The sequence below is a fragment of the Emys orbicularis genome, chromosome 2, assembly GCF_028017835.1.
Source record: "Emys orbicularis isolate rEmyOrb1 chromosome 2, rEmyOrb1.hap1, whole genome shotgun sequence".
NCBI lineage: Eukaryota > Metazoa > Chordata > Testudines > Emydidae > Emys > Emys orbicularis.
In genome coordinates, this window is record NC_088684.1 from 208,929,182 (window position 1) to 209,001,270 (window position 72,089).

General features: G+C 43.1%; 1 protein-coding gene across 1 annotated transcript; it reads left to right on the plus strand.

Annotated features, from left to right (window-relative positions):
• Positions 1-3,118: 3,118 nt before the first annotated feature.
• Positions 3,119-45,847, plus strand: DCLK3 (doublecortin like kinase 3). The gene is made up of 5 exons (XM_065399625.1): positions 3,119-3,197; positions 23,733-25,612; positions 40,793-40,925; positions 41,859-42,026; positions 45,651-45,847. The coding sequence occupies exons 1-5, from the start codon at positions 3,119-3,121 to the stop codon at positions 45,845-45,847; spliced, it is 2,457 nt and encodes an 818-aa protein (XP_065255697.1).
• Positions 45,848-72,089: the final 26,242 nt, after the last annotated feature.

Genomic DNA, 72,089 nt, shown 5'->3' on the forward strand with positions numbered 1-72,089 from the left:
ATAAAACAGAAGTCCAACCCAACCCAACCCTACAACTGCAGGTATCTGGATCCAGATCTGAACATCGCCTCCTTGGCCCTCTGTAATAATATAAACCCTTTTTATCCTGGTATCTAAAATTTTAGATTTTAAAAATCTATTTAAAAAGGAAACAATGTATAGGTTTTTTCAAACACATACTTGAAATACAAATTCGTGCTGGCAAGAGGTACAGAATGATATCATTATTACTCCCTGGGTGGTAATGATTTTTCAAAAGCTTGCCTCTCAATTTGAGTCATATTGCTGACTATGGTCGTGGTAGTTTCCTTTACTGGTTTTTCTTTGATCTTTTTAATTTACTCAATATTGTTACCTACAGGATTGTATTAGGGTTATTCTGGGACAATACTACTCTTGCTTAGTTCAGGTCAGAGTACTCTCAGCATGCCCACTTCGTTCCCTTTGGAGATTGTTCCATTCATTGTATCTAGCATTTATAACCTGAATTTGTTGGTACCTTGATTTTGACAATCTCTGTTGCTCCCATTTGGTTTGATGCGTTTGTTACAATTTGTGTTACCCCTGTTCTGTATAAGATAACCACATCTGTTTTGTCTTTTCATTCAGCACCTGTGGACTCAGCACCTGTGATTTTCAACTGAAATCCTTCTCTGACATAAATAAAGGGATGACAAAGAATTTTCTAATGTTAAGCTGAAACTGTTGCAAGATGTGTTTATTTGGCTCTATGATGTTATTAAATGCTCCTCCTTTCATTATTTGTGTTAAAATCTATTCAGAAGCTTCAAATTTAATGTTATCTACTCAATACATTAATATGGCTTCCTCTATAAATCAGATCTGAGCAATATGTATAATCTTGGAGACTTTAACACAGGTTGTTGGTATCTTACTGAACAGGTTTTAAAATTTTGCCTCTGAGTTCTAAACAGCTTCATTCAGATTACATTTCTTCAGCTTTATAGCAATTGCAATCAAGCTGTAGAGTTTACTTTCATTGAACTTTAAATATGTGCATTTGGGGGATTCAGTTAAGATTTGTTATTTTAGTCTCTTTTTTTTTTAGCCTTCAGTAAAGGTTAATTTTCTGGCTGTTGGTTATTTTATGTAAAGTGGTTTGAGATACTTTTTTTGAATCATGCTATATTAATTGCAGTTCTATCTACAAGAGGAATAGTTTGGAAACATTTCCCACAGTTGCTACCCCAGATCCAGTGATAGCAGTATTAGCATCCCTAATATAGGTGCCTATGTTTTAAGGATCGGGGGTAGCCATATCAGTCTGTATCCAAAAAACAATGAGGAGTCCGGTGGCACTCGTTTTTATGTTTTAAGGATCACATTGATTATATCTGCTCTGAACAGGCTTACATGACACTATTCTTAAAATGTCTGTGGCAACCAGTGGTTTATTTGCACTAGGACTCCCGCTATTGATGATGAACTAAGAGTAATAAAAATATTGGCAAATTTTCCCTGCAGGCCTTAGACTGTATTATAATGCTAGTGTTAAAACACGAAACCTAATGTGACATAACAAGAGCTACTAGCAAGTTGTGAAATAGCCTTGCATGAATAATACTACTACATGTATACAAATCAAGTAACCAATATTATCTCAGATGGGTTTAATTTTAACATTGTCATGTTATGGAACCCCTATTCCTAGCTTTATTTGTACAGTGCTACGGGGCAGATTTCTGGGCATCAGGAAGACAGATGGCAATTCTCAGCAGATGCTGGAAATAAATAGATTAACTTTAAAGCAGCATTTTGTATCCATGGACAGTTGTAGTATATTTTAAGCAAAGTACATAAAGACAAATGGGGTAACTATATTTGATTTAGGAGTTCATCTGCTCCTGTTACTTATTCCTGGTCTGCAGTAATAAACCTGTTCTGAAATAATTTCCCCAGCAATCAATTGTAATATCACAAACAAAGCATTATAGCAACAGGAGTGGAGCAGGAATGATTAAAATTTAAAATGTAGATTTTATTTTCATGCAGCTGTCCCTAAGCAATAACAATGTGAGAAGAGAAATTAAGAAAAAGCAGTATCACACACAATGATTTCTAAATAGAATGCTTTACGAGAAGAATCAGTGGGTCCTTAAATTCAAATGGCTGTGTGGTACGTAATGCCAGCCCTTGTGAAACAGATTAGGTGCGAAGAATAAAGAAAGAAGATGATGTTTTGAGGAGTGGACATTGAAGGGTTTGAAGAGTGAGGGGAAACAGGATTAGAAGATTTGGGGTGAGGTTATGAAAAAGAATGGGTTTTTAATTTAAAGGGCTCAACCAACCTAATAATTTTTTTCTAAATTCTTCCCCCATTTTTAACTCCTATGTCAGCCATAGATGGGTGAGAAAGTGTTTGAAGAACACAATTTATATAGTTGAAAGTTTTTGATGTTAACTAGGCCAGTGGAGCATCAATCTAGTACATTTTTAACCCCTTGACTTGAGCCATAGATTTAAAGACTTTTAACACCAGAAGGGACGATTAAATCATCTAGTCTGACCTGTATATCACACACATTACCCCTGTACTGAGACCAAATAACTTGAGTTTGGCTAACAGATAAAGGCTGTGCAGTCTTGATTTGAAGACATCAAGTGAATGGAGTATCTCCCATTTCTCTTGCTAGTGTGTTCCAGGATGAGGTGTGTGTGTGTGCGTGCGGGGGGAGGACTTGGCTGAGTGGGGGAGACTGGGGGAAGTCAGGGAGTAAAAGGATTTGATGAGACCCTGCCAGGTTCATGTGCTTGGCGCTGGTTAAGAACCAGAGGAATCCACTCTGCTAAACTAAATAAACTGGCCGGGCTGGGGAGGGGCGAAGGCGGGATGTGGGGGGTGACTAGGGGATGCAGAGCTGGGGGAGAGGCAGAAGCGTAGGGGGCGGAGGGTAGTGGGGATAGAGGGGCGGGGGCAGTGCCCCGGGAGCGGTGCCTCGCCCGCGCCCCTCCCGGCTGGGCTGTGTCTCTCGCGCCGCCTCCCCGGGGCCAGCCCCGGCCCCTCCCCGAGCAGGAGGCGGCGCCGCCGCTGCTGCCGAGAGCCCAGCCAGCAAGAGTAGCAGCGACCGCAGCAGCTGCCGGAGCGACCCCCGGGACGATGCCCGCCGCGGCGCCTCCCCCGTTGCACCCCCCAGCGGGGCCCGCGGGCTCCTGCTGCCCCTACGCCCACCACCCGGGTAAGTGAGCCCGCCAGCGCCATTCCCCTTCCAGCCCCCGGGCAGTGCCTTCCCCCCGCCTGCTCTGGGGCGCTGGGTCCTGCCCCCCATCGCTGCCCCTTTCTCCCCCTCTCTGGGGCAGTAGCTCCCAGCAGGTCCTAAGAGATCTGTGGGCTTCTGTTTTGCAAAGCGGAACAAAATGTCAGGTACTGTATCCCCCTCCCCCATTGGAGCAGGGGGACTGGGTCCTGGATCACCCCCATCCTGGCTAAGGGCTCTGACCACCAGGCTGTCGAGCCATTTGCATCTTCCCCAGCCCATGGGGGCAGCTTTGATGTTTATCAGTGTGACTGCATTGGGGGAAGGGGGTGAGTGGGTGTGGTGGTGGTGGTGGCAGGTGTATAGCATTGAGGCCTAGGGCTTAGTTAGCCGGGTTTCAAAAGAGATTGGACCTTGATAACTGGATGTTCTTGGTATCTATATAAGATACAGTTAAATAAGAGCTTTGGAAGGGATGTAAACACCTCCTTCCCCAAGCTTTGGGGAGAAGCCATGCCCTGATTATTGGGGCTTTAGGAGGAAACTTTCCCCGGCCATCACTGCCTATCGCAGAGTTTTCTCCTCTGAAGCAGTTGGGACTATCCACCTTCAGAGAGAGGCTACTGGACTGGATGAAACAAAATGCAGTTCCTATGTTGCTTTGTGAAAATCCATGTTGTGCCTGATGCCTGCCCTGCTATGACAGGGAAGCCAAGCTCTGCAGGGCAGTTTCAGGGGAGTGTCTGCCTTGGAGAGGATGTAATTGTATTTAGTTTGGTCGGGGGCACAACCCAGGCTCTAGGTGTCCCTTAGCCTCTGACTGTCAGAAGCTGGGAATGGGCTACAGGGGATGGATCACTTGATAATCATCCTGTTCTGTTCATTTCCTCTGAAGCACCTTGCATTGGTTACTGGTCTAGATGGATGGTTGGTCTGGCCCATTATGGCCATTCTTATGTTCTTCCCCTCCCCACCGTCTATGACTATTCTCCTGGTTATTTCTGTAGCTGCTTCTCTCTCCCCAAGTCTTGAAGAATATTTTATGGATGATCCCCCTTAATACATACAGTACTTTATCTATGAGTCTGTCTTCTGGTTGTGAGGGTTGGGATAAAAGAGTGCTTCTCAGATTTATAACTGGATGATGTCTCAGAGTAGCTGTAAAGCCAGTATTGTTGCTCATGAAAGTTTTGTTATATATTATTAAGGTAGTAGCTGTACCATGTATGGTGGGATAAGCAGCTCAATAAATCATGTTTTACAAGAACTGTCACAGTATTGTTCTCCTAGTACAAACTTGGGGAGGGGGGTATGGTATTCACTTTTGGTGTGTCAAGAGGGGAAAGAAGAGAAATCTTAGTTTCAAGTTTAAAATGTAACAATGTGAAAGCAAATTATATTAAAGATAAATGATTTCTCACATTGGGGTAAACTTATGCATACTCAGCTGATCAAACTATGATTATAGTTTTATTTTGTAAAATGTGTTTACAGATTGTCTGAAGTTGGTAGCTCTTTTCATCTTCCCATTTATACTATGCTCATTACTGAAGTATCTTGAACATGGGATTTTTTTTATTCTTTTTTTTTTTTTTTTGAGGAAAGAGAAGTGCCCTTATGTGATGTGATAAACAATAAAAAGCCAGTGAGGGGTTTAACTGCAAGGCCTGTGGGGAAATGATGAAAAAGACTACTAAAACTTGAATAATTTTTTTGCTGTTTCTTTCAGAAGTATTAGAGGTCAGGTAAACTTACCTTTTCCCAGACTGTAAGACCATTTAAAAAAAGTAATAAATGATGGTTTTAAATTCACAAGGTAAAATTCTTGGTTTATTGTTCAGACAGGCATGGGCAGGGTTCCTTTATATTACAATAAAAGCCAAAGAGTAGAAGTTACTTGGGGTTTTGGAAACATTCAACCTCTTGTAGTATTTGCACTATATACATAAAATGAATGCAATCCAGTGGACTGATAAAGAGCAAACAAGCTTTGTGAAATTAATAGCTCTTGCTGTACAGAGATTTAGGTATTGCACAACTGTGTGTTAAAACAAGTTTAAGGATTGTGTATTAGCCTTCAGTTTTAAGTTGTCTTAGAAGTAACAAGAACTGCAACTTGTGGTTGTACATGCATACCCTCATTTCAAAGGGTGGGGAAGATTGTCACATGCCTTGCATGTCAAAAGCAGATTCTTGGACATAGGGAGTGGAGCTACATGAATAAACACGTGGACAGAGTTCAACATTGAACCCCTCTGACTTCGCCGATTATTTCAGCTTTAGAAAACAGAGTTAAATTTGTACATTATAAACAAATGGAATAGATATTTATGGATAAGGTATTCTATAATTTTCCATGATGGGGTTTCTTGAGATTTCCTCAAGAAAATGTGGCAATAACCATTGAGCGAGAGAGAATAGATGGATCATTGGTCTGTTCTGGTAGGGCAATTTTCTGCTTCTCTGGTCACAACACATGGAAAACTCCCCAGATGCTAATGATATTTTTTGCTACATAATATACTAAAAGGTTTCTTAAAAAACAAAACAATAAAACCTCTTAGGAAAAAATCTTTTCTTTCTAATTTGAAAACTATATTGTGGGTTATCTCAGAGTTTGCAGTATCGCTTAGAACCAAAAACTAATTGTTTTTTTTCGGAGTATTTTTGCCACTAACATATAAAATATTTTAAAAACCTACCTAGATGTTAGTCCAATTCATGATTGTTTTGCTGTAGTGCAGCTTCTGCTCTGACTTGCTTTTCTGTCTGCCTGGCTGCAATTTTTGTATGTTTCAGGCATTCTTTTTCCTTGGGTACTGGTCTGGAAAAAAAATTCAAAGGAATTAAATTATTCATAAAATAAATGAAAACAAAGCAATTGAGAAGCAGGTAAGTCAGAGAAAAAACTAAAATATTTCTGGAGCTGGAAAACTGGGAACCAGGGAGAAGCATTTACAAATTAAAAAATTCCTTTGCTCTGATGGTTTCCAAGGAAATACTTCCTGGCAGCAAAGGAAGGGGGTGAGCGGGGAAAAAAAGGAAGGCTCAGTTGGAAAAAATTAAACATGAACAGTGGATTTCCTAGAACAAATTAAAAATATTCGGGTAATATTCCTTTTCTGAAGTCAATGACCTGGACATCAAAGCACAATGTCCCCGTCCCCCGCAGCTCCTCTACTTTTTCTCTAGCCGTCCTTTCCCATCCTTTCTGTTTTTCAGTTATTTTCCTTCTCTCCCACTCGGAATGCAGTTTAATTCCTTGAAATATTGGGAGCAATACACTTATGAGAATGTATAAAAATAGCCTTCAAGTGATGTAAAATGCGAAAAAAATCTTCCTGGTCTAACTCGTTGGATGCATCTGTCATCTGCTCAACAGCTGTTCCATCATTCCCCTCTCAACTGCTGCATTTCTTATCAGTTGAAGCTGTCTTTTCCTTTTCTTGTCAGGAAACTCTGACAAATTCCTGGCTGATGTCCCTTGTAGTAGACTGGGTGGGGCAGTGTTTGGATCTGCTGATGGGATAAGAGGCATAGGTTTCCTGAGGAAAAAAAGGTATAGAGGGTTAGGATATTCTTGAAGTCTCCCTGTGTTATCAGTGGACTGCTTCTTCACCTGCTCCAAGGAATCCATGGGAATTTCCACATTTGATTGCTAGAGGAGGCTGATGGGCAAATTCCCTTGTTCTGTCCTCATTCTGATTAGTCTGTGAGTCCTCGCTGTCTGGCTTTCCACAGGGACAAGCATACATATGGAAAAAGGTGAATAATGATACTTCAGTGGCTCCCTTTCCTTATCTTCCAACAGTTTTAGGTCTAATCGGATGGGATTCTGCTACTGTTATCACCCCCAGGCTTCGCCTTGATTGTCACTAAAATATTTGACAACTTTTGAAGTCTGTTTATATATTCTCAAAAATGTATTTAGCGTCTGGGCTCTACTGTGAATTTAGCATCTCATTTAGGATCATATTGTGCTCCTTCTGTAGGCAAAGTGAGTTGGATCAGCCTATTGAAGAGCTGAAGATTTAGCGAGGGCAAGATGCAAGTCTGCCATTGCTGCTCTTCAAAGTGTATTGCTTCCAGGAAAATAGATAGGTGGGAAAATATACTATACACACTTAAGAAAATATATAAAAAGGTAATTACTTAGTTAATTGATTCTAGTATGCTCTTGAGGTTTCCATAACACTTGGAAGTTGTTAACTTACTTAGAAGTAATTTGCTTTCATTGCAAATGAAAGTCAGGTACATATCCCAGCTTCTCTCTGTTTCTAGTGTAATTTATGCAGTCTAATTATTACAAGAATGCAAAACAATTACCTGTATTAAGTAGTCCTAGAGGAAGCTTTCAGTAATCATTTTGAAAACACGATCTCCCACTCAATTAGTATTTGCCTGCTTGAAAAAAAATTGAAATTTATCATTTTTGTGCCATCCTAAACTATGAAGTTAATAGAAATGTTTAGCAATTAATGGCTTGAACATCTTGATTTTTAAGCTGTCATTATACTTTTAAATATAATTAGCACTGGCTGACAGTTCGCCTTGCAGAAGACATGTTCTTTCACAACTGTTCCGAAGCAACTCTCTTTTTTTAAATGGTCATGTCATTATTGATGTGGTTCTACTCTTAAAAAGAGATTGTATAATACTGACTTTGAGGGCATCCCATGTTTGTGTCTGAGGCCAGGTATCCACTACAGAACTTTGTTGGCATAGCTATATTGGTCAGGGTTTTAAAAAAACACCCATCCTCACCAAGATAGTTATTCTGTGTAGGTGCAACTATGCTGTCAGAAGAGTGCTTTTATTGATTTAGCTAATGTCGGCAAAAAAACTCCTTTTGTTGGCATATGTTGCATCTACACTAGGTGGCTCTGCTGGTATTACTATACTGGTATAGCTGTATCAGCAAAGCCTGTATAATACACATTAGCTCTGAGTGACTCTATATCAGGTTTGCTCAGTTTACAAGTAAAATGATCGTTTATCTAATTGCTAATTCTGCAAACTAAACATGGGATCTGACTTGCATAAGCCTTTATTTCCTTATGCAACATCATCACAAGTAATAAAGGTTCTGCAGGCCTAATTATGCCCTCAGTTCACACCTGTGCATACTCTTTGTTTTCATTGAATTTGCTCAAGAGTAACTGAATCGTTCTCTAGGTGGAAGAAATGGAATCCAGCTCCTTTCGTAGCTGCGTTGGCTATCAGGAGTATAAAAAAAACTTATGAAGTGTGATGATCTGATTTTTAAATACATTTAGGGAACAGATCTGATGAGTCAGAAGTGCCATTCTTTAACCCTTGTTTTAGTGTAGAACCTTACTTTAATTTATTTTTGACATTTTGAGGTGTTGTAGCTTAAAAAAGAGGCATTAGGAAATCTCTTTAAAAATTGTACTGACTTACATTTTGTAAAGATGTGATGCACTGCACACATAAATAAAACAGTCATTTGGAGTGTAGTTCAAAGCTATTAAGTTATGACTTTGCATAAAACATTAAAAAGAAAATTCTGCAACTACTCACTTATTTTTGTGTTTTTATTTTAAATGGTAGCTTGTATATTTTATGATGCACTTGCCTGGCAAGCTCTAAGTGCATCTATGGTCTGGCATTGTTCATTGTTTTTTAAATAACTGGGGAGTGGAATTGCCTAATGGACTGTGGATTGTTTGCATAATTCTCTACCTACCTAAACTCAATAAAAACGTTGAGTTCAAAAAACAAAACAGGAAACCAAACACTGTGAAACTAAATAGATTCCCTCCCAACAATTGTCTCACCACCATTTGGGCTAGGGTGACCAGATAGGAAGTGTGAAAAATTAGGACAGGGGGTTGGGGGTAATTGGCACCTATATAAGTAAAAGCCCCAGATATCGGGACTGTCCCATAAAATTGGGACATCTGGTCACCCTAATTGGGGCAAAAGCCTGAATAAATAAACGGGGTTATGGTACCATAGCAGTTACTGTGCTGGCTGGGCCTCCAACGTGTGTGGGACATCACAGACAGCCCCTCCCAGATGGAAAGGACCCATGTTTCGGGAAGTAGAAGGTGAACATGTTTTTGAGTCAGCAGCGCCAGCAGCAGGAGAGGAGATTTCTCTGTAACCGCTTCCAGCAATAAATAGATGTTCTTTTGTTTGTTGAGCTCTCGCCTGTGTCATCATTTTGGGGAGTATACCTGCTTGTGCTAACCCACCAATAAATGCTACAGTTAAGAGACTGCGAGGTCATGCAACACCAACACTGTTCCCTGTAGATTTGAGAGACTTGGGCTCTGCCTGACCTACCGGGAGCATGAGTTCATGAGCCGTCCACCACGAACATCCTGTAGCCGGTCCTCAGACACTTAATATTACAAAAACTGAAAGAGATTAGAGAAAAAAATATTTTCCCCTTTTCAGTTTGTTTACTTTGTGGATTTCTCAGGGCTTTGTGTACAAACTGCCATGACATCCTATCCTCATACTCTTTACTGAGGGGTGGGAGGAACTCATTTATTCCCTCGGCTCTGCAAAGAAGCATAACATTGCAGCAGTTGTTTGCTGTCAGTAGTTCTTTTAATTTAAAATATTGGCTTAATTTAGGAATTTATAGATGCTCCAATTAAGAGTAATTATTATGCAAAACGTGGGCCTGTATGGGAACAGAGGAGCAGCCAGGAGGATGCCTACCTGCAACCAGTGAATAGTGGCCTGGGTAGGAAGTAGAGAGAGGTCAGGGAGCAGACCTGCCTGACCTCCAGCTTTCTGTCCCTCTACTGCTGATCTCAGGCTTTTGGCAGGGTGGCTGAAAATTCAGGCACCCCTGTCCCTGTCCAGTTAATCAGTACCCTCTCTGTCCTCAGCTCCTCCAGTGAGAGTAGGGTGACCACCTTTTCAAAAGGCAAAAGCGGCACACATACAGGAGCCCTTCCCCTTCTGTGGCTCCAACCCTTGCTCTTCCTCTCCCCCCCTGAGGCCCTGCCTGCTGCCCAGGCCGGAAGCCAGAGCCAGGCCATGGTAAGAAGGAGCTTGGGCCACTGTGGGGAGCCCTGGGCCACTGTGGGGAGCCCCGGACGCTCCATCTGCCCTGGGCATTATGTTTTAGTGAATTAAACTGATAGTTCTGCTCACCATGTCTTGCAAGATTTTAGAAGTAGTAGATCTTATCCTCTCACACCTACTTTTTATTTGCAGATTGGAAGAGAAAAACAAAAAAAGCTTTCCTGCTTTTTCAAATCCCAATCAATTTCTTAACTTTGAATGACCTAGTCATTGAACTCAAACTAGTTGAATAAACTGAAATGAAGAAAATATTTTCTCAGCTCCTGCAGAAGAGGCTACTGCTGTCAAAAGCTGGTTTAACATGTCAACAAAAGTTGGTTCCACGTGCTTAGCCAGTGACTTCCACCAGTTCAGTGTTTTAACACTTTGGCAGCAAACATATACTGCTTAATATTAATATTTGTATTTAATTTAAATAATGATAATTGGTTTTAGTAAGTTTAGCCCTTAACATACATTGCTTTAATTTCAAATTTAATTTTAAATAGGTTTATTTTTAACAACAAAATGTATTTAACTTAATTTTTTTAAAAATCTGATTTTTATCCCCCTGGATACAGTTTTCAGTAAGAATGTGGGAAATTCTCCCAAACAAAATACTTCAGTAACAACTGGTTAAGTGAATATTCTACCAACATAATCATTAAAATGCAGAAAATCCCTAGCTAAGACCTCAGTCATCTCTTGCAACCTGTAACCATTAATTCACTTTCTCCACATTATTTCAGACATTGCACACGTCTCTTCCTTCCACCTCCACGCAAACCACAGAACATTAACTCCAGTACCTCACCTAAATAAGTGATAGAAACATTCTATGATTATCTTCCCTAAAATAACACTATTACAAATTATCTCCACTTTAAAAAACAAACTGCCAATCAATACAACAAATTTAAATATAACCATAAACTAAAAATCTACACAACACACACTATCTACTTCAACATGAAACATATTTCATTTTCCAAACAACTAGGAAACATCCACATAATTAGAGTCAAAAGTTGCATCTTTTGTGAGGAAGTAGATGGAAGAATGTGTGTACATGGGTGATATTTGAAGATGAGATAATGAGAAGATAGTAAAATCATGGCTGTAGGCTGCAAGAAATGACTGAGGATTTAATTAGGAATTTTCTGACTCTTTAATTGTATTGTGGAATGTTCAACTAAGCAATCTTAACTGTTTTTTAACTATTTTTTTTAATTGAGGGAGGCAGGGAGGTTGTTATTTTACAGATGGGGACACTGAGTCACAGTGTGAGAGTTCTGGGATGGGGGTCGGAGCTCAAGATCAGATTTCTGGGCTGAGGTCAGTACCAGAGGTCAGAACTTGTCTCAGGGTTCTGGGTCCGGAGCGAGGGTCAGAATCCAAGTCAGAGCCAAAGTCAATGCTGGGAATTGGGGAGCAGAGAAGCATAGTTGGTCATGGCAGCTCACTGGGGTCCATGTTGTTGTCTGGACTCTTCCTGGTATGTCCCATGGAGTTATATGGGGCTAAGGGGCCAATGAGGAGCCTTAGAGGTGGCTGGCAATTGGGACTCTTGGATGGGACGTCCGAGTAGTGTACATCTGCTGTGGTTTGTAGATCGCAGAGAGGGGCTGGATTACAGCTGTTGGTGGTGGTGTGGTGGTGTCTGTTGCCTGGTGGCTCTGCCAACCCAGGTTTGAGTCCTGCCGATCTTTATATCATCCCCCTAGTTCAAGGGGCATCCTTCCCCAGGAGGCCAGGTTTGTCTGGGTGGGCTGAACGGGAGGCTGCTTCAAGGTCAGGCACATGGATCTGTTCCCAGGAGTGCACCTCGGGGCCATAACCTTCCCAGTCAATGAGGCAACAACATTTGATTTTAGAATCTGAAACCTCACGGACCTCACATTCATCATGACCCTGGTCCTGTACTGGAAGGGGTGGTGGTTGCTGTCAGTGAGCAAAAGAGTTGTCGCCTTGTGGCTTCAGCAGCAATACATGGAACACTGGGTATACCCTGAGAGATCTGGGGAGTCGGAGCCTGACCATCACTGGATTGATCACCTGGCTGATCGTGTATGGGCAAGGTATTGGTAGTCCAATTTTTGACAAGGCCATTCTATGTGGAGATGTTATGCTGAGAGCTAGACCTTTTGACCAACTGCAAATGTTGGGCCTTTCTGGTGCTGGCAGTCAGCATATCATTTATAGTCCCCGTGGGTGTTCTCAAGATGCGTCTTAAGCTCCTCGTGGATTTTATGAATCTGCTGTACCCAGTTGGTGGCAGTGGGGTTTGTGAAGACAGCAGGTACATCCGGATGGAGACAGGGATGGAACCTGAAGTTTGTGTAGAATGGACTTTTCCCTGTGGAAACATGGCCAATGTTATTGTAGGTGAATTCTGCCTGGGGCATGAGAGCTGACCCGTCATTCAGGTGATCATTTGTAAAGCACCAAAGATAGTGTTCTAAAACCTGATTCACTCTCTTGGACTGGTCATCTCTCTATGGGTGATGGGTGGAGGATGTGTAGGCATGAGCCCCAAGCAGTCACCTGGTTTCACTCCAGAATAGTGACACATATAGCAGACCTAAGTCAGATGTGACCTATTTGGGGAGTCCCTGGAGACAGACAATGTGCGTCCTCAGGAGTTGAGTCATCTCTTCTGCAGCAGGCAAGTGTGTAATGGGAGCGAAGTGGGCCATTTTGGTTAACTGATCAACCACAGTGAGGATGATGGTATATCTATCAGACATGGGAAGCTCCACTATAAAATCGGGGTTGATAGCTGCCCAAGATCTAGCCAGGGTTTCTGTACGTACTGGAGTGTCCAAGGGTCTCTAGCGTGGCCTCTTAATGCAAACACAAACCTCACAAGAATCTACAGAGGAGGGCATTCGAGGCCATTAGAAAGAGCAGGGACTCAGGCAAAGGCAGAAGTAACCTGCTGGTGGGGAGTCATGGCTGAGTCTCAGTACTTCCAGTTGGGATTGTCCCAATCGGACATACGGACAACCCTTGATGTAGAATAAGCCATCCCGTATTTGATGTTGCCCCTTGCTTCCTACCTTGAGTTCCTTGGGAAGGGACTCCACCCTCTTTGCTGAGCAGATCAGAGACATGAGGTCTTGGGAAATGGCGGTGTCCAAGAAATCACAGCAATTGAGGATGCAGGGTGGCTCCATGCAAGATGGGTCCTGACTGGTGAACTACTCCCCTTTTTGGAAGAAAGTGTCAATGGCCTTGTTCTGGGCTCTAGGGTGGTAGGTAATGGTGAAATTAAAATGTGTGAAGAACAAGGCCCAAAACAGCTGACTTTGGTTTAGCACCTTACCCTTCTGAAGGTATTCTGGATTTTTATGATCTGTGTACACCTGTATTGGGTGCCAGACCCCTTCCAGATAGTGGTGCCACTCTCTGAGCGTGATCTTGATCGCTATAAGTTCTTTATTTAGGATTCATAATTCTGTCATATCTTTGGGATAGTATGGTCCAAATGGCAGTGTTGGGGGCTTCAGTCTCAACGACAAAGGACTGCATTGGATTGGGGTGTGTTGGGGGTGGTGCACGGGTGAAAGCCATGTTGAGCAGGTGGAACACCTGTTGTACCACCAGGAACTAGATGAAGGAGGTGTTCTTGTGTAGAAGTGCTGTCAATAGGATTATTTGGCCTGAAAAAACAGGAATGAAATGTCTATAAAAGTTAGCAAACCCCAGGAAGCGTTGCAGTTCCTTGATACTTTGAGGGTCTACCCAGGTCCAAACAATGTCCACTTTCCTGAGGTCCATTTGGAGGTCCTCAGATGACAAGATATAGCTCAAGAACTCCATAGAACATTGGTTGAAGCTGTACTTTGAGTTTCACATACAAAACATGTTGGCAGACCGGATCCAGGATCAATCAGATATGATAGGTATGTTGCTCTGAACTCTTGGAGAAGACAAGTACATCATCAAGGTAAACTACAACGTACTGGTCTAAGATGTTATGGAATATCTCATTCACTAAATGCTGGAAAGTGGTGGAGGCATTTGTAAGACTGAATGGCATTACCAAGTATTTATAATGGCCATACTAGCTTTGAAAAGCCATCTTCCATTTGTCCCCTGGTCTGATCCTTATCAGGCTGTAGTGTCCTCACAGGTTGAGCTTAGGTATAAGTGAATACCTGGGCTGATCACATGCAGTCCAGCGTGCCCTGGATGAGTGGGCGAGGGGTACCAGTTTTGATGGTTTATTGATTGAGGGCCCGATAATCCACTCATAGACGCAGGGGCCCATCTTTCTTATTGACAAAAAAAGTGACCCCAACAGGGGAGGCTGATGGCTGGATAAACCTGTTGGCCAGATTCTCCTGGAGATAGGAGCACAGGGTGGCCAGTTCTGGTTCTGACATTGCAAAGAGATGGCCAAAGGGTATTTTGGCCCCAGGCTGTAGCTCAGTCAGTCATAGTCCCAGTGTGGTGGTGGGGCATCCACAGTTTTTCTTCAAAGACTTCTGTGTATTAGTGATTCTTAGCAAGAAGAGCTGGGGTTGATTCTAGAGATGGTCTCATCTGGCCCACAGCCAGGGTCTGGGGCAGGGATTGGCAACCTTTGGCCCGCGGCACGCCAGGGTAAGCCCCCTGGTGAGCCGGGCCAGTTTGTTTACCTGCCGCATCTGCAGGTTTGGCCAATCGCAGCTCCAACTGGCCGCGGTTCGCTGCTCCAGGCAAATGGGGGCTGCGGGAAGCGGCGTGGGCCAAGGGATGTGCTGGCCGCCGCTTCCCGCAGCCCACATTGGCCTGGAATGGCAAACCATGGCCAGTGGGAGCTGTGATCAGCCGAACCTGCGGGCGTGGCAGGTAAACAAACTGGCCTGGCCCGCTAAGGGGTTGCCGATCCCTGGTCTGGGGATTCCTAAGCAGTGACCTGGTCTCTGTCTAGGCTCCATCAGGCAGTGCATGCAGGCAGCCTTGCTGGCAGAATTCAGAGTGGAAGCTGATTTTCCATTCCTGCCACAGGATATGTTGGTCATGGATCAACAACCATGAGATGCTGAGGATTATGGGAAAGTGTGGTAAGCAGACCTTATGGTTTCTCAGTGATTCTGGATAACAGCTTCCAATGGCAGAGTGTCCTATGTCACTGGGCCCAAGGACAGGAGTGAGCCATCTGTTCTGTCTACAAGATTGGCTATTGCCTTTGGCTGCACTGGCACGTGCAGCATCTGTATCCATGAAGTTGTCCACAATCCTGGAGTCTATGAGTACCCATTGCAGGGGAACTTATCGAGATCTGCTTGGGATGAAAAAGCGGACCTGAACTTGTAGGTGTAATGAGGGCTTGACATGCCTTGGGCATTGTTCAGTAAGGGGATGAATGGCTCGGGCCCATGCAGACCAGCCCCCTTTGGTCGTTTCCTGAAGTTTGCCTGACTGTGGCCCTTGACGGTCAACTGGCAACTGTGTGGCCAGTTCCCCACAGTAGGAACTGTGGCAGTGACGGCATTCTCTTTCCTAGGGAGTCACATGGCAGCAGGCTGCATTGAGTTGAATAGGCTCTGGGACCGGGCCAGGGACCGAGTATTGCCTGGGGTGTAGCACTGACTCCTTCATTTCTTCGCATTGCTCATGCAGTCTGTTGTCAATGAGTATGGCCTGATGTAGATGACATAGGAGGCGACCTGTCAGAGTTTTCGCAGGGCCACCTTGGCTGAGCAAGTGCAGAGCGGGTTGTCAAAAACAATGGAAAAATATTTCCACTCAATGTCTTGCATTCCTTCTTGGCTCTTCCTTGCAAGATCATGGTTTCAGTATTTATGCCTTTGCAGTGCTTTTTCCTGCAGCCAAATGAAGTATCATGTCACAGGTTTCACTGGGATGAATATTTTAAAAGCAGTATTACAAAGCGACTTTAAATAGTAAGAAGCAATATAATAGTTAGCCATGGCTTCACTGTTTGTGAATATCATTTTTATTAGGTCTACACTTTAAGTACAGAGCCCCTTGGAATAATTATAAAGAAGAATAATCATAACATAGTACAATCTAAGGCCCTGATCCTACACACACCCATTCATACAAGAAGTCTCCTTAAAGTCAGTCGAACTACTCGCACAAGTAAAGTTACACACGTGCTTAAGCCTTTGTGGAACTGGCACCTTATGAGATATCGATTTGCTTTCATCACAGCACAAACACAACAGTTTTATTGTAGGAGCAGAAGAAGTACCTCATACAAAGAGCATTCCTATTAGACAATAAAATATCACTTCAGCAAAGGATAGAGAGGGACCTATGGAGGCAATCTAAAACTAGACAATCTTTTGCTCCATTTATCAAAGCATCCCCAGTTCCTATTTCAAAGCAGGTGAAACAATGGAGAACATTAGAGTAAAAATAATCTTAACTTGAATCCAAAACATTTCATCAAATAAGTTTTAAAAAGAGTGAAATCTACTGGTTCTCAACATTTTTTGTCCTTTCAGTTTCTGGTGATGGGGACTGTGGCATCAGAGTGTAAGTTTTTTTTTTCTGCCAGATCAAATAAAGGAGCTAGGAATGTGAGTATCCACTTCCTTTACTGAAAGAACAGGAGTACTTGTGGCACCTTAGAGACTAACAAATTTGTTAGTCTCTAAGGTGCCACAAGTACTCCTGTTCTTTTTGCGGATACAGACTAACACGGCTGCTACTCTGAAACCTTCCTTTACTGACTGAATCTCAACAAGGAGAAAGAGATTTTGCTGTTATTCAACTCTCATTTAAAGCAGAGCTACCAAATTGATATCTGAATGCAAATGATCAATGGCCCTGCTACACTGTCACGTGAGAGATGTATGGTCAGTTTATATATCCAAAGAAGACTCTAAAAATAAATAACTTAAATTCTTTTATTTCTGAAGATAGAAGATCAGTGGTCCCAACAGTACTAGACATACAGTATTTGAAGGGCTGCATTGTTCCAGGGATGACACAGATCATTGCATATATGGTTATCTGAAAGCAACTGATGGCAGAGATTATCTCTTAAGTATGCATACTTGATCTGCACTCAGTTCAGAGCAGTCCTTTAAATGTCATGGTTTCCTTAGGTAATTCACACAGGTTACCAATGTGCATCAGCTGTTATCTGTAGGATGTAATCTGAATCTTGCAGAACTATACTGCCTTGATCTCCTGTTCCTCTATTGTAAATTATTAACTCTTGCAACTTGCAAGGCTTGTATATACTGTGTGTGTACGAGAGAGTAGGAAAGGGGAGCAAAGAGGGAAGGCACAATATAACAAGTCTCCTGAATGTATTAAATTAGTCAGATGGAAATAAAATGTGATCACAGGCATCCTTTTACAGTAAGTAAATTTTACATAGGTATTGTTTACACAGTCACTACAACTGGAAACACTAGCCTATTAGTCTTGGAAAAGTTTTGTTCAAATGTATAGCATGTCAGATGCAAAGATTATTCTTAAAAGCCAGATATTGATTACAGGTTGGGAGTGGAAGAGAGGGGAAGCTGGGCCCAGGAGCTGGGTGGAGGCTGGGAGTGGATTTGGTGGGGAGGCTGACACTGGCAGCTAGGGGGCAGGGAGAGAGGCTGGAAATAGTTGGGCATGGAGACTGGGAACCAAGGAGGTGACTGGGACAAGGAGCTGGTGAGGAAAACTGATGAGGAGATTGGGAATCAGTTGGCTGAGGGGGAATACTGAAACAATATTTTTGTGCTTTTTCACTTGAATGTCAGTTTCCATCCAAATAGAATTCAACACAAATCTTAAGTAAAAAATTAATCTTGTAAACAAGAAAAACATAAAAATGTAAAAATTAAAAATCTGTATGTTAAACTATATAATTGCTTAAATACATGTGAACAGATATAGTGTCCTCCTGGTTAGCAAAAAGTGTAACAAATATAGTGTAAAGCCTATATTTAGTTGCAAATCAACATGGTTTAATGATTGCCAACCTATAAGAATAAACTTTTCTTTAAGAAAATAACTAAAAAGTACAAATGGAAACCAAAATATAAATTAAGGTTTCCTGTTTGCTAATTTAAATCGTGATTAAAATTGGTGATTTAAATCACTTTGATTTTAATCAATCCATCCTGACTATCTCCTTGTAGATAGTTATTTATGTTGTTAGTTATTTATTTGGATAGTCATCACTGTTTATATATATTTTTCTTCCTATATGTGTCTACATCTCCCCACCGCCCCCGAACTGCATACCTTCTACATGTCTTTTTGCAGAACTTCATGGCCCCTGTGCTCAGCTTGGCTTACCCCAGTACTGACTCTCCCCAGCTTTGCTCCCTTCCCATGTTTGCCAACAGCATCAATCCTCAACATCCTCCTCTCACCTACCAAATCCTCATAATCCTTGTCCCATTCAGATTTTACATGTGGATATGTATTGACATTTGTATATGTCCATGGTGATACATATAAAGATAGATTCATATCAGCATTTACAAGGACCTTGTAGCTTCCCCCCCCCCCAACCAATTATAGGTTACAATAAGTATGGAAAGAAGAAATGCATTTCCTCTCCATTGGCTTTCCATGACTTCAACATATCTCCCACAAAAGCATTTTGGATGCTTAATCCATACTTTATTTCTTTGCATCTTGTACAAGTATAGGGACATGAATGAGTTTAAATTCTGGATTTCATGATTTTCGCACTTTGAATATTGTTCGGCTCTCTGTTCTCTTCCGCACACTCTCACTAGAGTGCATACATGCTATGCTATGATGTTGCTCAGAACATTTCTTCTAGTGTTATCAGTTTCAGGCACTTCCATGCTGGAAGCTGCTTACATTTTCCATTTACCCAGTTACATGCTTTTATTTGTTGTTTTCATCACAAACTGGAATAGCACATGTAGACTCCTAAGGTTTTGATGGGTTTGTTTGACAGAGTTCCCAGCCCTATCATTAGTATTATTTATAAGGTGCCATAAATGTGCATAGCACTCTACAAACAAAAAATCAGGGTCCTTGACTTGAGGAACTTGCAAGAATATATGGAGGGAGGGTAGAGGGATGAGGGAACACATCTTATGGGTGTTTTAGGTTAGTGATGCATGCCTCTTGAAGGTTTTATAGTTATTATTTTAAATACATTGACTTTGAGGGAAGATTAGGGTGAGAAGCATGATGGAGGAGAGGCTGGAAGCATGCTAGGCGGAGTCAAGAAGAGGGTTACGGACATGGGTGATTGCCTTGAAGAAGGTCTAGAGAGTGGGAAAAGATAAAGGAGTGGTGGTAGTGATCAGGCAAGCTGCCGGGAAGGAATGAAGGGTGGTGAGGGAGGTAGTGGGGTGAAAAAAAGTCAAGAGCAGAGAAGTAGTAAAGCTAATTTGTGCAGGGCCTTGAAAGTGAGAACAAGAAGTTGAATTTGATATAGAATGTGAGCAGAAGCCAGTGAAAGTATCTGAAGAGGGGCTGGATATCATCCCAGCAGTGAGGATGTTAGAAAAGTTTCACAGCTCCATTCTGGTTGGAATGTGGGGGAGTAAGAAAAGAGTCAGGGAGGCCAAAAAAAAAAGGGAAGTTTACAGTAGTTAAGGGAGGTGGAACCAGGTCTGCACAAGAGTTTTCCCTTCGCAACATCCAGCCATTCCTTATGCTAAAAACAGCAGGATTTAGGAATAATATCAATTGAAGAGGAAGAGAGGAGTAAAAACCAGCACTGAAGTTGCAGTCTGAGGGACAAGTAAGGATGGTGGAGTTACCAACAGAGAGGGAGGAAGAGGATAAGGGCCCTCTATGGCGTTGTCCTGATGCTGATATGTAACATTAATGTTAGCAAATATTTTTGGCATAACTTGGAAACTTCCAATTAAAAATATCATATCTTTAAATTATCCCCTAAATGCCTGGCTTAAGCTTGGTGGGAGTTTATACTGGAACATCTTTGTTAAAATAACAATCAGTCCACAACCTAACCAAGGGTTTTTTAATAAATGGGTATTTTTGCAGACACTCATAGCAGTACAGGTGGGAAGCCAGAGAATGATGATCTGTGGAGAAGTTAATTCTCACAGCAGCATTATGTTCATACCGCAAAAGGATAATGTGCTGTATCACTTTGTCTTGCATTGTTTCCATACAGTGAAGTAACATTTTGACAGTGGTGGATGCCTATACGCGTAGGAAGTGTGGACATACAGATGTGCATGAAATTCAAACTTTATCACTTCCTAGAAACCAGCATGGTTTAGACTTCATTTATAGGAGAGCTTCAGTTCTTTTTCTGTCTTTTATTTCAGAGAACTAATATATTATCTGAGTTACATACATTCACAGTAGGCTTCCATTCTGGGTAAAATATAAATCATACAGCTGAGGAATTTGTAGAGCACATTGACCTTTCAAGAACCAGGACGTCATCATGCTTATAAAATAAAGACAAAAATAACTCTCTCCAGTACACCACTGGGCATTAATAATGCATAGCACTTACATAACGCTTTACAGCAGCCTGAAGAGACATTAATACTACTTCACAACACTCCTGCCGAGGAGAAATATCCTCTCATTTTACAGATGGAGAAGATGATGAGACAGGAAGCTAAGTGACTTGCTGAAGGATACACAGCCGTCATTGCTGAGCCACAATTACATCTGAGGAACTTCTTTTCTTTTCTTTTCTTTTCTTTTCTTTTCTTTTCTTTTCTTTTCTTTTCTTTTCACATTGCCTCTCGGATGGGCTGTTTTAGGGAAAATGGAGGATGCTGAAATACTGTCCATTTAAGAATGGCTTTCCCTTTTACCCAAGGTTTAGGAAAGGAGTCATGGTCTCCTTCATTTACTCTGAGTTAATGAAAGGAACAAACAAAGATACATAGTTTAACATATTGAAGATGATGTTCCCAAAGATAAAAAGCAAATCACTATAGCAGGGGTGGCCAAACTTATTGGGCCTCCGAGCCACATACAACAATCTTCAGAAGTTCAAGGGCCAGGACACATCTGCCGGGAGCCAGGATTTGGGGCTTCAGCCATGCTCCTGCTGAAGTCCCGAGCCCTGGCAGGTGTGCCTTGCAGGACTGAAGCCCTGAGGCCCTCCACCCTGCTGCAAGGCAGAGGTTTTGAGCTCCCCCCGCTGCAGTCTGGTAGGTGGAGAATTGGGGGCTGAGGGAGGGGGCGCTCTGCGAGCCGCACTTTAATGGTAAAAGAGCCGGATGTGGCTCGCCAGCCACAGTTTGACCACCCCTGCACTATAGGCTTGAAACCTGCAAGGTGCTAAGCACTCTGGCCTTGACCCGTTGAAGTCACTGGGACTATTCCTGTGCTGTTAGACAAAGCTTGAAGTGCCTTGCTGGCTGGGGTCAGAATGCTCAGCACTTTGAAGACTGGAGCCCTGAATGCTGCAGAAGCAAATGGAGATTTGAGAGAAAGGTAGAGAAGGATATTTGAAACATTGTGTCTAAAGGGATGGAACCATCTGGACGACTGAAAAATTGGGTACTGGACTTTCCATCTTCACTGTCCAGTAATTGTTATAGCTCCCATTTCACGTCTGATCCTTTTGGCTACAAATATATTGAATGTTTGGCCATGTGATAGGGTGCTCAGAGGGCCGGGTGGCGCACCCAACTTCCGGCCCCTCTCTGTCAGGGTGGTAGAGGTGCCTGTTTCTGACCCTAAGCCGGGAATCTTCTGTTCTCCATCTGCATCTAGGTCTCAGCCTCTAAAGGGGCTTGGTATGGGGATCCAAGCCCTCCCTTTCTACTGGGCCCCAAGCCAGGATCTTGGTGGGAAGCAACACCAGCAGGGTCCTCCTTGCAGAGAGTCTAAGTCTCCTGCCCTGGGCTACTTCCTACTTATGTATCCCTTCAATTAGGGACATGGTCCCTACAGTCCAGACTGTTAATCACTTAACAAAAAACTGTCCAAAGGAACAGGGCCCTGCAGGATCTGCAAGTTCTCAAAGGAGGTGGTGGCTGGAGAAGGCACTGCCGGGGCCTTACCCGCTCTGTGGTCCCTTCTCAGGCTCAACCTTCTGTCTGGCTTCCCAGAGAAGGACTCCTCTCTCCTTCAGCCTGTCCACCATCTTTTGTCTTGGCTTCTGAGCTCCTTTTAACCTGCTCCTCCAGTCGGAGCATGTTTGGCAGGCCCAGAGGGGCGGGGCTACCTAGGCCCAGTATTGCTTTTTAACCCCTTAGGACCCAGTGTGAGGTTTATATACCCCATCACAGGATACAAGTACACTTTTAAAACTAGACCTATTTAAACAGAGTTGGTAACATGATATAACCATATTAAAAAGTTTCGTTCGTGTCTTTGTGAATAGAAAGAACTGCATTATAATCATGTAAGGGAACCATATTTGAATCCTGATAGATATGGAAACTAAAACATGGTTCTCTAAGATGGTTATATTATTTTACCATCTACACACGTAAGAATAAATCATATTTTAACATGGGTCAGCCATCACCACATATAAACATAGTGCTTATTCATTCCTGTCTTTAGGAAATCATATGAAAAGATAACAAATTTCTTAACACGAGTGGAATGTTTCCTCTGTTGGTTGGCATCTGGTATGGTTCTGAAGGCCTCTTCCAGACAAGGGTATACTCATTCTGTGCTGAAATCCTATGTGGAAAACTTTCAAGTATGGTCTCAGTGTTTTCAGTAAATATTCAGTAACCAAATATTAGAAGCCAAGGAAATAGTGAGTTATGGTTGCTTGTCTAAAAAAAAAATCACTATTGATTTTATTTTTTATGGAGTCCCCTACATTGACTCTATGTAGGTATTTATAGGGTCTCCATTACTATGGTATCTGAATGAGTGTACGTAGCACTATACAACCACATAAAAATAAGATATTTGCTCTGAAAAGTTTACATTGCAGTTGAGACAGACAAATATAAAACACAGGCAAACATTTCAGAAGATGATAGGTTGTAAGTGATTCTGAATTCTTAAAGATACATTTTTATGAATTTTGATGATATATCTCTCAGAGATGTATCATGATGGAGTATAAATGTTAAATGGTATGTTGCATTTAAATGATAAAATGTAACTATTTTTATTAGCATTTGATGTTATTTAGAACCACAAAATAATAATTTTATATTACTGTAGTTTTACAAGCAATTAGTGCAAAACTCTGTTTATAGAAGAGTAGAATGAAAATTCCAGTTTGTTTCAATATACAGTATTACATAGGAAAATTCCAGTTTGCCATTCTTGTTAGAATGATGTGTGTGTGTGTGTGTGTGTGAGAGAGAGAGAGAGAGAGTGTATGTGTGTGTGTGTGTGTGTGTGTTGTGAAACCCTTACCACACAATAAAAATATTGTGGGAGATGCAAGTGTATACTGCCTTCTATGAAAGGATTTCAAAGCACTTCAACAATATTTAATGAATTTAGCTTTACTTCCAGAAGTTATATATATTGATGTGTAGAAAATTGTTAATTGGAAATTTCCTCTGATGGAAAATGAATAATCTGCAGTCTCTTTATTTGTTGCAGGACACCGAGGCTTGTTTGACCACACTTTAAACAGCATAAGCTCAAGGATAACACAAAGGAGACTTCAAGGGACTTGTCCACCCATCGGTCATGGAAATTTTGGAAAACCTTTCTTGGGTGCAAACAGTTATAGTTCCCCATTTTTAAACCCCAGGAATGGTTTTCACACTATCCATTCAGAGAATAGCCCCGTAAAGCCGAGGATTGTTACAGTGGTGAAACCAAGTGGACACACACTCAGGAAGATCACATTGCTTCTGAACAGGCGATCTGTCCAGACTTTTGAACAGCTGATGGCTGATATATCAGAAGCTCTGGGATTTCCACGTTGGAAAAATGATCGTGTGAGAAAACTTTATAACCTGAAAGGCAGAGAAATAAGAAGTGTTTCTGATTTCTTCAGAGACGGTGATGCATTCATTGCTATGGGAAGGGAGCAGTTGACTTTGAAGAACTTTGAAGTGGTAATGCAAGAACTTTTTCCCAGTAGCCCATATGCTGTTGGTATAATTCAACAAAACTTGGAACAGTCCCAAAAACTTAAGAGCAGTCTGTGTGACAAAGCTGTGGATAGTGGCTTTGATGAGACAGAGATTGCCAAGAACTGCAATGATGCCATATCTTCCCAACTAGGAGCCAGGCATGAAGGAAAAATTCAACCTAAGACCAGGCAAGAAGAAAAGGTGAGGGCCAAAAAAAAATGGGGCAGAGAGAGTTGGGGCAGAGAGCAAGATGTGAAGCCACCTAGAAAAGCCAGAGAAGGAGAAAGGTACTTTAATCAAGAGAAAAGTCTTGAGAATGAAACAGAAAAGAGTTCAGATGAGATAATGAGATGTGAGAAGTGTCAAAGGGAGAGACAGCTCAGGCAAAAACTACAAAGGGAAAGGCAGGCTGATGTCTCATTTGAGAGCAGAGACCTGAATGTGGGAATGTGTCAGAGATATAATTTAGAAAGGAATGTAAAAATGAGGAATTGCAGGAAGTCTTCAGAAAACTCTATAGAAGGTGAGGAAGTTGAATGGAAGGATACTGGCTGTAGAAGGAGCTGGAAACCCTTACAAAGGAATGTTAATGAAGAGCTAGAAAACCAAAAAAGGAGTTTTGAGAAGGAAAGGGATCCGGAAAGGCATGAGAATCATGACAAAGAGTTAATAAAGATAAAGAAAAATACTGTGGAAGCTCTGCAGGTGGCTCCTGAAGCAAAGAAAGAGAATAGAAGCAGTTCCAGAATTAATCAAAGTTGTTGGCTAATGAAGGACTATCAAGGAGATGCAGGGAAGCCCATAAAAGCAAAGGGAGAGGGCAAAGAGGTGCGGAAGGCAAAAGAAGAAAGTGCTGTAGGGGAAGAGAATGTAGTGCGTGGAGAGAATGAATCGACAAGGATGAAAAAGATGGGAGAACATAAAGCCAACAAAGATGAAAACAAGCCACAAGGATTTGAAAGCACGAGGCTGAGGCAAAATGTCCGTACTAGAGCTGATGTGGAGAGCTATTATGAGATAGGCAGAACCATTGGGGATGGAAACTTCGCTATTGTGAAGGAGTGCCGGTGCTGCAACACCAATCAGAACTATGCCATGAAAATTGTTGATAAGTCCAAGCTGAAGGGGAAGGAGGACATGATGGAAAATGAAATTTTGATCATTAAGAGCCTTTGTCATCCCAACATAGTGAGTTTGATTGAGGTGTATGAAACTGAGGCTGAGATCTACCTAATCCTGGAGTATGTTCCAGGAGGGGACCTATTTGATGCAATCATAGAGAGCGTAAAGTTCACTGAGCACGATGCTGCTCTCATGATAACTGATCTGTGTGAGGCTCTAGTTTATATTCATGGCAAGAACATTGTCCACCGAGATCTGAAACCAGAAAATCTTCTGGTAAGTACTGAAGTTTAGTTATGTTGCATCTGTCCAGAAATTATTGGGGGGTTTTCGGGGTGGGTGGAGAATTGTGGATATGTTTTTTTTTTTTTTTTTTTTTTTTTTGCTTTTAAACAAATACAGTACAGAAAAGATCCAGTAGTAGGGAAAAAATACACACTGTACTGTTATCATTTTAAAATAAATAAATGTACAAAGGTGAAGAGAAATCAGTCTTACAGTTTCCTTAGCATAAATACAGAGAGGCCTGCCATATAGTATAGATGCTTGCAATTGTGCACTTAAGTAAGTGCCCTGACTTTCAGAGATGCTGAGTGTTTGCAGTTCTTCTGAAAATCAGGCCTCTTATTTAGGGACCTATTTTTAGGCTCAGAAGCGCAAACGTTTTGCCTAACGCGTACTCTGAATCATAAAACATATCACATGTGAACCAAAAATTATTAAATAATGCCCATTCAACCTGTTAATTTGAAGGTCACTTTTCCTATTGCAACTATATCACTCAGTCCAGCACTCCAGTCCTCTACTGGAGATTGTATGGTGATTTCTAACATTGTAAGGATTATGTCTGTTACTGATGATAAGAGCATGATGCAATTGTTTACTTCATGCACCTGGAATTTACTCACTGATTGATAAGTCTCCTGAAATGAAAACATACATGTCCCAGTGAAGTATGGTACTGAAGTCAGCTGAAGTATTAAGCTTCTCCCAAAGAGCAAAATTCTAACTTGGCTCCCAATGCCAAAAACATTTACACACATTCTTAACTTCAAGCATGTGAGCAGTCCCACTGAAGTCGATGGGACGACTCGTGATTACATGTAAGCATGTGCATAAGTGTTTCCATGATTGGGGCTTTGGATTATGCCCTGTACAAGGTGGTAAAAGTGAGTTATTCTGTTTTGCTGGTCATGCATTTTGTACTCTTCACCAGTATTCCAAAATTCTGACCAGATGGAAAACCACAGATGGCTGTATTTGCATGTCGTGAACAACTCTAATTCCATCTGCTTGCAAAGGGACATAGAAAAAAAACTGGACTCTTTGCAAGCCAAATCCCTAAAGGAACATATGCTTCTCATGAATAGCTGGAGTAAGTCCAGTGTGACAAAGGATGAAGTAGCCTGTGGGCAGACAGAGAATGAACAGGGATAGATATGGAGGGCTTGCTTTGGAACCTAGATGGATGTGTCTGCCTTGCTGACAATGTGGGGACTGGCTCCTGGTGAGTGCTGGTCAGTCTCAGGAGGATCCCTTGGGATCTGGTCTGCATGAGAAAAGATGGAGGACATGGTGTGTATCGAAGCAGTCGGGTATGGGGAGAAGTGTATTTCTATGCTATGCCTTGAGCAGGGCCTGCACACCCTATTATTTTGGCATGAAAGGCTCAGAATTTAAGTGCACTCTTTCTGAAGCTTGTTTTCCATTATGAACCAGGCCTCTTCTTCCAATCTTTACCAAAATTAAATCAATGCTGGTAAAAATACTTGGGGCTTGATTCTCCATTTCCCTGCATGTGTGTAGGTACTTATTCCAGTGCAAAGATTTTCTGGCACTTTACACCCACTTTATACTGCTATAAATGACTACACAAGGTGCAAAGTAATGGAGAATCTGTCTCCTAGTGAACATTTACAGGATTAATATGTTCATGTTGGCCACACTGCTGCATACAGATAAGGTACAATGGGATACAGAAGATTTTATGAAGAGAAACGTACCTAAGGTTCAGCAGATATTTGTTCATATTAGAGCATGGATATTTAAAGCTAATGAGAAATAGCTGTTTACAAATTTGTGTTTTAGAGGCCTCCTACTGTTACTTGGCTGAATTCCTATAATAGATACTGTTTATAGAAAAACACCTCAACTGGTTGTAATTGGGTATATCAATCATATCATATTTAAGAGGTTGAATGGGCTCTTATTACAAATGAGTTTAGGAACCTCCAATATTGTTTTGTGTATTTGTAGATACTGCTGTGAAACGCTGTTTGAAATTATCATATTTATGAAAGCCTTGCAAGGAAAAATTCCTTTTAAACGAATGAACAAACAAATCCATAATGACCACAATATTATAAAACTCAATGTTAAAAGCTTAGCCAGGGAGCTTAAACTTTATCAACCTGTCAGGTTCTGCAGAATGTCAGCTGTCATTTTGTTGGTTTTGTTTTCCTTTTTCTTTAGTTGTCAAGCCCCTTTCTTTCCCATTCTTCATGTGAACCAGGAACTGTGTTCGTTTCTTTGGTGGGTTGCTTGTCACTGGGGTCTTGCATTTGTCCTATAGAATCTTAGGTCTTGATTGATATTCTATTTGAGCTGATTGCTCTTTATTTCTAATTATAATGCTTGGTGGTGGTGGTTTTTGTAAGGCACTTATGTGCTGTCCAATAAGCACCTTTATAAACACAATACATTCAAGAAATAGCTTTTAACTTTCTGACCTTTTAATGTGACCCATTGTAGTACTGTTTCCCTGAGGCTTCAGACAGACTGAAAAAATGGCATAGGACTAGGAGGAACTGCTCCCAGTAATCTTAAAGTGCTGTCAATTGAAGACTAGCAATGACAAATGTCAAACACAAGCTAATAGTCTCATCCCATTGTCGTATGCATTGGGCAGGTAATGGGGTCTGGAATGGGTCCTGGGGAGGGGAGTGTCATCAGTTTAAACAAAGGGTATGTCTACACTATGGGATTAATCCGAATTTACAGAATTCGAATTTTGGAAACAGATTGTATAAAGTCACATGTATGCGGCCACACTAAGCACATTAATTCGGCGGTGTGCGTCCATGTACCGGGGCTAGCGTCGATTTCCGGAGCGTTGCACTGTGTGTAGTTATCCCATAGCTATCCCATAGTTCCCGCAGTCTCCCCCGCCCATTGGAATTCTGGGTTGAGATCCCAGTGCCTGATGGGGCAAAAAACATTGTCGCAGGTGGTTCTGGGTATAGCCTCACCCCTCCCTCCATGAAAGCAATGGCAGACAACCGTTTCGCGCCTTTTTTCCTGGGTGAACACAGCAGATGCCATACCACGGCAAGCATGGAGCCCGCTCAGCTCAAGACAGCAGTCATGAATATTGTAAACACCTCGCGCATTATCGTGCAGTTTATGCTGAACCAGGACCAGAAAAACGAGGCAAGGAGGAGGTGGCGACGGCAGCGCGGCGACGAGAGTGATGAGGACATGGACATGGACACAGAATTCTCTCAAACCGCGGGTCCCGGCGCTTTGGAGATCATGTTGTTAACGGGGCAGGTTCTATCCGTGGAACACCGATTTTGGGCCCAGGAAACAAGCAAAGACTGGTGGGACCGCATAGTGTTGCAGGTGTGGGACGATTCCCAGTGGCTGCGAAACTTTCGCATGCGTAAGGGCACTTTCATGGAACTTTGTGACTTGCTTTCCCCTGCCCTGAAGCGCCAGAATACCAGGATGAGAGCAGCCCTCACAGTTGAGAAGCGAGTGGCGATAGCCCTGTGGAAGCTTGCAACGCCAGACAGCTACCGGTCAGTCGGGAATCAATTTGGAGTGGGCAAATCTACTGTGGGGGCTGCTGTCATGCAAGTAGCCAAAGCAATCATTGAGCTGCTGCTACGAAAGGTAGTGACTCTGGGAAATGTGCAGGTCATAGTGAATGGCTTTGCTGCAATGGGATTCCCTAACTGTGGTGGGGCGATAGATGGAACCCATATCCCTATCTTGGCACCAGAGCACCAGGGTACCCAGTACATAAACCGCAAGGGTTACTTTTCAATGGTGCTGCAAGCACTGGTGGATCACAGGGGACGTTTCACCAACATCAACGTGGGCTGGCTGAGAAGGGTTCATGACGCTCGCGTCTTCAGGAACACTACTCTGTTTAAACGGCTGCAGCAAGGGACTTACTTCCCGGACCAGAAAATAACTGTTGGGGATGTTGAAATGCCTATAGTTATCCTTGGGGACCCAGCCTACCCCTTAATGCCATGGCTCATGAAGCCATACACAGGCAGCCTGGACAGGAGTCAGGAGCTGTTCAACTACAGGCTGAGCAAGTGCAGAATGGTGGTAGAATGTGCATTTGGCCGTTTAAAAGGTCACTGGCGCACGTTACTGACTTGCTCAGAGTTCAGCCAAACCAATATCCCCATTGTTATTGCTGCTTGCTGTGTGCTCCACAATCTCTGTGAGAATAAGGGGGAGACCTTTATGGCGGGGTGGGAGGCTGAGGCAAATCGCCTGGCTGCTGATTACGCGCAGCCAGACACCAGGGCGATTAGAAGAGCACACTAGGAAGCGCGGCGCATCAGAGAAGCTTTGAAAACCAGTTTCATGACTGGCCAGGCTACCGTGTGAAAGTTCTGTTTGTTTCTCCTTGATGAAAACCCGCCCCCTTTATTGACTCATTCTCTGTAGGCAACCCACCCTCCCCCTTCGATCACAGCTTGCTTTCAAAGGAAATAAAGTCACTATCGTTTAAAAATCATGTATTCTTTATTAATTGATTATAAAAAGAGGGAGAGAACTGACAAGGTAGCCCGGGTGGGGTTTGGGAGGAGGATCAGAGGGAAGGAAAAGGCCACTAAAAAAAAATGACAGCCTTTTGCTTGGGCTGTCCACTGGGGTGGAATGGGAGGGTGCACGGAGCCTCCCCCCCCCGCGTTCTTACACGTCTGGGTGAGGAGGCTATGGAACATGGTGAGGGGGGAGAGGGGTTATACAGGGGCTGTAGCGCCAGTCTGTGATCCTGCTGCCGTTCCTGAAGCTCCACCAGACGCCGGAGCATGTCTGTTTGCTCACGCAGCAGCCCCAGCGTTGCATCCTGCCTCCTCTGATCTTCCTGCCGCCACCTCTCATCTCGAGCGTCCCTCATGTCCTCACGCTGGTCCCTCATGTCCTCACGTTGGTCCCTCCTGTCCTCACGTTCACTGGCATCTTTCCTATACTTTGAAACCGTGTCCTTCCACTCATTCAGATGAGCTCTTTCATTGTGGGTGGATTCCATGATTTCCGCGAACATCTCGTCTCGCGTCCTCTTTTTCCAACGCCTTATCTGAGATAGCCTTCGGGACGGAGGAGGGAGGCTTGAAAAATTTGCAGCTGCTGGAGGGAGGGAAAAAAGGAGAGAATTTTTAAAAAAGATACATTTTACAGAACAATGCTTATACTCTTTCACGGTGAACAACGCTATTCACATTACATAGCACATGTGATTTGTGTGCAAGGTCGCATTTTGCCTCTTAATATTGAGTGCCTGTGGATTTGCTGCTAGAGATCACAGACGCAGGTCCGGGCAACAGAATTCGGCTTGCATGCGGCCATGGTAAGCCATTGTCTTTCGGCTTCTGCGTCCTCCTTTCCCACATACCAAGTAAAGCCCGTTGAGTGCTGCGGTTTTCCTGTTAACCTTCAGCAGCAGAAAACAAACTAACCCCCCCCCCATCCAATTCTCTGGGATGATCGCTTTATCCCTTCCCCAACCGCGTGGCTGGTATCAGGGAAGATCCCTGCTAGCCACACGTGAAAAGCTCAGCGCCAATCCCCCCCCGCCCTCCTGCGCTTGGCTTACTACAGGGAAGGATTTCTTTTCAGTCACAGGCAAACAGCCCATGAGGAAGGGCCACCTCTGTCCCCTTAATTAAATTCCCGTATTTCAACCAGGTTACCATGAGCGATATCACTCTCCTGAGGATTACACAGTGAGATAAAGAACGGATGTTGCTTGAATGCCAGCAAACACCGGGACCATACGCTGCCAGGCTTTAATAAAAATAAATAAATTAATGGAGACATCCTATCTCCTAGAACTGGAAGGGACTTTGAAAGGTCATAGAGTCCAGCCCCCCAGCCCCCTGTCACTAGCAGGACCAAGTACTGATTTTTTCCCCAGATCCCTAAGTGACCCCCTTGAGGATTGAACTCACAACCCTGGGTTTAGCAGACCAATGCTCAAACCACTGAGCTATCCCTCCTCCCTTTGTCGTGCAATGATACCAGATTACTTGCTACTAGCATGGCGTGGTCAAATGTCCTACCATGGAGGACGGAATAAGGCTGCACTGCCCAGAAACCTTCTGCAAAGGCTTTTGGAGTACCTCCAGGAGAGCTTCATGGAGATGTCCCTGGAGGATTTCCGCTCCATCCCCAGACACATTAACAGACTTTTCCAGTAGCTGTACTGGCCGCGAATGCATCCCAAGTCCTCAGGGCAAATTAATCATTAAAAAACGCTTGCTTTTAAACCATGTTTTATATTTTAAAAGGTAAACTCACCTGAGATCCCTTCCATGGGGTCATGGTCTTGGGTACTGGCTTGGGAGGCTTGGGAGGGTACTTCAGTCAGGCTGAGAAAAAGATCCTGGTTGTTGGGGAGAACAGAGTGCTGTGTGCTCTCCGCAAGCTCGTCCTCCTCCTCCTCCTCCTCCTCTTCCTGTCCGCAGAATCCTCAGGTGTGGCTGATGAGATTACCCCCGCCTCGGAATCCACAGTCAGAGGAGGGGTAGTGGTGGCGGCCTCCCCTAGAATTGCATGCAGCTCAGCGTAGAAGTGGCATGTCTGCGGCTCTGACCCGGAGCGACTGTTTGCCTCCTTTATTTTCTGATAGGCTTGTCTGAGCTCCTTGACTTTCACGCGGCACTGCTCTGAGTCCCTATTGTGGCCTCTCTCCATCATGCCCTTGGAGATTTTTTCAAAAGTTTTGGCATTTCGTCTTTTCGAACGAAGTTCTGCTAGCACTGAATCCTCTCCCCATATAGTGATCAGATCCAGTACCGCCCGTACGGTCCATGCTGGTGCTCTTTTTCGATTATTGGCCTGCATGGTTACCTGTGCTGATGAGCTCTCTGTGGTCACCTGTGCTCTCCTGTGCTGGGCAAACAGGAAATGAAATTCAAACGTTCGCGGGGCTTTTCCTGTCTACCTGGCCCGTGCATCCGAGTTCAGATTGCTGTCCAGAGCGGTCACAATGGTGCACTGTGGGATAGCTCCCGGAGGTCAATACCATCGAATTGTGGCCACACTAATACTAATTCGAAATGACAATATTGATTTTGGCGCTACTCCGCTCGTCGGGGAGGAGTACAGAAATCGATTTTAAGAGCCCTTTATTTCGAAATAAATGGCTTCGTTGTGTGGACGGGTGCAGGGTTAATTCGATTTAATGCTGCTAAATTCGAATTAAACTCATAGTATAGACCAGGCCAAAGAGTGATGCTATGGGTGTTGGAACCCTACAGTGTTTCCGTTTTCTCCTTGACTATCTGAGCCTGTCCTCATACTGGATTCACTGACAACTTCCAGGACTTGGGGAATGGGAGGTGTGGTGGTTTGAAAAGTGTGAATTGGGAGTGCTTTTTTCCAGGTGGGCCTTGAGTCGTTGATTGGAGGGAAGGCTTTGAGCCGGGACAACTGCTTCGAGCCAGCAGCTTTATAAAAAAGCAGCCAGCTACGAAGCGAGTGAGCCGCGAACCGAGGAGAAGCAAACAGAGGGAGTTTGCCTGCGGGGAGTTCCCACAGAGTTTTTGCCTTTCAGGCTTCTGTGAGCAGTAAATATAGCATCTGAAGAGGCTCTTAGAAGGAAGACAATATGGATAGTGAGCGATCAGCTGTTCTGACCTGTACAGGATGTGTCACGTTTGTCTTTCTCCGAGAGGATAGAAGTGACTTCATCTGTATGAAGTGGAAGCTGGTCTCAATATTGGAAGAGAAGGTTAAAGGACTAGAGACCCAAGTATCAACCCTCAAGTATCAGAGGGGTAGCTGTGTTAGTCTGAATCTGTAAAAAGCAACAGAGGGTCCTGTGGCACCTTTAAGACTAACAGAAGTATTGGGAGCATAAGCTTTCGTGGGTAAGAACCTCACTTCTTCAGATGCAAGTGATGGAAATCTCCAGAGGCAGGTATAAATCAGTATGGAGATAACGAGGTTAGTTCAATCAGGGAGGGTGAGGTGCTCTGCTAGCAGTTGAGGTGTGAACACCAAGGGAGGAAAAACTGCTTCTGTAGTTGGATAGCCATTCAGTCTTTGTTTAATCCTGATCTGATGGTGTCAAATTTGCAAATGAACTGGAGCTCAGCAGTTTCTCTTTGGAGTCTGGTCCTGAAGTTTTTTTGCTGTAAGATGGCTACCTTTACATCTGCTATTGTGTGGCCAGGGAAGTTGAAGTGTTCTCCTACAGGTTTTTGTATATTGCCATTCCTGATATCTGACTTGTGTCCATTTATCCTCTTGCGTAGTGACTGTCCAGTTTGGCCAATGTACATAGCAGAGGGGCATTGCTGGCATATGATGGCATATATAACATTGGTGGACGTGCAGGTGAATGAGCCAGTGATGTTGTAGCTGATCTGGTTAGGTCCTGTGATGGTGTTGCTGGTGTAGATATGTGGGCACAGTTGGCATCGAGGTTTGTTGCATGGGTTGGTTCCTGAGTTAGAGTTGTTATGGTGGAAGAGTCATCTGAGGGAAGGGATCAGAAGGAGACCCCATCAACCGGAAGGCATGGGATGCATTGTCCTAGGGATGGGGGTTCCATGACCACCACTCCCAAGAGGAGGGACAGAGTCATCCATCTGCTGTCCAGACCAGGAAACTTGAGAAGTGTGCTGCTTGCCCGGATCTAGAATTCAGGACGTGACGGTGTGTCTGCCGAGACTGGTCATGCCCTTGGACCGCTACCCCTTCCTACTTCTCCATGTGGGCATGAATGATACTGCCAAGAATGACCTTGAGCAGGTCACTGCAGAGTATGTGGCTCTGAGAAGAAGGATAAAGGAGTTTGAGGCGCAAGTCATGTTCTCGTCCATCCTCTCTGTTGAAGGAAAAGGCCCAGGTAGGGACCATCGAATTGTGGAAGTAAATGCTTGGTTGCGCAGGTGGTGTTGGAGAGAGGGCTTCGGATTCTTTGACCATGGGATGGTGTTGTTCCAGGAAGAAGGATTGCTAGGAAGTGATGGGATCCGGCTAACAAAGAGAGGGAAGAGCATCTTCGCAGGCAGGCTTGCTAACCTAGTGAGGAGGGCTTTAAACTAGGTTCACTGGGAGACCTAAGCCCTGAGGTAAGTGGGGAAGTGGGATACCGGGAGGAAACTCAAGGAGGAGGGTGCAACAGGGGAGGCCTCCTGATTCAAACTGAGAAAGTAGGGTAATCGGCTAGTTATCTTAAGTGCCTGTACACGAATGCAAGAAGCCTGGGAAACAAGCAGGAAGAATTGGAAGTCCTGGTACGGTCAAAGAACTATGATGTGATTGGAATAACAGAGACTTGGTGGGGTAATTCACATGACTGGAGCACTGTCATGGATGGGTATAAACTATTCAAGAAGGACAGATGGGGGAGAAAAGGTGGAGGAGTTGCAATGTATGTAAGAGAGCAGTATGATTGCTCAGAGCACCAGTCTGAAGCTGGAGAAAAGCCTGTTGAGAGTCTTTGGGTTAAGTTTAGAGGTGAGAGCAAAAAGGGTGATGCCGTAGTGGGCGTCTGCTATAGACCACCAGACCAGGGAGCTTTCTTCTCTCTAGATGAGGCTTTCTTCGGACCACTAACAGAAGTTTCCAGATCAGAGGCCCTAGTTCTCATGGGGGACTTCAATCACCTTGACATCTGCTGGGAGAGCAATACAGCAGTGCACAGACAATCCAGGAAGTTTTTGGAGAGTGTTGGGAACAACTTCCTGGTGCAAATGCTGGAGGAACCACCTAGGGACCATGCTCCTCTTGACCTGCTGCTCACAAAGAGGGAATAATTGGTTTGGGAAGTAGAAGTGGGTGGCAACCTGGGCAGCAGTGACCATGAGATGGTCGAGTTCAGGATCCTGAGAAAAGGAAGAAAGGAGAGCAGCAGAATATGGACCCTGGACCTTTGCAGCTAGCAAGGGATGTAAAGGTTAAAAGGAAGGGTTTCTGCAGATATGTTAGCAAGAAGAAGAAGGTCAGGGAAAGTGTGGGACCCTTACTGAATGGGGGAGGCAACCTAGTGACAGATGATGTGGAAAAAGCTGAAGTACTCAATGTCAGCTTCCAGACTGCTGCATTGGGCAGCACAGTATGGGGAGGAGGTGAGCAGCCATCAGTGGTGAAAGAACAGGTAAAGGACTATTTAGAAAAGCTAGACATGCACAAGTCCATGGGGCCGGATACAATGCATCCGAGGGTGCTGAGGGTCTTGGCTGATGTGATTGCAGAGCCATTGGCCATTATCTTTGAAAACTTGTGCCCATCTTTAAAAAAGGGAAGAAGGAGAATCTGGGGAACTACAGACCGATCAGCCTCATCTCAGTCCCCGGAAAAATCATGGAGCAGATCCTCAACTAATCCATTTTGAAGCACTTGGAGGAGAGGAAGGTGATCAGGAAGAGTCAACATGGATTCACCAAGGGCAAGTCATGCCTGACCAACCTGATTGCCTTCTATGATGAGATAACCTGCTCTGTGGATATGGGGAAAGCGGTGGACGTGATATACCATAATATACTGTAGCAAAGCTTTTGATACGGTCTCCCACAGTATTCTTGCCAGCAAGTTAAAGTACTGTGGATTGGATGAATGGACTATAAGGTGGATAGAAAGCTGGCTAGATTGTTGGGCTCAACGGGTAGTGATCAACGGCTAGATGTCTAGTTGACAGCCGGTATCAAGCGGAATGTCCCAGGGGTCGGTCCTGGGGCCGGTTTTGTTCAAAATCTTCATTAATGATCTGGATGATGGGATGGATTGCACCCTCAGCAAGTTTGTGGATGACACTAAGCTTGGGGGAGAGGTAGATATGCTGGAGGGTAGGGATAGGGTCCAGAGTGGCGAAGACAAATTGGAGGATTGGGCCAAAAGAAATCTAATGAGGTTCAAAAAGGACAAGTGCAGAGTTCTGCACTTAGGACGGAAGGATCCCATGTACCGCTACAGGCTGGAGACCGACTGGCTAAGCGGCAGTTCTGCAGAAAAGGACCTGGGGATTACAGTGGACGAGCAGCTGGATATGAGTCAGCAGTGTGCCCTTGTTGCCAAGAAGGCTAACAGCATATTGGGCTGCATTAGTAGGAGCATTGCCAGCAGAAGGAGGGAAGTGATTATTCCCCTCTATTCGGCACTGGTGAGGCCACATCTGGAGTATTGCGACTAGTTTTGGGCCCCCCACTACAGAAAGGATGTGCACAAATTGGAGAGAATCCAGCGGAGGGCAACGAAAATAATTAGGGGGCTGGGGCACATGACTTAGGAGGAGAAGCTGAGGGAACTGGGGTTATTTAGTCTGCAGAAGAGAAGAGTGAGGGAGGATTTGAGAGCAGCCTTCAACGATCTGAAGGGGGGTTCCAAAGAGGATGGAGCTAGGCTGTTCTCAGTGGTGGCAGATGACAAAACCAGGAGCAATGGTCTCAAGTTGAAGTGGGGGAGGTCTAGGTTGGATATTAGGAAAAACTATTTCACTAGGAGGGTGGTGAAGCACTGGAATGGGTTACCGAAGGAGGTGGTGGAATCTCCTTCCTTAGAGGTTTTTAAGGCCTGGCTTGACAAAGCCCTGGCTGGGATGATTTAGTTGGGGTTGGTCCTGTTTTGAGCAGGGGGTTGGACTAGATGACCTCCTGAGGTCTCTTCCAACTCTAATCTTCTATGATTCTATGATGAGAGAAAAACTATTTTTTTCCCCGTGTAGTGTTGCCCTCCACCTATCAGTGGCAACTTTTGCAGCAGTCATTTGCTCTCATTGTTTTTGTTTTTTACTCCTCTGTCTGCCAGCTCCTTCCACACTCAGTGCAGCAGAACTGGGAGGCATAAGGGCTGTGGCTGCACTACAGAAACAAAATATGCTCAACATCAGGTGAATGCAGCTGCTCGGTCTCCCTCCGAGCAACTAACTCAGTCAGCTGAGCTAAACTTCGCTGTCGAGCAAGCAAACTTTGCTACCACAGATGTTGAGTGTGGTTGACTCTGTCCCACAAAAACAAGACACCTGTTTAATGTCAGTTGAAGGGGTGTAGGAGAAGCAGGATTTGACACCTCCTGTTAAACATGGCCCAGCTTCATAGTGTAGACATGGCCAGAGAAGAGGAGCAGGAGTAGCCGTGGTCAGGATAATGGAGAGGGGAAAAGAGGATCCACTGCTGCAATGGCCCTTCCTTCCAAGTCAAATAGTGGCTTGGTAATAGAAATCCTATGGGTGCACAGTGATGGATGCATTAGAAAACCCTAACTATGATGGTGGCAGCACTAACCGCCATGTTTTGTTGACAAGATTGTACTCTGTCCCATGGAACATACACTGTAGGCTTGGGAGAGGCAGTCGGTTTTCAGCTCAGTGGGCTGTGGAGCCATGGATCTCGGTCACATCACTGAGATTATATACTTTGATCTCAGAAGGAAAAAGAGATTGACAAGTAATTTATTCTACCAGAGTGTATAAACATTTCTGTAGGGGAAGTCTACTTGCTTTTCTGATGCCTGATGAAAGGCTCTATAGCAGAGAGAGAGAGAGAGAGATGATAAGGAGACAGGGATAAAAGGACTGTGTGGAGCAATGATAGCCACCCCACCTGGGCTGGCTTTTAAATTGTTTCCAGGCACAATGAGCTAGCAGATCACTATGTGGTTGGGGCCTCCAAGCATCCCAACAATTTACAGCACTTTCTTTGAAAGGTGTGTTTTTTACATAGCCATAAAATATATCAAAGATGTTTAGTATTCCTACCTAGTTCGCTGCTATGTGAAAGGAAAACAAATCGGTGGTGGTCTGAAATAACAGGTGGTGCACCATCGCCACCTTGTGTTATAATGAGAGAGTAAAGTTGAAGATTGGTTGATAAAAGAGAAAAGACAATGTCCCATTCAGCATGGGTGGATGCTGGTACCCACACACTCCTCATTGAGTTGACTGGGGTTCTGCACAGGAGCAGCAGTCTGCCTGCATGGAACTCATTGCAGGACTGGGGCCAATGTCCCCAAGTTTGTAAATGAGGATGTGAGAATTTCACTTTTATTTTAATAAGATAATTTGCAGGGTTTAAGTGGCAGTTGGGTATATTTGATATGCATTTATTAAATATTTGAAAAACATTCCGTGTATATGTACGTAGGTATACATAGACATCTACATACAGGAAGCACATACATACACATTGTACATAAAGTCTTTATGTATTTCGATTGTATCCTTGTATCCTTCTTGATTTGTTGCTTGTATTCTTAGAGTGTGAGCTCTACAAGGTAACCTGGACTGAGTTTCCCTCTGTCAGTGGTGGGCAACCTGTGGCTCGTGGGCCGCATGCGGCCCGTCAGGGTAATCCGCTGCTGGGTTGCCAGACTGTTTGTTTACATCTGTGCAGCTGCCCACAGCTCCCAGTGGCTCCGGTTTGCTGTTCCTGGCCAATGGGAGCTGCGGGAAGTGACAGCCAGGCTCGTGCCACTTCCTGCAGCTCCTATTGGCTGGGAACGGCGAACTGCGGCCACTGGGAGCTGCGGGCAGCCGCGCAAATGTAAACGAATGGTCTGGTGGCCCGCCAGTGGATGCGGGCCGCAGGTTGCCCACCACTGCTCTATGTATAGACAATGCTCCAGAAAACTGTGGTTGGTTATCTTTGTATAAATAATAATGTTTTTTGCATTTTGTCAGCTGAGAAATTAGAATACAAAATGTCATCAGGGGAGTTGACTAATTCTTAAAAAAACCCAGCAGGTTTGGGTGTGCATTACTAAAAAGTGGTATGGATTTTTTATTAGCTATAAATACATACCTTATTTTCTTTTTTTAATTGAAACTGTCTTTAAAAAATTTTTTTTTGCTTAATGGATTCGGGAGCATTGCTATGTTTATAATTTTTGCAATGAATACAAATGTACTTTAACTGGGTAGTGCATATGGGATAGCAGACCTCATCCCATCTATGCCCTCAGTTGTTTTGTTACAAGGACCATCTTGAATTTTTGGCCATCTCAAGCTGTGATTACGGAATGTGGGGTGTGCTTGGCATCTCACATTCTAACTTATCCCTTCAAAACCTGAGAAGTCCAGATTTCTCTGGATTTTGCTGGATTTCTTGCAGAAAAGTTAGCCACATTTCTTTGTTTCCTATTTTGATAGAGGCTAACACTTTCTCTTTCAAAGCAAAGACATGATTAGTTTTCTTTTTAAAATTTAGTATGAATACTAAGTACTGTACTAATATTAAGAATATTAATATGCTCAATAGCATTTCTGCATTGCTGGACTTTCTAGTACTTTGGTTCTCAAATGTCATGTTTCATTAATTATGGTTTAAAAAAATTAATATTAAATATCTGTACTAACAAAACTAGGATGGAAGGTACATTTTGAATATTTTCCAGAGGGATATCAGAGATGTAATCTGCCAATGATGTATAGTGATAAGAAGAATGCTCCAGAGTCAGGGTCCCTCCCTCCTATCCTTTCTATATTATTCCTATGTTCAACCCCACCCATATCCATTTCCATAACAGGATGTAGAGTACAGATTTGGGCAGAATAATGTGCAAATTTCCGGGTTTTGAAAAACCTTAATAGTGCCATATAAATGAATCAAGTTGAGGGGAATCAGTTTGCAGTGCTACTACAAAGTTGATATCTTATCTGAAATACCTGTGCAACATTGATGTGACCAGAAATGTTACTTAGTGTGTAGGGTGACCAGATGTCCCGATTTTATAGGGACAGTCCTGATTTTTGGGTCTTTTTCTTATATAGGCTCCTATTACCCCCCACACCCGTCTCGATTTTTCACACTTGCTGTCTGGTCACCCTACTAGTGTGAAAGAACCCCACAGCTTTTTTCTTTGTGAAGCATTTAGTTTCCAAAGGTGGTGATGGTGGGTAAATTAACACTGAAATCTCTGTCTGAAACAAGAACAATTTCTTCTTTATTCATACTCGCCACACCACCTGTTTTTTCCTTGGAAATTGCTGAGTAAGACAGTTTATAGAAGAGTGAGTTTTCTTTTTCATTTATAGCCTTTCCTTCTGAAAATATTCATGTCTTTCTGACTTTCTGAATGTACAGACTGCTCTTGTTTATTGGTATGTTGATTTTACTTCATTTTGGCTAACTTGAATTTGTTACTGTTGGGCTAAAGATTTTATTCTCTCTGTTTATCCTCATCCTGAATTTAATCTGTTCATTTGCTTCTCAAACGCCATTGGATTAAAGATCTGTTTTGTGTTTTGTTTTTGTTTTGGTACAGGTTCAGCATAATGCAGATAAATCTACTACGTTGAAATTAGCAGATTTTGGCCTTGCAAAGAAGGTTACAAAACCCATATTTACTGTGTGTGGAACACCAACATATGTTGCCCCTGAAATACTTGCTGAGAAGGGTGAATATAATATCATTTTTTTAAAAAATCAATTACTCTGCCTTTTCTGTTCATAAAATATTTCTGTGCATTGCTTGTCACTAAAGAAACCTCACTAACCTTCCTATTATTAATGTATTAATACTAAAATGTATATTCTTCTCAGATGACAAGAATCAAACTAGCATAGATTATGTTTGTTAAAACTGTGTAAAGAAAGGAGGATTGTTTTGGTGTTACTCACTGAAGATTCCTGTTTTCTTCTACCTCGTGGTCGAAGCCCCTACAACCTTAAAGTCCCATCAGTGCAAGAGAAGGCAGTAAACCTGAATGGTCACACTAAGCAACAACCCAACATATTGGAAGATCAAGAGAGAGAAGGAAGATTTGAGGAGTTTCTTATCCAAATATATTCAAACCTGGAAAAGGTTTGGGGTTCAATTTGGCTCAGGGCATGAGTGTGCTGCTTATGGTTCTTGTTTGTAGAGCAGACTCACCCATCTGTAATCATACAGAATTACAAAGGAAACTCGGGATCTGTTTACTGCTTGTGGAAGGGAATGTGAACCTAAAAAGAACTGGTTTACAAGGGTATTTTTTAAATGTATGCTGCCTTTTTTCAATTAAGCTATAATAGACACTGGTGTTGTGACGCTGACAATGTTTGAAGAGGAAAGATGCTATGGAAGGACTATTATTATAAAATGATAGTATAGTGTAGTACACAGTTTGTCAAGAGGTGCCTTGGTCACTACTTCTTCCATTCACCACTCTTGGTCAGAAAACGGAGTTTCTGAGCAGCAGGCAAAGCTGTGAATCTATGGTGTTTCTTAAAGAATGTAATATGAAGCTGGCAGTTCCTTGCAAGTCTGAGTTTCATCTCTAAAAGGTATTTTTGGTAAGAGGCATTTAACCTGTGGTATGAAAAATGGTATTTTCGTTTCTTTTCCCTAGGCTATGGACTGGAAGTAGACATGTGGGCTACTGGTGTGATACTCTATATTCTGCTGTGTGGCTTCCCTCCTTTCCGAAGTCAGGAGCGAGATCAGGAAGAACTGTTTCAAATCATACAGCTGGGTCACTATGAATTCCTTTCACCATACTGGGACAGTATTTCGGGTGGTAAGATTCATTACTTATAACCTACCTCAGGATCTTACATACTGTCGCAGTATTTTTTTAAACATGACTTTAGTCCTCAGTTCATATCAACAGCGGTGTGTATAAAAATCAGATCTGATACATTTAAATTGGATATAATTCCCTTTCTGAAGAGCAAGGGTTTTTTCTGCAGTCTGGCTATAAATGTGTCTACAATTAAGGCATCAAAGCAGTACATTTGGTGATGTTAGAGTTTGAAGGTCTGTGCAAAAAGACACACAAGGATAATGTCCAAGGGAGACACCATGGCCCCATTGAAGTCAATGGGATTCCTCATCCAGTTTAGTACTTTATCTGTCTGCAGTATCTCTTTTGAAAACCCTTGTTCAGCAGTGCCTTTAGTCTTAAGCATGCACATAGAACTTTGTTCTTCCACAGGCCTGGCACCAAGTAACCAAACCTGGCAGCCAAAAGCTCCCTCAATCGCTTGTCCTCCTCTGGTGCCTTACAGATTAAATCGTCTATCTTGGAAATTTGCCCTTTGTCTCTGCCCTCCTGGCTTCTCATGGGGGACAATGGTGATGCCAAAAGACACATTAGGGATATGTCACCTTGTTGTACTATGGGTTCTGTGCTATATAGTTGGTTATGTTTTGGCTATATATAGTGTATGTTTTATAGTAAGAATTAAGGTAATAAAATAAATAAATAGAATAGTGAATACTAGTATTAGCCATTTTTTTAAATTTATGTTTTGCAAGTAATAGAATTTTTATCTGTGTTTATGTTAATTAAATTAGAGGAATTTGGAGGCCCAGGCCCCAATGTGGAAAAAAATAGTTACAAAATTTAGTAAGGTCTAATTTACAATGTCTTTCTCGTTCAACATAAAACACTGCTATTTGTTATCTTTTGAAGGTCTCTGCAAAGAATGGTTTGTATGAATGAGGAATGTATGCATCAGGGAAAGATAAGGTGTGAAGGCCATTGTTGAAGCCAGATGGCCAAGGGAGGAGAAGTAAAAAAACTGAAAAAATTCAAAGATGCCAGAGAACCATCAACTCGCATCCATGGTTGAGAAGGGACAGATTAACGACCCTGAGGTGAAGGCTAGCATCCTTAAAACACAAAATAATTAATTAAATCAAAACCAGACCACTACCAAAATTGACCATAAAATCTTTCTGGTTACCTCGCATTATAAATCAGTGTACAAAATAAAACCCTCGCAAATGGGTATGCCTCTCCCTGCCTGCCACCACAAAACCATGCAGTAAAAATATATCGCTAGGCACATGCATCTAAAATAAACTATAAAATATAACCCGTGTTGTATATAATAAACAATGTGTATGTATTGTATCCTAAAAAACAATATTTAAAAAAAATAACAGCATTAGCTAGCCACCAGTAAATAAGTGTAAATGCAATGCAGACATTTTATACATTAATAATCACACTTATTACCTTCCTAAGCTAAAAAAAGCCCAAAGTACCGTAATCGCCCCCTTAGTTAACTTCTCCATTTCCCTCGGTTTGAATTGGCAAAAATTAGCTAATCATTTGCTTCTAAAAGCAAAAGTCACTCAGTTTTTACAATAAACTCAAAAAAATATAAAAAAGCAAATTCTCCAAATAACACATGCAAATAAAAATATAATTAAAATTGCTAATTCTAAAAAAAAAACCTTACTGCATATCATTGGTATAATGTTTTTACAGACTGGTCTCCCACTTCCAAAGGTATATTATCAATCATGCTTCATCCATTGTTAATTGTATTGGTACTATCCTGTATTTGCCTAATTAAAATGTTTTGTATGTGTTGCTAAATAAAAATAATGTTTGTCAAATTACAACCACATGCTCAAATTCTCTCCCAATAAGTTGCTATAAAACAATTACCGTATATACTTGTTCATAAGCTGAATATTTTTGGTAAAAAAGTGACGCATCAAAGAGTGGGGGTCGGCTTATAAACGGGTCTACACCAAAATTTGATGATTTTAAACTCTATGGAATCATTGAATTGAATATCCAATACATTGTCGTTTTGTTTACTTGGAGCGTCTGCAGGCATGGAGCCCCTCCGCTCCCTGTGGCCGCGGTTCACCGTTCTCAGCCAATGGGAGCTGCGGGAAGCCCCACTTCCCACAGCTCCCATTGGCTGGGAACGGCGAACCGCAGCCACAGGGAGCGGAGGGGCTCCATGCCTGCAGACGCTCCAAGTAAACAAAACGTCCCGACCCGCCAGCAGCTTATCCCTGACGGCCGGGAGCCAAAGTTTGCCAACCCCTGAAATATAGGGTCGGCTTATGAAAGGGTCATACAGTTTTTGCTATTTTTACCTAACCATCTTGGGGGGTCGGCTTATAAACGAACGGGCTAATGAACGAGTAAATACGGTATATAAAATATGACCAACTCAAAAATTGTTCTCAAGGGGTCAAAAGGGGGATTATGTTGTACCATGGGTACTGTGCTATATAATTGGTGTATGTTTTGGCTCTATACAGTGTATGTTTTATAGTAAGAATTAAGGTAATAAAATAAATAAATACTAGTATTAGCCATTTTCTTTTTATTTATGCCTTGCAAGTAACAGACAGAATCTTGTCTGTGTCTGTTAATTAAATGAGAGGAATTTTGGAGGCCCGGGCCCCAATGTGGAAAAAATAGTTACAGAATTTAGTAAGGTCCAATTTACAATGCCTTTTTTGTTCAACATAAAACACTGCTATTTGTTACCTTTTAAAGGTCTCTGCAAAAAACTGTTTGTGTAAATAAAAAATGTATGCATAAAAAAAAAATGTAAAGGCCATTATTAAAGCCAAATGGCCCAAAAAACCCACCAACCCTAAAAAAACTCAGAAACGCCAAAAAACCATCAATGCGCATCCATAGTTAAAAAGGGGCAAATTAACAACCCTCAGGTAAAACAAAATAATTAATTAAATCAAAACCAAACAAAATAACCCCCCCGAAGGTGTTTTGAGCCATCATTGGGTATTCACCCACGAAAGCTCATGTTCCAATACGTCTGTTAGTCTATAAGGTGCCACAGGACTCTTTGCCACCCACTAAAAAGTAACCGGTCATAAACTATCACAGCAAAATCCATAAACTTCAACAACAACAACAAAAACTCAACTATAATAACAAAGTGCTTTGCCATGGGGCTTTGGGTTCGTCTTGCCAGCAACTCCAAAAGCATCAAATCGCAACCAACAGAGCCCGGCTCCCCTCTGCAACCAATCTGGCTGGCCACTAAATTAATCCAAATTCTAAACTAATAACTATAAACGTCAACTGGCGAGACTGTGTGCGTGGGGTGTGTGTGTGTGTGTGTGTGTGTATGACTAAAAAGTATATGCTAACTGCTGTATTCTCAATAAATGCAGCGTGTTGCCTTTTCCCCTATAAAAAAAAAAATCTCGTGTGCTTTTTATAAGCATAACAACCTCGTGGCATTAAATTCTGATTCCAGTCATTGCACTGACTCAGTGATAGTCATACATATTGTTATGGCAAAAGTAGTAAGAAAATGGAGATAACGTTTTATTTGGTTGTAACTGGACATCAGGCCATCAACATCATCACACTGTACTTTTTTTCCCCTTCTCCTATTTTTTTGGCATGAAATAGCAGCGAAAGATCTGATAACCAGGCTGTTGGTGATAGATCCTCAAAAGCGCTACACAGCTCAACAAGTTCTTCAGCACCCCTGGATCAGAACAGCTGGAAAAACCAACAGCAGAAACCTGCAGAGGGAAGTGACAATAAATATCGAGCGCCACTTTCGGAGCCAGCGCAGGAAGGGAGTTGTAGATGACGACACATGAAACCCCTTCTCGTTAATCGAGTCCTCTTTGTTTTTTCCTTTCCTAAATCAACTGGGCCCATAGCTTGTTGTTATTGTTGCTTGACCTTTTTTAGATTATGAGAATCTGGGAAAGTTCTGGAATTCCAAGGCCTGGTCCAGCTCCCACTGAAGTGACTGAGTCTTTCCACTGACTTCAGTGGGCACTGGATAGGTCTACACGTGTCTTTTTTTTTTAAACACTGAACTGGGCCTTTATGTTACAGACTGTTTCTCTTTTATAGATTAAAAGTGTTTGCTTTTGCAGTTAACATCAGTAATGATTACAGAGTGTTTTCTGTACTTATTTTTATGGTAGCTGCCAGAAGTTTTGTGTTTATGGCACCTTGTTTTGGTAATATGTATATGTACGTACACACCCTGCACTTAACTTCTAGATCGAGCCTTTATACCAGTTACTGTTAGTGACAGAAATGATAAATAAACAAAATATAAAGGAATATATCCTTTAGCTTTAGGTTATATTAAATATGATGCAAGCCACTTGTATTCAATATAAATAGTGGTGAGTTGATCCAGGTAGAGAAAAATTTGAACCCCTCTTCTTTCAGCAGTGGGGTTCTATATTACAAGGTCAACTCAAACCTCTGTGATTTGGCTTATCATGTGAACACCTAAGTATGTATGAGGGACTAAAAATCCTTGCAGTCTTACTCACAAAATTAGTTAGCTAATTAGCTAGTTTATGGTGTTAAGTATTAGGAAACATCCTTCCTTGGTCTTTCTCAGAGACAGAGCAGCAGAGTGGACCATTGGTCTATTATGGTATGCAATTCCTATGTTTCTACATTGGTTCTTGAGAGAAGGGAAGGATGTCATGGCTGGTAATGGCAGCTGTGCAAGACTGTTGTAATATTTTGCTATGTGCTGCTGAGGAGTCTCTTTTTTCCTTCTCTGGGAAAAAAAAGTCCGGGAGGGTGAGCAATTTCTGTGGGAACTCTGGCTCTCTTTTATGAGGTGGAGTGTGGAGAATAGTTACTCAGTGTTTTTTGAAGATCAGATTTCTCCTCTCAGATCCACACTGGTGGTTCTGGCTTACATAAGAACATAACATAAGAACGGCCATACCGGGTCAGACCAAAGGTCCATCTAGCCCAGTATCCTGTCTGCTGACAGTGGCCAATGCCAGGTGCCCCAGAGGGAGTGGACCTAACAGGCAATGATCAAGTGATCTCTCTCCTGCCATCCATCTCCATCCTCTGACAAACAGAGGCTAGGGACACCATTCCTTTCCCATCCTGGCTAATAGCCATTAATGGACTTAACCACCATGAATTTATCCAGTTCTCTTTTAAATGCTGTTATAGTCCAAGCCTTCACAACCTCCTCAGGTAAGGAGTTCCACAAGTTGACCATGCGCTGCGTGAAGAAGAACTTCCTTGTATTTGTTTTAAACCTGCTGCCTATTAATTTCATTTGGTGACCCCTAGTTCTTGTATTATGGGAATAAGTAAATAACTTTTCCTTATCCACTTTCTCCACATCACTCATGTGGCTTCCAGTATTCTCATGTGCTGCAGGAGGGGAAAAAGTTGTGGGACTTTTTTAAGCTCTCCTTAGCCCCTTCTCTGATTGTTTTCCTCCTCTCAACATAACAATTTCCCTCCTCCTCCCTCCTCTGCTTAATCATCTTTTGAATCTTCTGGTGTCTGTTGCTGGCCTCCTTCCTCTTGCCACCTTCTCTTGGTGGCTTATGCCCCCCTTCCCTGGTGTTTTACTTGGCTAGTCTACAAGTATGAATAATGGGATGAAATTAAATAAAAATTAAAATCAGGAAAATAGTTCCTATTATTCTATGGGAAAGTCTCCCAAGGGAAGTGGAAAAATCTTCAGTTTTTGAGTTATTTAAAACCTGACTGGATAAAGTAAAAAAAAAAAAAAAAATTCTGTCGGGAAAAATCTGGTCCAGGGAATGAGTCTGACCTAATATATCTTTTGTATCCCTGAGTTATTTGTTATCCAACCAAAATCAACAAGCACCATTTGTTGTCTGTTTCTGGTAAAATTGTCCAACAGCTCACATATGGTAGTTAACAATATTGACATTTAAAATGTTTATTAATATTAGCTTTGATTTAATAGCTCATTGATATGAAGGGGGCACACTCAGAGCTATTGTTTCAGTATTTTTGTCTGTAGATACAGTAAAACAATGTTGTATTGTTTCATAATCAGAAGGATATTTTGGTACCCATAAGGACTAGAATATTTTTTTAAGTTGAAAGTTTAAACTGATGGGACTGCCAGGAAAATGAAAGGTGTTGCATCATGTGTCCGTTCTAACAAAGCGTTCTGCAGCAGGAATAAAATGTCAGAATTGAGATCTGGTAAGTGGCCGGAGAGAAGAATTGCGCCTTCAATATTTATGATCAAGTTGAACTGGCTTATGTTTAATACTTACTGAATTAAAGGTTGCTGTGTAATTCAACTACTAATCAGAACTCTCAGACCTTTAAACTATGCCAATAATTATATTTAATTGATATTCTGTACATTTGTGTCTTGGCCCTGATTAAGGAAAGCATCCCTTTTCAGGAAAGAAGTAAAGCATGGGCTCAAGTGCTTTCCTGAACACGGATGGGTTTAAGCATGTGTGTAAGTGCCTTCCTGAGTCAGGGCCCTAAAGAGCCCCAGTATTCCGGAGGCCTTGTGTGGTAATTGTGTGTAAGTAATAATTTTCTCTCTGTAAATGTATTAATTCTTTGACAAGAAACTATTGGAAAACACAGCTTCTAACTTGCAATATCAGATATTGCAATTCTCTTAATTTACTTGATATTTTAATGTAAGAATAAGCTTGAAGTGACATTTTTAGGTGCAGTGAATCTGCCAGTCTGGATTTCAGACTACCGGGTTGTCTGATCACCTTTATGAAATTGTGTGTAACAGCTTTATGGTACAGAAGAGACAGGACGCACTAGTGATTAATGTAAAAGGAATTCTTATTTCTGCTGCTACAAGGACAGGTTCTTGTCATTCTCTCTGGCTCTCTAGGTCCTAGGCTGACTAAACACAGCCTATACTGCCTAATGTCATTGCACGCAGTCCTGGCCCTGGACTATGCAGTTATGGAAGGGAATGCTAATATACTACACTATGAAGGAATCACTGAAGAATTTTACCATTGGTCTTGCACAGGACAAAAGGAGACACTCAGCCATGGATTCCAATCATCTGCCTCAATTGAGATGTTTAGGAAGCATCTCAGTGCTCCTCCTCGGGGCTTTCACCTTGTCCTTTCCCTTCCCTTTTAGCTATTCTTGTCTTTTCTTTTCTTCCCCTGTTTCCAGGGCCCAGTCTCTGCAGCTCTACACTTTCCAGTTCTGTGGATTCAGAGACCTAGAGTGGTCTAATCCAAGAACCTGAAGCAATGAGTCTGCAGGGGGCCAGAATGTTTTGCTTGCCCAGTACCACCAAAGATCCCCTGCTCATGCTGACATTTAACAAGATGGAGGAGGAGTCAGCCAAAGAAAGCTAGCAAAGGCAGGGAATCTGTGAAAGCCCCTCAGTCTTGAGGGCTCGCAACCCTCCCCCATCTAATACTATCTCTTCTCAAGCACTCCCCTTCCTATTCCAAGACCTTCCAACCCAGACCCAGTCTTTATGGTGTATAGATCCCAAATTTTCTTCTATATGGATATGTTCATTGGAGGGAGCTTTTCCCCACTTGCTTTGTCTTTTTTTACCTCCTCCCCCCCGCTTTCAGCAATCTTCTCTGATCTCCCTCCTATGGTTCCCTGAGATTGAGTCACCTTCCCCTTAGATTTGGACCATCGTGAGCCAGTTTCTTTGCCTCAGCAAAGCAAAGCAAAAAAACTCAAACCAAACAAACAAACCCCAAACCACACAGGAAAATAGCCAAAAGCAAGAGAAGACTAAAGCCCGCATTGAGATCTCGTTCTCACTTTTCCTCTTCATCCTCCTGAGGAGAGTGAAATTTCTTTTTCCTCCTTGTCTTCCTCTGCTCATACTGCCAAACTATTCCATTAGAATAAATATTAAAACTAATTACCAGTGTCCTTATGATTCTGAACATTAAAAAGGAAAAATCCAGGAAAGACCCTTTTAAAAAGAAAATTTAAGGGTGAAATAGGATTCTGTATTCCAGATGCTGTGGAAATCAATGGCATCTCCCTAAAAAGGAAAAACAATCTAGTAATGGGGTTTGCTAGATACTTTATCAAATTGAAGAGGACAACAAGCAAAAGTATGTTTCTTTCCTTTAAGCTGATGTGGTTAATATTGCATTTTTCTCACTTCATAAGCTATGATGTTGAAGGCTAAATCCAAACTTTACTTTTGGTGGCAGTTACCATGACTCATAGACTCAGTGAGCTCGCAACTCTCTCCATTAGTACAATTCTCTTCGCTGATTAAATTCTTCCTTAATGAAGTTTCCCTCAGACCTCCTCCTCTCTTTGTGCCCAAAGGGCAATTCCCCCTTCCACCTTAACAAAAACGTAGTATTGCCTTTCTTGGGTCCTAGTCCTCTCATCTATCTATATTTATGTGTCTCCATTACTGTAATATCTCATTACCTCACAATCTTTAATGTATTTATCCTCACAACAACCTTCTGAGGTAGGGAAGTATTGTTATCTGTATTTACAGATGGGGAACTGAGGCCCAGAGAGACTAAAGATGCAGATAGGAACCTAGCAGGAAAGTGCCTAAACAACTAACTTGAAATCAGTGGAGTTAGGCACCTAAATAACTTTAAAAATCTAGTCCTAACTGGTTTGTACAAGGCCCCACAGGAAGTCTTCAGCACAACAGGGACTTGAACCTAGCTCTCCTAAAACCTAGACGAATGCCCTGACCACTGGGTTATCTTTCCTTATGTGAATGCTATTTGATATATAGCTACTTTATGGGTGGCTCAGAACAGAGTCATAATCAGAAATCTTGAAAGCCCCCAGCTGGTCCTTGGTATACTCCTTCATCAGACATTGAGGTAGCTTTTCCACCCCTCTGCTGAGGTAGCCTTTGGTTGCAAGGTAATGTAAGGACTTATGGAGCATCACCCTCCAAACTCTGGTCTGACTGATGGTTCCACTGAGAAGGAAAAATTGTCTACAGCTTGCCTTTTCCCAGTGTCCAGAATTCAGACTGGTAGATGCAGTCTGCCTGGAAATGTGACAAGTTTATTCTATCTGTAAATTGATCTTCTCAAAGGCATGAATCCACCAATTTACATCCTTCTCTCCTTCCTAGAGTTCCCTTCTCTTGCCTAGATTTCTCCTGAAACTTCTTTTGGTGTCAAGTTTCTGTCGTATGCAAGTCCAGCAGTAGAATTCTACAGGGTTGTGTCATGAGCTTCTCAGAGGAGTATGGGCCATCACAATGGTTTGGCATCTGTATTGGTACTGTTGGTCCTATAATAAGACCAATTTACAGGTAGGATGAAATTGTACCATTATTCCAACTGACATTGGGATATAAACTTCAGCATGCGAACACTGTATATCATGTTTTCTAATTTACTATATTAAGAGTACAGGCTGTAAGTGTATGGGTTTTCTAACAACATATATTTTATCAGTTTTGGAAACATATGTTTAAAAAGTCTGATGCTGGCACAGTCTGGATGTAATGTGTGTCTTCATTTTCACTGGGAAAGACCCATTCTAAGGCCTTGGTCATACAAACACACACATGCCTAACTTGAAACTACAATCACTTCATTGATTTCAATGGAGGCTACTCACAGTAGTGAAGCAAAGCAGATATGTACGTATTTTCAGGATAGGGGCATAAATTAGTTCCAATAGTGTCCTTATTTCAGTGCCACAGCTAATCATGTCCATTGAACATGTTGTTCCTGCAAGCAAGCATGACAATTGAAGCTATTTCCATTAAAACCATATGTACATAGCAATGCATTGAAATGTCATATATTCATTTTTTAAAATTCTAATTTATTTATTTAAAAATGGATTTACTTTGCTTGAGAAAACAAGCAATTATAAGTAAAATTGACAATTATTACAGAAACTACTTCTTCAAAAGGACTTGGTTTTTCAGCAGTCTATGTATATTTCAATTCTGACATTGAAAAGTACTATTTTCCCATATGTCTTCAGCATCAATACTCTTGTACCTGAAGTAGCATAAATAGAAATGTATATAATATATTGATGGCATATTAAGAAGTTACAAAAGTCAAAGGCTTTCTCTATAGCTGGTGAATGCCTGTGATAAAGTGGTTGCCATTTAAAATCAGTATGTGTCCACATTTACCGTAACATGCTACCTACGGTACCACAGCTTCCCTACTATTCAACTAGGAATAACTGTGTTATCTGTTAACAAATACTGGCCTTTTTATAGTAATCACTCTAATTTATAACAGTGCCGCATTGCATTTTAGTGGTATGTACAGAGGGCTAATTAAGACTGTGATTTAATGCTTTGATCTTAACAGCTGGCTATAGTTATGCTTCCTGTGTTCCTAATAAAGTCACAGTCTGACAAATTTAAAATTGTCACAACCAGATGCTATTTGTTGGGAAGGGAAGAGGTGATTTCTTGTAAAATCCAGTCTACTGGTTCACTATACCAGCCTTGCATTACAAAACAGAGATTTTATTTACATGCAAATAAAACCTGCGTTGGCACTTCAGAAACTGCTTGGATAGTGCAGAAAGTTAGTTTTAATCATTAAAAGGGAAATGGTTCAGAACAGGAAAAAAACATTGTGTGCTGCCATCCAGGCTGATTGTGATAATTAGTGATGTAAGTAAAGGACTAAGATCTGGAGCATTAAGGTTATCTCTAAATACTAAATTAGATCAGTGCAGCTTAATTTAGAAATAAAAGTGCTTCTGCAGTAAAGTAGTGGGAATATCTGCCCAATGGAAAAATACAACCAGACTATATTGATTGGGAGAAACATTTAGGATCCATTACAAACTATTTCCTAAATCCTTTGTTGATAGCTGTAGTGAATAGGATCTGTTGGATGCTAGGTTTGATTGCTGGAAGAGTGTCATGCCTTAAATGAAAGATGGTCGTATTATTATTGCTCTGTGAGGCAATGATGCCTCTTAGAATACGATTGTCGGTGTCCCTTCAGAAGGCATGTCTCTGGAAAAATTTCAGCACATAACTTTCCAAAAAATAGGTAATCTCAAAGGTTTCAGTAATGAAGACAGTTTTTCTAGAGAGACTTGTAATTACGGAGTGGATCAGCAGTCTGTGGAATTCATTACAGCAGCCCATTATCAAGCAAATTCTGTTACTGGATTGTTAAAAGGAAGGTATAATTTTGTGACCGTAAACATTTGTAGATATAGGGCTTGAGATGTTGACAACTTTAATTAACTTCAGAGCATAAGCTTATCACCTGCTGGGCTCAGATAAAACCCACGCTTTCACCCACTTTATGTATGGCACTGAACTAACCAGGTGCGTTATTATTGTTTGTCTTCCGTATCATCTGATATTGGCCAATACTGGAAGCAGAACCTAATAGGATATGCTAATGTCTACGTACTGATGAGTGTAGGATACATTGTGGGCCAACTTTCAAACAGAGAAGTAGTGGTATACCCGCAAAAACGCATGCATGTTGCACATATAGAAACTCACCAGATATGCAGTAACCCTGTTGGTGTGCATCTTGCACCTATTTTTAAAATGGTGGCCCTTGTGAAGTAACAGCTAAGCAAAAGGAAAGGAGAACATCAAGACAGGCAAGCACAAGGGTTGAAAATGCAAAGAAACTCTTTACTTTTCCCAAGATGTCTTTATTTTCTTGAAATAAATCAATGATGTAAATGAGGCGAAGGAATCTTTGAGTAAAATAAAAAATGTGTTTTCAGTGTGTGTAACATTCCAGTGATTATTTCCCAGTTATTTCTACGTGTGTCTGGGGAAAAGTGGTTTTGAGTATGTACCATAGCAACCCTAATATCCTCCCATCTGGATCATCACTCCTGAACAACAGAACTGGGGGTTGGGAGGGAGTCCTAAAAAAGAAATAAAACTGAACCGCTCCATCATGTAAATAAGTCCGACTAATGATTCAACCAAGTAAGGATTTCATTGAAATTTAATTGTAAATGTCTTCATAACTCTCTCAGGCAATACTTAAGAGCACTAAAATGTAATAACAACCCCTCAAGAAAGACAAAAAACACGTTTATGGAAAAGGGGTGGGAAGGTTGTAAAACAAAAATGTGCTGAACTATAGAAAGGATGCAGGAAATGAGAGGAAAATTTGAACAAAGCTATACACACAAAACCACTGACGGCAGGAGACTGAATCTGATTTCTAATTTTTTTTTAACAGTCACACCATTATATAGCTGATCCTAGTTTTATGCCATGACACTCCTTAAACAATTAGGATGGCATCTTCTAGGCCAGCTAAGGAGTTTGAATGCCAAGAATCTGTACTGGGACCAGTGCTGTTCAAGATATTCGTAAATGTCTGGAAAAAGGGATAAACAGTGAGGTGGCAAAGTTTTAAAACAAACAAAAGGAAGTACTTCACACAGTGTACAGTCAACCTGTGGCACTCATTGCCATGGGATATTATGAAGGCCAAAAGTATAACGATTCAAAAAAGGATTAGATAAGTTCCTGGAGGATAGGCCCAACAATGGCTGTAAACCAAGATGGTCAGAGATGCAACCAATGTTCCCTCTAATTTTTCCCATTAATGTGCGGAATGAATTTTGTTATGTGAACCAATATGGAGGTGATGTCTGGCGGGGGTGGGGCCGAGTGAGGGAGAGGTCTCAGGGTTGGGGCAGAGGGTTAGGGTGTGGGAGGTGAGGGCTGTGGGGTGGGGCCGGGGATGAAGGGTTCAGGATGCGGGAAGGGTCTCAGGGCTGGGGCAGAGGGTTGGGGAGGGCTTGGCTGGGGGTGTGGGCTCTGAGGTGGGGCCAGGGATGAAGGGTTTGGGGTGCAGGCTGCCCTGGAGCTGCTGTGAGGATAGATTACTCCCCCCAGCCCTCTCTCCCTGCAGCAGCACCTGGGCTGGGGGAGAGCGTCTCTCCCCGCCACAGCAGCTCCAGGGTTGGGAGGGAGAGGCATCTCGCCCCACCGCAGCCCCAAGCTTCCCCATCACCACCCCCACCTGACCCCACTGCCCCCACCTCACCCCACTGCCATCTTCTAGGCCCACCTGTGGCCACACCCCTGAGTGCAGTGTGAACGCCTGCACGGCTCTGCTCATTTAGTGCACAGCTCTTGGTGACCTGTGCGACCGCGCAGGTACGCACCTTAGAGGGAACGTAGGATGCAACCCCATGTTCTGGGTGTCCCTAAAACTCTGACTGCCAGAAGCTGGGACTGGACGATAGGATGGATCACTCAAGTACTTCCTTATGTTTGTTTTAAACCTGCTGCCTATCAATTTGAATGGGTGACCCCCTGATTCTTGTGTTATGTGAAGGGGTAAATAACACTTATTCAGTTTCTCCTCACCATTCATGATCTTATAAACCTCTATCATATCTCCCCTTAGTCATCTCTTTTCTAAGATGAACAGTCCTAGTCTTTTAATCTCTCATATGGAAGCTGTTCCATGCCCCTACTAATTTTTGTTGCCCTTCTCTGTACCTTTTCCTGTTCTAGTGTATCTTTATAGAGATGGGGTGACCAGAACTGCATGTAGTATTCAAGGTGTGGGCATACTATGCATTTATATAGTGGCATTATGATATTTTCTGTCTTATTATCTATCCCTTTCCTAATGGTTCATAACAATCTATTTGCTTTTTTTGACTGCCACTGCACACTGAGCGAATGTTTTCAGAGAACTATCCATGATGCCTCCAAGATCTCTTTCTTGAGTGGTAACAGCTAATTTAGACCCCATCATTTTGTATGTATAGTTGGGATTATGTTTTCCAGTATGCATTACTTTCCATTTATCAATATTGAATTTCAATTGCCATTTTGTTGCCTGGTCACCCAGTTTTATGAAATCCCTTTGTAACTCTTCACAGTCTGCTCTGGTCTTAACTATCTTGAATACGTTAGTATCAGCTACAAACTGGGTCACCTTAGTATTTATCTCCTTTTCCACATCATTTATGAATATATTGAACAGCACTGGTCCCAGTTCAGATCCTTGTGGGGACCCTGCTATTTACCGCTTTCCATGGTGAAAACAGACCATTTATTCCTACCCTTTGTTTCCTATGTTTTAACCATATATCTATCGATGAGAGGACCTTCCCTCTTCTCCCACTACCGCTTACTTTGTTTAAGAGCCTTTGGTGTTGAACCTTGTCAAAGACTTTCTGAAAGTCCAGATACATTATATCAACTGGACCACCCTTGTCCACATGCTTGTTGACACCTTCAAAGAATTCTGATAGGTTGGTGAGGCATGATTTCCCTTTACAAAAGTCATGTTGACTCTTCTCCAACGTATCATCTATATGTCTGATAATTCTGTTCTTTACTATAGTTTCAACCAATTTGCCTGGTACTGACATTAGAGTTAAGGGCCTGTAATTGCTAGGATCTTCCCTGGAGCATTTTAAAAAAATCGGTGTTACATTAGCTATCCTGCAGTCATCTGGTACAGAGGCTGATTTAAGCAATAGGTTACATGCCACAGTTAGCTCTGCAATTTCATACTGGAGTTCCTTCAGAATTCTTGGGTGAATGCCATCTGGTCCTGGAGACTTATTACTGCTTAATTTATCAATTTGTTCCAAAACCTCTGTCTGGGACAGTTCCTCAGATTCGTCACGTAAAAAGAATGGCTCAGGTGTGGGAATCTCCCTCACTTCCTCTGCAGTGAAGACTGATGCAGAGAATTCATTTAGCTTCTCCACAATGTACTCCTGTGGGAATTCTGCACCACTGCACAAGCACAGCATTAATGTCCCCCACAGATTCCACCCCCATCAGAATAATTGATTCTGATGTGGAGGCAAAGGGAAGCTGTAATTACATCTTTTGCCCACCAGGTTGTGTCAGAAGAGAGGGGCAGTGGGCTCATGGGCTGGAGCAGCCAGCTGCAGAGAGGGAGAGGTTGCCTTCCTCACAGCCCCCTGCCTGCAGGGCCAGGTGAGGAGGCACAGGCTATGGGGGCTGGGGGAGAACAGATTGGGGCACACAGGGCTGCTGGGTGGGGTCACACAGGCTGGGGTTCAGAAAGGCTAGTGGGTGGAACAGATTGGGACTGGGGCACAGGAGCTAGTGGGGTGACAGCATTGAGCCAGGGGCTGAATGGGAGTAGGGGTGCAGGGCCACATGGGAAGAATGGGGGTGTAGGGATACATGAGGAGGGTGTACAGATACATGGAGATGGGGCAGCTATGCCTGTCTGAGTGAGGGTGAAGGGACACATGGGGGACAGGGGAGAGTAGGGGTGCAAGGCCACATGGGGACTGGGGCAGATGTGCCTGACTGAATGAAAGAGGCTAGGGATCAGCCAGGGTCTGCATGGGTGAGGCTCCCCAACTCCCTAACAATCCCTTCTCCCCCAAAGAACCTGTTTCATACTTCCCCCAATAACCCTCCAGGTTCACTCCCACACTTCTTCCTAGCAATTGCTTCCCTCTCCCTCAGCTCCTCCGTTACCCCTGACTCCCCCAAGCCTTTGCACTGCTTCTAAGGGGTGGGGGAAATACATTTCTGTATTGTAGTTTAAATGAATTATTATTCAAAGTTCTATATTAATATGCCTAGTAAGGAATCTATTTGTCAAAAAACATTTCCTGAATCTTTTTTGTTATCTATATTGTTACAGACATAGTTGTTGACAATAAATTACCAAAATAATTGACACTGGCATGATTATATTGTGTTATTTTGACTAATAAAATATTCAGTATTTTAAAATATTGTGTGCAGAATTTTTAATTTTTGGTGCAGAATTCCCCCAGGAGTAGCAATGGCCTTGTCTGCCTTGAATGGTCCTTTAGCACCTTCATCATCTAGTGGCTGCACTGGTTGTCTGGCAGGCTTCCTGCGTCTGATGTTTCAATTTTTTATTTTTTGCTGTTAGTTTTTGTGTCTTTTGCTAGTTGGTCTTCACATTCTTTTTTGGCCTGGCTAATTATACTTTTACACTTGCATGTAGCAAGGAGAGCTAGAGAGAGCTGGTACCAAGGGAAGGGGATGGCGAGAGGGTGCATTGTCTGAAAGTGAAGGCCCAGAGATTCTGTACTGGTCATTTGGGCCTACATTATAAGAAAAAAATAGATGCTCACTTTTATGTATTGCAGAAGAAATCCATCATACAAGTGTACTATCAGCTGGCTTGAGGCTGAGAGCTCTCTATAGATGTAAATCATGAGTTAATAGATAAAGTGCCAGTAGATAGCACTCAACATATGTAGTGTTGTGCTTTGCCACAGCTCTTAACAATATGCAGGCACTGGTGGCCATCTGGGGGAGATGTGGAGATCCATGGTCAGCTGAACTCTGTATTCTACAATATTACAAATGACAATCAGGTGTCCAGGTGGGTAAGGTAATATCTTTTATTGGACCATGGATTACCTCATCCACCTTGTCTCTCTAATATCCTGAGACCGACATAGCTACAGCTACACTGCAATCAGGTGTCCAGGTTACTACCTCAGATGGGTAAGCAAGCACGTGTGGGCTTATGGGAGTTTTCCAGGGCATTATGGAATCAGCCACCTGACAGGATTGACATTTCCTGTTTCCTGTTACATCACCAGAGTTAAGGTAGATATAATTTCAAGGTTGAAGCTTATTGTCTGACCTGAATGGATCCTTTCTTTGTGCCCCTCCTATCTTACGTCACACTGTGGAGCAGCATGGGGCATTCTAAAAAGCGGCTTGAGGCATCTGCATTGGGGAACAATACTCTCTGGTATTAGCACTTTTATGGCAGTGTTATCTGAGAATCTCAAAGTGTTTTTCTTAGGCGAATAAGTATGATAATTCCAACGTTACAGACTGGGAAAATGAGGCATAGAGAGATTAAGTGACTTGCCCAAAGTCCAAAGCAAGTCTGTGACAGAGATGGGAGTTGAACCCTGGTTCCTGACTCCTAGTCTAACAGTGCAGGAAAAAGTCAGGGAAATTGGTTGTCAGGTCTTTTTAAAAAAATAAACATTATTATTTATTCAGTGTTAATATTATGATAACACCTAGATGCCAACCAGATTGGACTCCAATTGCTTGGAGTTGTACAAACATAGTAAATGACAGCTTACAAACTGAAGACTCCTAATTTCTTCTCCAGAGACATAAGTACCGAAAACTGCAAGGCATGTTTATGATTTGAAAATTCATACTGAAAGTGAGCAGCATATGATATTCATTCTGTTGCTACAGGTAAATTGTTTTTTCATGCTAGAACCTTTAAACATGCCATTAAAAAATAGAGATGGCTATACATTCAATCTGACAAGTTTCACATTGCCAAGTGCATCTTGAAAACATAACATATTGAAAGAATATGTTTAGGAAGGACTGCTATTAGGAAAGCCATGGTAGCATAAAAGAAAATTACTGCTTTACATATTGTGACATTAATATAATTTATGTCAACAAAAAGACAAGTAATATTATCATGTTTTTAAAACAGATATCACTTTAGAGATCACTAATTTCTTGTAATCATATAAATGACTCACACAGGGTTTTTAAACAAACCAATCAACTTCCCAGAAGAATTTTAAAATGAGATAGATAGCTTTAGGGTCTCCCTCATTTTGCATCTACCATGGTAAAATTTGTAAGACAGGCTCTATGGGTACGTCTATACTTACTTCCTGGTCCGGATGTAAGCGATCTATCTTCTGGGATCGATTTATCACGTCTTGTCTAGACGCGATAAATCGATCCCGGATCGATCCTGGAAGTGCTTGCCGTCGACGCCGGTACTCCAGCTCAGCGAGAGGAGTACGCGGCATCGACGGGGGAGCCTGCCTGCAGCGTCTGGACCCGCGGTAAGTTCGGACTAAGGTACTTCAAATTCAGCTACGTTACTAACGTAGCTGAATTTGCGTACCTTAGTCCGAAGTGGGGGGTTAGTGTGGACCAGGCCTAAGGCGGTTGACAGCTGGGAAAAACATATTGGAATAATAGCGATGTAACCATTGAAATGGAATGTGTTTATCTTTTTAATTGCATTGTGTAAAATTGGGCTTTTGAAATTTTTTTGGAAATGAAAACATCAGATTGCTTCGTGATACTGACATGAATGTGAATATAATATACACTGTGTAGGTGTATATCCCTCTAGTGGCTGGTCCCAGCAACTATGCAGCCTGCAATTTAATTCATAGGTGAAGGCATTATCCTTTAGCTCAAATGGTGGGGCTTGATAACTGTGGCTGAAACTTGATGTCTGTTCTGTCAAAGATTCATATAATTGAAAGGGTCAGCTCATATCACCAGTAAACACCATTTCTTCAATTTAAGGCTCTTTCAGCAAGTGTTAATGTTATAAATGAAAAAGATCCTCTCTCTGGAACATTAACATTATGTTCCTCTTGGCTAAAAGATTGCAGTGTATTTATGTAAAGGTGATAGCCATGTGATAAACTGGAGAGGCATGTGATAAACTGCACTGCTATGAGATACATGTGTTTATCACACATCAACATAATATATCATGCCTATGATTGCACATCCTGCCAGTTAATCCATTTACAGAGGATACAAGCCCTAAGGGAAGAAAATGAGAATGGAGATGAGGAAGAGAGAGGGAGAATTAAAGAGGCTATTTGACCTCTGATGTTACGTTTCTACCAGTCTGTGAATCCAGCATTACATACCAATGCGTCATTCGACCCTATGCTGCCCACCTATATTTAATACATCACAGTTTTCTTTGTCTTTGCTCATCAGTCAACCAGGTAGAGCCAGTGGGAGTTTTCTGTTAAAGAGATATGTTCTTTTTTTTTTCCCAATAGACCTGCACATTTCTCCCTGTTGAGATTTCCATTAAACAGTCATATACTAAGATAAATGATTTCCCACAAGGATGTCTCCCCTAGCTCACTTTGAATTATTTAATGTATTTCTGCAGCCGATAGCTCAAGAACACACAGATAGACCCTACAGGACCAAGTTCTTTCTTTATTGTACTCAAGGGAGACGGATGACTGTGAAACACTAGCTGAAGCCTGAGTGCAGCACACAAATAATTGCAAATGAAGAGGAAAGTGTGAGTCCCTGGTCACAGTGAGCAGGAAGTCTAAAGCCTCAGTGGAGTAGCATGGTCTAGTGGCTAAGACAGCATGGTAGGAGGCAAGAGACTTCAGTTCTATTCCTGGCTGTGCTACAGACCTGCGGTGTGACCTTAGTTACGTCAATTCTCTGTGCTTCTGTTTTCCTTCCCACCCTTTGCCTGGCTGGTCCATTGAGATGACAATCATTGGGGCAGGGACAGTGTGTATGTACAGTGCTAGCGCTGCAGGGGGGCCCAATCTCAGTTCGTATCTCTAACCAATACTGTAATGTCCATAATGAATTATGACAACTTCCTCCTCCTACAATGAACTTTAAATGCTCCTTCCCCTTGAGAGGAATAAAAGAGAAGCTCAAAGGCAGGGTAGTGACTGAGTAGTCCAAGCTTCTTTCACCTGCTACACTCCCTAGAAGCCAGCAGGGAGCAGAGACTGGAACACCTTCCCTCAATTTCCCAGTTAGGTGCAACAGGAGCTCCAGGGAGTTCTTCCTCCCCACTATGCTGGGAGAAGCAGGTAGGTGCAGGATGCTGATGCCATCAATGGAATTATCCCTATTGCAAAGGGAAGGGTGCTTGTTATCACTAACACTGGTCAGGTGGAGAATGGGAAGGGGGGAAAGAGTGAAAAAGGGAAGTAATGTTGCAGCCGAACTGTGGGTGCCCAAGGTTAAAATAAATGAAAAATACTTTAAAGCAGGTAAGGATTGTCACTGAAAGAAGGAGGAAAGAGAGTTAAATATACTGTGTTTTAAAACTTTAACACTCAAGAAGGCCAGGGTTAAATAAAAACATTGAATGGGGATAAGGATAAAAATGTAAACTTAAAAGAGAAAGTTTGGAGTAAAAAATAGTATTTAAAATTTCTTTAAGAATGTGGTAAATAAGATGTGCATTTATCAGTCATCACCCTGGTGACTGGCCTGGAATGTTTTAACCCTTCTTTCTCCCCTCCCCTTTGTTTTTGTCTGTTAGGCCCGATCCTTCAATTAGATCCACATGGGGGTCTTCGGTGGGATTCCGGAGGGGTCTGTGGATGTAGATCTGGTTGCAGGATTGGGATTTTAGATGTGAGCTCTTTGGGGCAGGGGACCATTGCTCTAATGGGTTTATACAATACCTAGCACAATGGAGGTCCGGTAGGCAGTGCTGCAATATAGCTGTGACTCAGGATATGTCTATACTGGCAGAGTTACATCTCTGGCAGTTACAGTGGCGCTCAGAGAGCACTGAAGGGAAACCGCTGTTGTGTGTTCACACTGTCAGCTGCCTGTGCAATAGCGTGTTCATACTTGTGGCACTTGCAGCGGTATTCGGAGCGGTGCACTCTGGGTAGCTAACCCACAGAGCATCTCTTCCTCTTCTGCCACTAAGAGTTGTGGGAAGGCGGAGGGGGTCGTGGGGCATCCTGGGTCCTGTCCCGATGCCCTGTGATGCATTGTTTCACATTCCAGCAATCCATGTGCTTCCGTCCGCATTTGGCACCATCTTTCAACGGTTTATGTACTGTGCGCTCTGCCTCTTCGGTCTGCAGGAATGAATCCCGCACTGTTGACCAATATGCTGCTCGCTCTCACTAACACATCACAAGTGGCAGTTGAGTTATTCCTTAAACTACAAAGGCAAGAGAGGAGTTCAACATTGATCTCGTCACGTGTAGTAGCTACGACACGAGATTGCTTGTGGCATTCACAGAGGTGCTGCCCACAGTGGAACGCCACTTTTGGGCTCAGGAAACAAGCACTGAGTGGTGGGATCACATCGTCATGCACATCTGGGATGACGAGCAGTGGGTGCAGAACTTTTGGATGAGGAAAGCCACATTCATGGGACTGTGTGATGAGCTTGCCCCAGCCCTGCGGCACAAGGACACAAGAATGAGAGCTGCCCTGTCGTTGGAGAAGCATGTGGCGATTGCACTGTGGAAGCTGGCTACTCCAGACTGCTACCGATTGGTCACTAGCCAGTTCGGAGTGGGAAAGTCGACCGCTGAACACATGTTGACAGAAGTGTGCAGGACCATTAATCACATCCTGCTCCGAAATGGGCTTCCCTAACTGCGGAGGGGCAATAGATGGGACGCATATTCCAATTCTGGCACCAGACCACCAAGCCACCGAGTACATTAATTGCAAGGGGTATTTCTCAATGGTTCTCCAGGTGCTTGTGGATCACCATGGGCATTTCACGGACATTAACGCAGGCTGGTCCAGAAAGGTGCATGACGCACGCATCTTTCGGAACACTGGCCTGTTCAGGAAGCTGCAAGCAGGGACTTTCTTTCCAGACCAGAAGGTCACCGTAGGGGAAGTTGAAATGTCCGTTGTGATTCTGGGAGACCCTGCCTACCCCTTAATGCCGTGGCTTAAGAAGCCATACATGGGGAACCTTGAGAGCAGCAAGGAGCAGTTCAACAACAGGCTGAGCAAGTGCAGAATGACTGTTGAGTGTGCTTTTGGCCATTTAAAGGCCTGCTGGCACTGCCTATATGCAGGGCTGTCCTTACCCATACGCAAAGGGGAGCAGAGCAGGCTGGGTCTGGGTCACTCCATTTCCTGCAGGAAGTGGCCAGCCCCCCCTGCCCACCCAGGGGGGGGGGGGCTGCTTAGGACACCAAAATAGTTAGGGATGGCCCTGCCTATATGGGAGGCTGGACCTGGCCGATGACCATATTCCTGTGCTTATAGCCGCGTGCTGTACGCTCCATATTTGTGAAGGGAAGGGCGAAAGCTTCACTCAGGGCTGGACCGCTGAAGCTCAGTGCCTGGAGTCTGAATTTGAACAGCCAGAGACCAGGGCTACTAGAGGGGCGCAGCATGGGGCCATAAAGATCAGGGATGCCTTGAGGCAGCAATTCGAAGCTGAAAGCCACTAATATTTGTTGCTATGCTCAGGAGTGCAGTTCTTGTAATGCTAGGAGGTGATTGTGATTGGTGCGGACGATGCACTATGAAGGTTTAAGAAAATTGCCTGTTGCTTTGCAGGGCTCTGTTTGCTTTCAATTAATGGAATAAAGATTGCTTTCAAACCAAAACAATTATTTTATTACAAAACAACAACCGGAGGAGAGAGACAAACAAAAAAACACATCAGCACTGAGGGGGGAGGGGGAAGGGAGAGTCCCAGGAGAGGTGGGGTCCCAGGACGGTTAAAGATTTGTGTATGTCCAGGTACCATATGCAACTTTGTCCTTTGGAGTACAGTGCAGAGGGTACTGGACTTCAGCCGTGCTAAACTGCAGAGGGTTGGGTGTTGAGTGCAGTGGGTACTGGGAGTCTGCAGGGCTGGACCGTGATTGGGCAGGAGTGGAATGCAGCGGGTACAGACTGGAGCCAGGAGGTTGATAAGAGTGTGTTGGCGGTGTCTGGGGGCTGCATGGGAGAGAGTTTTGCAGCTGCAGGGGAGGGCGGGTGTGGAGTTGCTCGGTTTGCAGTGCTAGTAGCACCTGCAGTGTGTCCGCTTGGCACTCCATAACGTTTAGGAGCCGCTCCGTGGCTTCATTCTGGTGTGCTGTGTTCTCCTTTCAGTCCCTCTTCTCACTGTCCCGCCACGCTTTCAATTCTTGTTTTTCAGCGGCGGAGTGCATCATAATATCACGCAGAAAGTCCTCCTTAGTTCTTCTGGGACACTTTCTAATTCTGCGCAGCCATTCAGCTGGAGATAACAAAGAAGGAGGCTGGGCTCCCAAGGTCATATCTGTGAAGCCAAAATGCAACATTTTACAGAAGCAGTATTGTTTGCAACACAGAGACCACTGATTCAGTGATTTAAAACACAGCCACTATTCACACACCTGTCACTAACTGGCTGACCCCAGGCAAGCACACATGAGCCACAAGATCCCCAAAATGGTGAGTAGCCGCAGGGGCAGGGGAAATCAGTGTTCCCGGACCCTACTGTACACTGGGCATGTGGCTCTTGGGGAGAGCCAGCACTGTACGGGGGGGCCTTATAATCATTACTGTCCCCACATTTTCCACAGGCTGTGTTCATTATGGAAGATATTTCGCTGCTGAGGGTGAGCAGGGAATCAAGGGAGGGTCTTCTCCAAGACGGCGGCTTCTGCCCAGGCCCTTATGTGGCTCCCCTGTGTGCAGCAATGCCCCATCTCCCCGCCCCCAGTGACAGAAGAGTGGCACGGGAAAGTTACCCTTAATGGGGTAAGAAACAAAGCAGCTCTGCCAAAGAACCTGTGGCAGTGGATTGCCCAGTATCTCCATGAGAGTTTCCTGGAGATCCCTGAGGCAGATTCCCGTGAAGTGAGGGAGTCAATCAACAGCCTGTTCTGCTGCTCAGACTAGGCATGTGGTGGTACGTGCATCATACAGACACTGAGACACAAGCCTGCTTTCTGAAACCCTCCTGCCCCCAACAACTCGCTTCAGCGATTCCCCAAATCAAAGCCACTTACCAGGGGCCTCCTCTTCTGTTTGTGCTTCGCCAAGCTCCCACAGCTGTGACTGGCTGGCCTCCTCCGGGGTAGAAAAGACTTCCTGGCTGCATGCATCTCTGGCCTCCGAGTCGTCCTCTGCCTCTGGTCCCCCTTCCCCTCCACATCCTCATCCAAGATTTCCTCCTCCTGGCTCGGTCCACTCTCGACTGGCATGCGAGCCACCGAAGTATCCACAGTGGCCTTCGCAGTGGAAGTGGGGTTGCCACCGGGTATCATGTCCAGCTCTTAGTAGAACCAGCAGCTTGTAGGCGCAGCACTGGAGCAGCGGTTTGCCTCCCATGCCTTGTGGTAGGCGTTCTGCAGCTTCTTCACTTTGACCCTGCACTGCAGTGTGTCCCGTTCATGGCATCTTTCTGTCATGCATCGTGAAATCTGTCCATAGGTATCATAATTCCTATGGCTGGAGCGCAGCTGGGACTGGACAGTGTCCTCTCCCCAAATGCTGATGAGGTCAGGCAGTTTAGCATTGCTCCAAATGGGGGATCGCCTCTGGTGCGTGAAGCAGGCATGGTCACTTGGAAAGATGCTCTGAGACCACTGCACGCGTCACCAAGCAAACAGGAAGGGGATTTTCAAAATTCCCAAGGAATTTAAGGGGTGGGGCTCACGGTTAGTCACCTGAGGGCAGGGCAGTAGAATTCAAACTGATGACCAGAGAGGCAAGAGCAGGCATTATGGGACACCTCCCAGAGGCCAATCGCAGCACTGTAATCGGCCAGAGTGTCTACGCTGTATGCCTCTTGTCGGGGGTGGTGTTTTTAGAGTGCTGCAACTGCGTAGTTTCTGCGCACTAAGTGGCTTGGCAGTGTGTACACCTCGGGAGTTACACCACAGAAAGCTGATTTACTGCTCAGAAAATTGCTAGTGTAGACAAGGCCTGGGACTTAGTGGTGAGAGATAGGGAAGGTTGCCTAGAAGATAAGCCAAGCCAAACCAATATGAATTTCTGAAACTTGATGACTTATGAAGGAGCCCAATACTATCATATGAGATTAAACAAACAAGCAATTTCTGCTGTGTTATCTTTAAGATGGTAAGTGCTGAAATGTAATAGGCCATTGAATGACAATGTTACTCTGGAAAACCTAAAGATTCTGGAACACCAATAATTTTCTTATCTGAGAACAATTGTCAAGGAGATATTTGTCAAGGATGTTTGTTACTCCTTTTCATGGGTGATGCTGCTTCAAGCAGCCGCTGCAGTAACATTTTACTGATCATTTGGTAGATCAAAACAAAAACCAGTAAAGTATAGAGACTACCAACTCCTTTCATATGGGCACTGAACTGTTGTCACACAACAATGGCTTTCATTCACTTCTAAATGATAATTGCTCTAAATGCAGCCAATCCAATAAACTCTTAATGGCAACCCAATTCTCACAGAGCCCGTTTCTGACTTGTCCTCTCCTTAAAATATTTTCATCCCTTGACCTTCTAATACACTGGGAAAACATCATTTTCAAGTAATGACCACCAGGTGGTGATCTCGGCACAAAAATGATAGTAAAAACTTGACCATCACAGTATGTACTTTCTCTGGTTTGTTTAAAGTTTTTGTTTTTACTGGAACAACATTAATTTTGAAATGGAGTCTGACACAAACAGTTGTTTTTATTCAGAATGCATAAAAGTCCCTTTGCTTTGAAACTAATCCAGATGAAGCAGTTATACAAAATTTCTCTATATAAAAGTGTTTCCACAGGAAAGAGAGCAGTTTTACATAGAACTATTGCTGACCTCAGGTTTAGAGCATGATTGGTATATAGGACTATCATGGTAGTGTCCATACTTGATCCTTGGATGGTTATATCATTGCTTTAAAAACACTAACAGAGTTAAGGATTAAAAAATAATAATAAAAGTAATGGCTCGGTTCTGGATTTTCACTGGGGAAGAAATGTCAAATATATCTTCTCTCTGTCCTCTTCTACTAGAGGTATTTTCTTTTCTTCTACTCACTCCAGATAGACTCTGCAGAGGGGAGTTTGTTTTTGACTCTTGTTAGATCAGAGTAGAGTTTTGTTTTGTTTTTTTTAAATGGAGATATCCTATCTCCTAGAACTGGAAAAGACCTTGAAGGTCATTGAGTCCAGCCCCCTGCCTTCACTAGCAGGACCAAGTACTGATTTTGCCTCAGATCCCTAAGTGGCCCCCTCAAGGATTGAACTCACAACCCTGGGTTTAGCAGGCCAATGCCCAAACCACTGAGCTATCCTTCCCCCCCCAGTTCTTCCACCCGTGAAATTGAGCACAGTTCCATTCCAATCAACATTGATGTCAGTGGAGTTGTACATACCTATGTCACTAATGTATCTGGTCTTTTGAGATTCAACAACATATCCTGAACAACAGCTAGTGCTTGAACTAGTTGTAGATTTCGGCTCTGATTCTGCTCCCATAAAAATCAAGAGCAAAATTCCCATTGGTTTAAATGTGACCAGATCAAATGCATATTCTTTAAATTCCTTCTCGGGCAGTGCAGGAGCACATCTGGGACCTATAACAGAACCCAAACCATATAAATGATCCATATAAAACAGTACCACCCTTTTTGTATTGAAAAGGCTTTAGCATTTTTTTGTTTTGTTTTGCTTTTAACTTGCTAGAATGTTGTCTAGTTCAGAGGAAAACTAAAAGATCTGTCTTGCTTACAAAGGCAAACAGCACAGTTGTTAGCAATTTGCCAGCAGGAGCCTTCAGACACTAAGGATAGTGGGTCCAGATCAGAGGTGAGCAGCTGAGGTTCTTGTAAATCATGTTTGTATACAACAAATAATTTGAGTGGCTAGGGATTCTGCTGTTAAAATATATCTGGGTTTAACCTATGGTCCTCATTTCTGTTCCCTACTGTGAATTAATAGGTGGCACACTTTCCTCTGAGTAAGAACTGACCCAGTACTTCATGCCAGCACTGTTCACAGAGATGCCAGAGGTGCTGGCTTCTGGTGGGGATGACAAAGTGAACACTTGAACTTTTCTAGTGATTTTGGAAGAGTTAAGGGTACATTAAACCTGCTGTCCCAGCCCAGTGCCAAATCAGGTAATTGTATTTTGCGTAACCCAGCAGTTTCATTAGAACATGTTGTTGTTTTCCTGTTTTGAGGGTAGCAAACCCTGCCTCTCAAATGAAGGCTAAAAACCACCTCCAAACTGTCTCCTCTGTGTCCGCCTGGCCAGGTCACCTCTCATGATGGCTTCAGGGGTACCGCCAATGACATGTCTCCATGAGGTTGAAGAAGATTCTGCAGTGCTCAAACATCTGATTAACCATGTAGTGTTGCTGCTACTGCCTTCTCCGTGGCTGTGCCAGCCTGGTCTCCCTCCTCTCCCTCACCTGCCTCTGCATGTAGAAAGGAATCATGTCTGGAAGCACGTATAGTTGAGCAGCAGCCTTCAATCCACATGCCTGCCTCTCTTCACTTCTCTTCCTGCCAGCCTCCTTCTGCCAAGGGCAAACCCACAAACAAAGACTAGACTCTAGTATGCTCTGTCTCTCTAAACTATGCTGTGTGTTTGGCGGTCTTTTAATCCCTGTGTACTAGGGCCAACAGCGTACAGCATTTGCCTCAGCCAATGAGTGCTTGTGAGTTCAGATTATTAGCTGGTGCATGCTGAGTTAGTTGTGCCTGAACATGTCTAAAATGCGTCCATGAAAGCCCTGGTGGGGCTCATGAGAATCCCAGCTGAGTAGCTATACCCTGAACAACACCGCTCTTTCATCTACTCCCATCTGGGTATTCCCCCCACCTCCCTTTAAAACGTATTTTCACCCAGAAGATCTAAATGTATTACTTGATAACAGACGCATATCCTCTGCAATTGGGCACAGAAGGGAACTTGTAAAACACTCCATAAGTGCCTATTTGTAGTCACCCAAGCTTCCAGTGCTGGCTGCATAAGCTTCTGAGAATTGTGGACATAGTTTGAGATGCCAAACATTTGAGAAACCAAGATGGATAACTTGACATCAGACAACGTGCAAACACTCCCAGGTGATGGAGGCTGCTTTCCTTCAGAGGCAGGAATGCAAAGTCTCAATTGCACCTATAGAGGAGTTACATAGAAGAGCTGCTTTGTCATTGGATGGATTTGCAGAAAGCCAAAAGTGAATAGAAAGTTGTTTGGCTGCACAACAATGCCTGCAACAAATGTATTGCAACATAAAAGTTAAGTGTTCAAAATAACTAAATACATGTTACAATAGTAGATGTTTTTGCTTATTTTATCTTGCTACCTGCTACATAGAGAAACATGTGTGTGTGTGTGTGTGGGGGGGGGGTCATCTCTTTGGCCCAGAAATCAATGGGTGATGGGGCCTTTGAGGATCCCGGCCTCTGTGCTTTTGCTTCAAACTGGATTTTCCCATTGCTGGGGCTATAGCACTGCTTTGTTTGAGCATGAAAAAAGTGCTACAATTCAGGGCTTATAAAGAGCTGTGGGGTGAGCAGCACAGTATTCCAAGCAAATCAAGCAGAGAGGAAAGCATGGTAAGTAACTGGGATGATTTCTACTTCTGGATCATACCTACTGTAGCTTCCAGAACAACTGTACTATAGCATAGAAAAAAAAGCCTCTATGAACATTATACTATTTCCTGTTGTAACAAATCTGTGGTTCCCTAGGAATGTCACAGCTATCATTGGCTATGATGTGCAGCATAATCAGAACTTCACTGTAGCAGAGGGGACAGAACTCACTGCCGCCTGCTCTGAAAGCACTGGCCTCTACCACTTTAGCTAGAAGGGACTCTTCATTAACTCCTACCTCTAAAAGGTCTATGACACACAGCTGAACAGTTCTGACTCTCTCCTGTAAAGGGCAGTGGTACAATGCAACCTAAATATCTCATGAGTTCTCAATCCGGGGTCATAAAGGGGTGTTGGGATTGTGACCACCCTTCCCTTTCCACGTTACTAAATAAGGGGGTCTCAGTAAAGAAAAGGTTGAGAAGCACTGAACTAGCCCATTACACTTTAACCTCCTGCCCCAAAATTCCAAAAAAAACCCAACCCCTGCACATACACACCATCCTATAGAATTAGTCTTTAAATCACTCTTTATTCTTTTTAGCCACTATAGCAACCAGTGCTTGAATGCTGATCACCTCTCCTTTCAAGTTAATATAGGACTTCTGCTATTTTTATTTTGACTAATGAAATAATTGTGCACCACATTCCGCACTTGGCTTCTGCAATTATCCGTTGGGTTCTTTGCTGTCTAACAGTCCCAAGCTTCTACAACTGATTTTCTAAGCCGTGGATTTATGCTCTCCTGCTGCCTCAGTTAGAACACAGTCATGCCTCTCTGATGCTGAATGCATTAGGTCAATATCTAGGCACTGATTGGATGTACCTGATCTAAATTATGAATATAATTATGGCAAGAGGGGTATAATCACCCCCAAAATAATATTTCTTTGTCTAGATGCCCCTTTAAAACGTGTAGCTTGGAGTACCCACCACTATTCTCCTAGATAAGAAATGTTCTGTTGTCCTGACCTGACTGGATAATTGCACCAATTTAAATAGATTATTGGCCTTCTTTCTCACAAAGAACATATGTTGCTAATCCCCATTTTTCGTGGCAGCAGCTTTCTATGGTTTTGTATGGATTACAGCCAGTACTAAGAAGTTCATATGAAACTAGGGACCTGATTCTTCCCTGCCTTACATCATCTGTTACCTGTGCAAAGTGGGTGTAAAATGCTACCACTGGTGCGAGTGGAGAATTCTGATTTGGGAATGTTTAAAATCCACCTTCACTCAGGTATAAATTATGTCACAAAGTGCACAGCAGAAGAGAATCTATTCCAAGAGTTTTAGAATGCCTGGTCCAAACCTGTTGCTGAATTTAAGGGGCTGAATTTTTGAACTATGTAAGCAGGCGTAGAATCACTGAACTCAATGGAATTGCACCTTTTTGCAGGATTTCTTAAACTGGTCCTATGCTGTACAGAAACGCTTTCTTCTGAATAAGGAACTGATTACTGTGAAGTAATAGAGGGTATGTCTACACTACGAGAGTAGTTCGATTTTACTTAAATCGAATTAGTGGAACCGATATTACGAAGTCGAACGTGTGTAGCCACACTAAGAACAGTAATTCGACTTTGTGAGTCCACACTAACGGGGCAAGCGTCGACATTGGAAGCGGTGCACTGTGGGCAGCTATCCCACAGTTCCCGCAGCCCATTGGAATTCTGGGTCGAGCCCCCAATGCCTGCTGGGGAAAAAAATGTGTCGAGGGTGGTTTTGGGTAACTGTCGTCATTCAACCGTCACTCCCGCCCTCCCTCCCTGAAAACGCCGGCGGGCAATCAGTTCGCGCACTTTTCTGGTGAGTGACAGCGCGGACGCCACAGCATGGAGCCCGCTGCGACCATCGCTGCAGTTATGGCCGTTGTCAACACCTCGCACCTTATCATCCACCTTTTTCAGAGGCAGATGCTGAGAAATCGGGCGAGGAGGCTACGGCAGCGCGGTGAGGACATTAAGTCTGAGAGTGGCACAGACCTCTCGCAAAGCACGGGACCCCGTGCCGTGGATATCATGGTGGCAATGGGTCACGTTGATGCTGTGGAACGGCGATTCTGGGCCCGGGAAACAAG

What these genes read in the sequence shown, in the direction of transcription:
- DCLK3 (XM_065399625.1), top strand. Translation starts at nt 3,119, where the DNA reads ATGCCCGCCGCGGCGCCTCCCCCGTTGCACCCCCCAGCGGGGCCCGCG. An exon ending in CCCCTACGCCCACCACCCGG is followed by an intron (nt 3,198 to 23,732) that starts GTAAGTGAGCCC and finishes TATTTGTTGCAG; the next exon opens with GACACCGAGGCTTGTTTGAC. An exon ending in CTGGGACAGTATTTCGGGTG is followed by an intron (nt 42,027 to 45,650) that starts GTAAGATTCATT and finishes GGCATGAAATAG; the next exon opens with CAGCGAAAGATCTGATAACC.